The 67,770-nt window shown below is 55.0% G+C and overlaps 4 protein-coding genes across 4 annotated transcripts; all 4 read left to right on the top strand.

Moving 5' to 3' along the window:
* Positions 1–7,165: 7,165 nt before the first annotated feature.
* Positions 7,166–10,491, top strand: LOC123346601 (putative olfactory receptor 2B8). The gene is made up of 2 exons (XM_044984075.1): positions 7,166–7,181; positions 9,563–10,491. Exons 1-2 carry the CDS (start codon positions 7,166–7,168, stop codon positions 10,489–10,491), a joined length of 945 nt encoding a protein of 314 aa, XP_044840010.1.
* A 5,476-nt stretch (positions 10,492–15,967) lies between these two features.
* On the top strand, positions 15,968–16,903 carry LOC123345755 (olfactory receptor 2B2-like). Its single transcript, XM_044982805.1, has one exon. It carries the CDS (start codon positions 16,031–16,033, stop codon positions 16,901–16,903), a length of 873 nt encoding a protein of 290 aa, XP_044838740.1. The 5' UTR covers positions 15,968–16,030.
* Positions 16,904–27,550: 10,647 nt separating this feature from the next.
* On the top strand, positions 27,551–28,486 carry LOC123345756 (putative olfactory receptor 2B3). The gene has a single exon (XM_044982806.1). It carries the CDS (start codon positions 27,614–27,616, stop codon positions 28,484–28,486), a length of 873 nt encoding a protein of 290 aa, XP_044838741.1. The 5' UTR covers positions 27,551–27,613.
* Positions 28,487–54,316: 25,830 nt separating this feature from the next.
* On the top strand, positions 54,317–57,133 carry LOC123345736 (alpha-1,3-mannosyl-glycoprotein 2-beta-N-acetylglucosaminyltransferase-like). Its single transcript, XM_044982776.1, has one exon. The coding sequence runs from the start codon at positions 54,363–54,365 to the stop codon at positions 55,722–55,724; it is 1,362 nt and encodes a 453-aa protein (XP_044838711.1). The 5' UTR covers positions 54,317–54,362; the 3' UTR covers positions 55,725–57,133.
* Positions 57,134–67,770: the final 10,637 nt, after the last annotated feature.

Genomic DNA, 67,770 nt, shown 5'->3' with positions numbered 1-67,770 from the left:
GCTGGTAATATTTTGGCGGGCTGTCACATGTAATAGTGAGCTTCGCCGACATATTGCTTATCCATCCAAGTTCTTTTTCAAAAACATTGGGGCATTTGGCCGGTATTTCTTGAAGGTTTCGAGGTGTTTTTTTGATCGCCTTGATCTTGGTCCAATTCACCTTGAGCTTCTCAAGCCAAGTTCTGCCAAGCAATGATGGATACTTTCCTTCAGTCACATGCAAAGGTAAAGCAACTGATGGCCCATCTAGTTGAACTTTTACCTGGAGTACCCCTTTTGGAACTAATTTTTCTGCAAAACCATGGAGGTTTCTTCCAGAGGAACTTGCGACAAGCGCTGCTGGTGGGTAGACACAGACATTAATGAGGTGGCAGCTCCAGAACCAAGCTCCATTCTTGTAGGAGCTCCCTCGATCAAGGGTGTGACCCAGATGCCATCTCTTATTCCAGCTTCTAACACATGCAGGGCCAGATCTTGCTCATTGTCACTAGAGCTCTTGCCTTGCTCCACATTTTGAATTCCCGACTTCCAACTTCTCTTAGGTTCAGTCTTCACAGGGGTCTTCTTGGATGGACGGTTGCTCCGTGTTGCTGGTTGTTGAACTGAACGACAGGTCATGAGGATGAGTTCTTTCTTCTGGCACTTTCATCTCAGTGCAGGCTGCAAGCTGTATGTCTGTGCCTGCTTAGCAGGCCAGCCAAGGTGGCTTTTTTTCCCCTCTCACTGCTCCATCCATTTCCAGTAGCTCCGGCAGCAGCCTCCTCCTTATGTTTATTCTTCTTAGCCCACTCCCCCGCTCTCTTGCTGGCTGGCCCACGCTGCCCCTGCAGCAAAAGCAACAGTCTGCCATCTTGAGTTCCTCAGTGAAATTCTTTTCTATTTACTCTTTCCTATGCTTGGTCAGGCAATGGGACCAGTGGACACTTGTGCTAGAAGTTTTCTCCTTGTCGATGTTATATTTAGAGGGATAAATACCAGGGAGGGAGAGGAGTTATTTAAGTTAAGCGCCAAGTGGACACAAAAACAAATGGATCTAAACTGGCCATCGACAGGTTTAGGCTTGAAATTGGGTTTCTAACCACCAGAGGAGTGAGGTTCTGGAACAGCCTTCCAAGGGGAGCAGTGGGGGCAAAAAACCTAACTGGCTTCAAGACTGAACTTGATAGGTTTATGGAGGGGATGGTGTGACAGGGCTGCCTAACAAGGGCATGTGGCCGATCTGCGACTGCTAGCAGCAAATATCTCCAACAGTGATGGGACACTAGATGGGGAGGGCTCTGAGTTACTACAGAGAATTCTTTCCCAGGTGCCTGGATGGTGGGTCTCGCCCACATGCTCAGGGACAAACTGATCACCAGATTTGGGGTCGGGAAGAAACTTTCCCCCACGTCAGAGAAGCAGAGATCCCCGGGGGGGGGCGGAGTTTCACCTGCTTCTGCAGCATGGGGCAGGGGTCACTTGCAGGTTTAAACTAGTGTCAACGGTGGATTCTTCGTAACTTGAAGTCTTTAAACCATGATTTGAGGCCTTCAGTAACAAAGCCAGAGGTTAGGGGTCGATCACAGGAGTGGGTGGGTGAGGTTCTGTGGCCTGCGATCAGGGCCGGCTCCAGCTTTTTTGCTGCTCCAAGCAGCCAAGCGGGGAAAAAAAAAAAGGAAAGAAAGGATAAAGCCGCAATCGGTGGCACTTTGACGGCAGCTCTACCGCGCCGCTTCATTCTTCAGCGGCGGGTCCTTCACTCCGAGAGGGACTGAGGGACCTGCCGACGAATTGCCGACAAAGACCCAGACGTGCCGCCCCTTTCCATTGGCCACCCCAAGCACCTGCTTCCTTTGCTGGTGCCTGGAGCCGGCCCTGCCTGCGATGTGCGGAAGGTCAGACTAGGTGATCATGATGGTCCTTTAAAGTCTCTGAGTCTATGAGACCCAGCAGAAAAGGAGAAAGAGACGGGAGAGCTGATTTAAACACAGCTAAACAGAAACTTAACAAAAGTGAGACTCTGGTCTGAGTGCAGCCTGCCTGACCCTTTAGAGGGGCTGGACGCCAGAAGGAGAACCCGAGGAGCATGCGACTGGGATAAGATGGGGCGAGGGGTCATTTTTGCCAGAGGATCAGGGAATGTTCCCTAATTGCGAGGAGGTCTGTGAGCCATGGGGAATTGTCTCCTGCCAGGAAAGGCTCGGTAAGCCATCTGTGGCAGGGTGTGCTTGCCCCGGCCTGGGCAGGAAGTGGTTAACCCCACACCACCCTGAAGGAGAGGGTGACTCTGAAGGACTCTGGCCCTTAGGCCACCCCATTCTGAAGGAAAGAGCAGCCATATTGACTCTGCTCATTAGTCCATACCACCCTGAGGGAGACAGCAGACACATAGACTTTGGCTTCTAGGTCCTACTCTCCTGAGGCTGAGGGGAGTCAGGGGAGACTGGGGTGTGCTTGCCCCGCGACACCATCTTACTGGACACTTAAACCAAGGGCTCGGCTGAGAGCAGGAGAAAAGCTCTGGGAGGAACAATCCTTCAGCGACCCTGGAGTAACTCCCTTCTGTGTGTGTGTGCGGAAAAGCTCCGTGTCTCGTCCCCTACCCCCCTGAGCCAACCAGTCGGAGACCTGAGCCAAGCCGACGCCCCCAAGAGGGGATAGGCCCCATGTCCGGACCCCTGCTATCATCAGCCAGCCAGCTCTGCAACTTGGAGCCAGATCAGAGCCAACGCCCCCTCAAGCGGAAGGGTCTGAATCTCATTCCCCACCCCCTTGAGCCAGCCACCTTGGCACTTCGGCTGCAGGCAGAGCCGTCCCTATTGACTCTGTAACCATTCCAAGTGGTTAAAGACAAAAAACTTTTTAATGGCCCTGGTGGGGCCGCCACGGGGCTCATCAGAGGATGTGTCACAAATAGCAAGTGTCTCTGATGAGACGCAGAGTCCCCTGTCGCCACCCTACCCCCGACCCAGCTGGGAGCAGGAGCCAAGACGCTAATGACGCATCCCGGCACCTAACGAGGAGCCCTGGGATGCTGACGGTCCCCAGCTTGGCCTTGTCTCCGCAGGGCAAACTCAGCACCGAGCCACTCCTGATCTCTCCTCTGTCACTGGCAGGGGCTGGCTCTCTCTAAGCAGAACCACCCTGGGGTCCCTGGAGAGTACGGAGCAGCGAGTCCAGGTGTCACCCCAGTGGGGTTGGCTTGAGGGAGAGAGATGCCTGCCTCGGATCGAAACAAGGGGCGTTCGGGGCCCGTGTGCTGCCGTCCTGCCTGTGGCAAACAGATCACTGGCCAGCCAGTCCAGTACGTCACACCCCTCTGCTCCAGATCAGTGGCCAGCTGGTCCACCGGCCCATACCCTGAAACATCTAGTCCATATCCCAGATCCCTCCATACTGAGGCAGACCCTGGGCCTACTCCAGCATCCCACCTCCCCTCACTGTCCCCGTAAATCCATAGCCTCACAGACCCTGTCCCCATAATAATGAACAGTCATTTTGCTTCCCCGCTGCAGATGTTAGAGCACTTTACAAAGAAGGGGGAATGGCGTCTCTGAGGGGAGCGGCAGGGCTAGGAACAGAGCTCTGATCTCCAGCCAGACACCAGGGCCGGCTCCAGGCACCAGCATTCCAAGCTGGTGCTTGGGGCGGCATTCTGCAAGGGGCGGCAGTCCCCCTTGTTTTGCCCCCAAGTAGAGCGCCGAATTGCCACCGCGGGGAGGGGGGGCAGTCTGTGTGCCCTTAGGGCGGCAGGAGAGTTTCCGCGGCAGCGGCAATTCGGCGGCAACTTCTATGTTTAGCTGTCCGGGGCTGCTTCAGCTAAACACCTTCTAAAAATGTTAAAATGTATTACTGGCACCCGAAACCTTAAATCAGAGTGAAGAAATGAAGACTCGGCACACCACTGTCGACCCCTGACCTATACCATGCTGCCCGGCCAGAGGGACAGGCCTCCTGAACTCCACCCAGTGGCTCTGTGTTCACCCCCATGTCCCCCCATGTCTCTCACGGCCCCTTTGGGGCGTAGAGTCCCTGGGGCTCTACAGACATCAGCAGCCGAGTCCCAGCCCTTTCAGGAGGCTGCAGGGAGGCCTCCCTCCTCCTGATTCCAACGCCCATAAAAGATTTAAGTCTCTCCCCCGCTCATGGCCCTAGAGTTGGGGACGGGCTCCTTAGCTGTGCAGGGAGGAGCATTGACAAGGCTGCGCTGAGGAGCTACGCCAGCCCAGGCACATGGCGATACCAACCCCATGAGCCCAGAGCCGCCACCAGGGCGGGGTTAGAACAGCGATCAGGGACAGAGGCTGTGGATCCATCCCTCCTGCCAGCCTCTAGCCATCTCATTCCCTCCAGCGGTCTGCCACTTTCTCCTGCTCTGTCTCCTTCCTTTCATCCATCTCTCCCTCTCCGCATCCTTGTACTCCACCATCTCTCTGCATCTCTCTCCGCTTTTCCTGCCGGCTATTCCTCTGCTTATCTCTGTATCCTTCTGTCCATTCACTTCTCCCTCTCTTTCTCTATATTCATCCATCTCTCTCTGTCTCTTCCTCTCTTTCCCTGCCTGACCACATCTAGCATCCATCAATCCATCCACAATAAGTGCGTGTGTGTGTGCATCTCCTTTTCCCCAATCTCTCTCCCCCAGCCATCTCTGGGGTTTCTCTTGCTCCATCACTGTGATGTCTGGGTTCCTAGGAGCCCCTTCCAGCTGAGACAGGCTCAGGGCAGCCTTGCCTGGCTGGGGCACCTGTGCTGGGGGCATCTTTCCTTCCTCCAGGTCCCTTGTTCACACACCAAGTGTCCCTGGCTTCTGGGATGGGGTGGGGGGACCCCGTGTCCCTGGCTCTGAGCATCCAGTTTGCCCCATTCCCCTCCTCTTGAGACCCCGTAGGGCCTCAGCAGCATGTGGGGCCGCCCCCTGCAGCCTCTGCACTTCCAGAGCTAGACGCGGATGGTGCTGCCCCATAGCAGGGGGACGGGGTTAGATGGTCTCCAGGACCCCGGAGCCACTTAGACATTCAGCGCCAAAGCTTGGATCTGCCTCACGTCCCAGGGCCTCACTGGGGGGCTCAGCGCAGAGGAGCAGGGGCTCCAGACTCTGCCCTGGCATCGGAGCACCGGAGCTGCCCGGGCAGGAGGGATCTGGGGAGAACCGAGCCGGAGGTGAATGGAGGTGAGTCCAGGGGGAAGGGGGTTTGAAATAGATGGAGTACGGGAAGGGGACGGAAACCGCAGAATGAATGGAGAGAGAGAGAGAGACATTGATCAGAGTTAATCTATAATGAGGGGGACGGGCTGATGGATGGATTGGGGATAACATGGTGATATACAGATAGATTGATCAGATTTAGTGGAGATCCCCCTACAAATCTGGCTTGGTACAGGCAAGGGCCTATTGATGGTACAGAGACTGTGGCCCCAGTCCTGTATGTAGATCCACTGGCATCGGTGGCTGTGGGTGGCTACACAGTGTCTTGCTGGAGGCCAGTGGGGGTGTGGATCTCATTGGAAGGCCAGGATTGGTTTTAATTTGTAACCCATCCCCGCTGCTTTTCTCCGAAAGTTTCCTTGCTTTCCCGCCAACTTTCTCTGGGGCAGATCCCCCGTGGGTGCAAACTGGAGCTATATTATGCTTGAACTGAGAAATCCCCATCTTGATCAGGGCACTTTTTGTGCCGGGCGCTGCACAGACACACAGGGAGAGACAGGCCCTGTCCCAGCTGAGATCAGGGCCCCGTTATGCTGGGTGCTGCACAGACACACAGGGAGAGACAGGTCCTGCCCCAGCTGAGATCAGGGCACCGTTATGCTGGGTGCTGCACAGACACACAGGGAGAGACAGTCCCTGCCCCAGCTGAGATCAGGGCACCGTTATGCTGGGTGCTGCACCGACACACAGGGAGAGACAGGTCCTGCCCCAGCTGAGATCAGGGCCCCGTTGTGCCAGGCGCTGCACAGACACACAGCGAGAGACAGTCCCTGCCCCAGCTGAGATCAGGGCTCCAATGTGCTGGGCACTGCACAGACTCACAGTCTGTGTCCCTGTGTAGAGAGGCAAGAAAATAAATAGGGGGGAAATGAAGAATTATTATTCCCACTTTAGAGAATGGGCACAGAGATAAAATGACTTGTCCAGGGTCACCCAGGGAGCATGTGACAGATGGAGTGACCAGATGTCCTGATTTTCCAAGGACAATCCTGATATTTGGGGCTTTGTCTTATATAGGCACCTCACACCTCTTACCTCCCACCCCCGGCCTGATTTTTCACACTTGCTGGCTGGTCACCCTAGTAACAGATCTCCTGGGCCTTCGTCCACAAGGTGAAGTACATGGCCTACCTCTCCCCATCCCCTTTCAACTGCTTGCCTTTTGCTCTTTAGACTCGTCCCTTGTCATCATGCCACCAGTTCTCCCGTCCTCCCAAAGCCATCCCCATTGAGCTAGGCCCTGCAGGTAGATTGAGCAGAGAGCATCGGCTGGGTTCTGTCTTGTTCCCTTTCCTGGAAGAGCAGTCTCGCTTGAGACTGTTTTCCCATCACTCCTCCAGCCCCTTCCCAGCTCATCCTGACTTTTCAGAAACCAGGGAGCCAGTGCATTTATTAACTGACTGCTATCAAACATCCTCCTGGTTGTTGGAGCCGTGTTGGTCCCAGGATATGAGCGAGGCAAGGTGGGGGAGGTGATATCTTTCATTGAACCAACTTCTGTTGGAGGAAGGGACAAGCTTTCAAGCTTTTCTCCAGACCGGAGGAAGAGTTCTGTGTCGCTCAAAAGCCGGTCCCATCCACCAACAAGAATTGGTCCAATACAAGATATTACCTCATCTACCTTGTCTCTCTGCTGTCAAATGTGCTGATGAGGTCTTTGTCCATTTCAACTTTCCCCTACTTTATTTTTCTTGCTAAAAACAGTTTTAAAAGAACAGAGCAGATGCTGGAGCCATCTGACCACCATCACGGACTTTGTCCCTCTGGCCCTCTGGTCTGTCTCTCATTAGATTTCTCTTCTCCTCCTTTTCTCCCTTCCAAGGTTTATATGGAGGGATGTCATTATTTATTTGGAGGTATAAAAGACTCAGGAGGTACCTATGCTACTGTCTGGGAGTCCAATATGTTTGTAAAATTCTTAGCCCTTCTGGATAACACGGATAGAGTTGGAGGAGGGAAGGAGAGATGTGGGAGAAGATGGATGAAGATGAAAGTGAGCATCGGGGAGAAGTTTGAAATGTGGAATTACAAACAGAAGGGATTGAATGAGGATGTGATGAATGGCAGATACGTACAGTGCTTGGTATCACGCCAACGGGTGCCTTAGAAATAGGAGTAGATAGATAGATCTCCTTGATGCTTGCCCCAACGCCATTCCTGAGCCACAAAATGTATTCCAGCTCATTTGATTCTGCTTGCTTTGCTGGTTTTCCTCATCGTCATGGTGAATCCCAAACTGATGCAGAGGACTGGACTAAATGACCTCTTGAGGTCCCTTCCAGCTCTACAGTTCTATGATTCTACGATTTGATGTAGCCATTGACCACCTGGGTCAATCTCTAGCTTGGTTCTTAAAGTGATCTGGCTGGATATTCAGTTTTTGGCCATCATGGGCGCTCTTACTGTGCCGTCGTAGCTTTTGGTAAGCACATCGACGCCCACTGTGTAGTAGTGGCGCTTCTTGGCAAGCACACTTTGTAATTCATTGGTCTTCCATCCTGATAACACGACCATACCAAGAAAGTTGCCAAAACTGAACCAGTGCTCATGGAAATTGTTACAGGGTTTGGCTTCAAATATCATCACTCTCTGACCCAACTGAGACAGGATGTGACCACAACCAAACCCTGGCAGATCCCACCACTCGCACCAATGATCCAAAACACACTGTCCTTCTCTTATAACTATAACTGGGTTCAAAAAAGAACTAGATAAGTTCATGGAGGATAGGTCCAGCAATGGCTATTAGCCAGAATGGGCAGCGATGGTGACCTTAGCCTCTGTTTGCCAGAAGCTGGGAACAGGTGACAGATGATGGATCACTTGATGATTACCTGTTCTGTTCATTCCCTCTGAAGCACCTGGCATTGGCCGCTGTTGGAAGACAGGATACTGGGCTAGATGGACCTTTGGTCTAACCGAGTATGGCCGGTCTTATGTTTTTATGTTCCAAGTCCACTCTCTGTGCAGGTACCTACCTCCTATATCCTCAGCTGGCCTGACCATGCAGGACTCCTGGTGGCCATGTTGATGTACAGATTTGGAATATACTGAATTATTCCCTGGTTTTAGTCGCTATTTACTTCTTGTAAACACCTCCTGTGGATCCCAATTATAAGAACATAAGAACAGCCATACTGGGTCAGACCAAAGGTCCATCTAGTCCAGTATCCTGTCTACCGACAGTGGCCATTGCCAGGTGCCCCAGAGGGAATGACCAGAACAGGGAATCATCAAGTGATCCATCCCTGGTCGTCCATTCCCAGCTTCTGGAAAACAGAGGCTAAGGTCACTATCCTGCCCATCCTGGCTAATAGCCAGTGATGGACCTATACGCCAGGAACTTATCTAGTTCTTTTTTGTGATGCTCACAAATCCACCATTCTAGCCCCTACAAATCATTTCTCAATGTGTATCTAGGCACTTCTGAATCTTCACTTCGCCTGGCTGCCCAGGATTCATGAGGACCAAACCAAAATACCTGCTGAAGAACCCATCTGTGACACTAATTGTTTGAAAAACCACCATCCCAGTCCCTTTTGAATGCACTTTCCTTTTGTGTAGCTGGTCCCCTGAACAATCATCTGCCTCCACCAGCCAGAACTCCTGGCTATCAAACTGTAGATATACAGCATAGCTAACCACTCTCTGTTTTGAACGGATGAACCATTGCTTCTCTAAAACACTGGCTCTGGATCCCACCACTGCCTCCAGTGCTACCCGGGAGCCCACTGCTGTTACCACTACTCACAAACCCATCATTCCAGCCTCTCGCCAATCTACTCTCACCACTAGCCCCAGGATTCATGGTTCCCAAACCAAATTCCCTACTGTTAAAACAGATTGTTCCTAATCCACCATCCTCATCTCGCCCCAGTCCACTCTCTTAGTATTTGTCGAATCCCCAAATCCTTATTTCCCCCTGACCAGCCTGGAGTCATAGAGACAAGACTCTCTTACAGCTTTGGAACATGCCTAAGTTATGAGGCCAGGTCTACACTGCAAACCTTTGCTGGTATAGTAATGTTAGTTATGGGGTGTGATTTTTAGCGACATTTCTATACTGGCAAAAGCCCTAGTGTAAACACAGTCAGAGCAGCATAAAAGCGTATCACGCTCCTGGCACCAATGCTAACATAGATCCCACTACTGCTACCAATACTCACAAAACTACCACCCCAGCCCTTCCCATATCTACTCCATCAGTGTAAATAGCTATCTACCCCTTCCAGGATTCGCGGTCACCATCCCAAAACACCCACTTCTGTTCCCATTCCTATCATCAATTATTACAAATCTCCTTAATGCAGGTTGTTTTTCAGATGGGTTATTTATGGCTCCTACAGGTGCAGTACAGCGAAGTGGCATGGGAAGAGGGAAACCAAAGCTCCTGGGGGGAATTCATCCTGCTAGGGGTGTCTGACCGGCCGCAGTTGGAGCTGCTGCTCTTTGTGCTCATCTTAATCTCCTATGTCATGACACTGCTGGGAAACGCCACCATCATCGTGGTGTCACGGCTGGACCCCCGTCTCCACACGCCGATGTATTTCTTCCTCAGCAACCTCTCCTTCCTGGACCTGTGCTACACCACCAGCCTTGGCCCCCAGATGCTGGTGAACTTCCGCAGCGCCCACAAGTCCATCCCTTGGGCCGGCTGCGTGGCCCAGCTCTACGTCTCCCTCTCGCTGGGCTCCACCGAGTGCCTCCTGCTGGCCGTCATGGCCTACGACCGCTACGCCGCCGTCTGCCAGCCGCTGCGCTACATGGCCATCATGAGCCACCGCCTCTGCCTGCAGATGGCGGTCACCGCCTGGCTGGGCGGCTCCGGCAACGCACTGGTGAAGACGTTGCTGACTCTGCGGCTGCCCCGGTGTGGGAGGAATCAGATCGACCACTTCTTCTGCGAGGTGCCGGCCCTGCTCAAGCTGGCCTGTGCCGACACCTCCGCCAACATGGTGGAGCTCCTCGCCAGCAGTGTGCTTTTACTGCTGCTGCCCTTGGGCCTCATCCTGGTCTCCTACGGCTACATCAGCGCCGCCGTGCTGAGGATGCGTTCGGCCGAGGGCAGGCGCAAGGCCTTCAACACCTGTGCCTCCCACCTGGCCGTGGTGTCGCTTTTCTACGGCACGGCCATCTACATGTACCTGCTGCCCCCGTCCCAGGACCGGGGCAAGCTGGTCTCCCTCTTCTACACCATGGTGACCCCCATGCTCAACCCCTTGATCTACACACTGAGGAACAAGGAGGTGCACGGGGCCCTGCGGAGAGCGCTGGGGAGGAACCCGACCTCTCAGGGGACCTGAGCTGGGGCCGCAGTTGGGCATGGAACCATCGGTGTCTCCCTTGGGTTCTGTAGCATCTTCCCTGCCCACATGCTTTCTGCTCCCTGCCCACTTCCACCCTTCCCAACTCTCCTGCCTTCTCCCACCCCAGAGAAACAACCTGCCCTCCCCAATCCATACAAGTCCCCTGCCCTCCTCCAACCCTGCAACCCACCGACTCTTGGGGCACGTCTACACTTACAACACTGCATCAGCGCAGCTGCACTGCTTTGATGAAGACTCTCTACGCCGACAGGAGAGAGCACTCGCATCGTTGTAGTTAACCCACCTCCCCGAGAGGCGGTAGCTATGTTGGTAGAAGCTCTTCTGCCGACATAGCACTGTCTACACGGGGGGTTAGGTTGGCATAACTGTGTCACTCAAGGGTGTGGATTTTTTCACCCCCCCTGAGTGATGTAGTTATACCGCTTTAGGCCTGTAGTGTAGACCAGACTTTGGAGTTCTGAGATTACACCGGAATATCATGAAAAATAAAAAGTTTCTTACCCCATGATTGGGCACTACACCTGGAAAAGGTGACCCCAGCGTGACCTAGAGCCTTAGAAAGCAGAAGGAAAAGGGAAAAAAATATCCAAATTTATTATTTTAAAAGCCCCACTCATGATGTTTAAGCCAATCTCCTGATTTTTAGGGCCTGACTCAGCCTTTTGGAATGCTCTGGGCTGGCCAGACTGCACATTCCTAGCCAGAGAGGCGGACAAGATAGGCCTTCCTCCGCTCAGGTCTCTGCTCCTCCGGAGGCCTAGAAACTGCGCCAAAGTGGCTACCCAAAATCACCAGTTGCTTTCGTAAATCTTGGTCCGTGCGTCTCTCTAGTGCCCTGACCAGTAACCACAACAGCCTGTTGCCGAAGCACGGCTGAGGGAGCTGCTCTTTTGGCTCAATCTTCCTTTTATGCTCTGATGTCTCTGGGTTGAATTGGCCGTCCCTGACCTTGCTCACCTCGCCCACCTGAAGGCTGAATGCCTGAGTTAATAACCATACCCCAGCTGCCTTTCATTCTCTGGGCTCTCTGCACTGACTGAAGTTTAGGTAGCTTGACCCGCAGGCTAAGGGGCTAGATATACAGATAGACGTTAGAGAGGCGAGGTCGGTGAGGCAGTAACTTTTATTGGACCAACTTCTGTTGGTGAGAGAGACAAGCTGTCAAATACATGAAGAAGTTGGTCCAGTAAAAGATATTACCTCACCCACCTTGTGTCTCTAATATCCTGTGACCAACATGGCTACAACAACCCAGCAATAGCTAGCTAGCTAGAGGGGGTGTGTGGGGATAGATAGATAGATAGATAGATAGATAGATAGATAGAGGGGGTGTATGGGGATAGATAGATAGATAGATAGATAGATAGATAGATAGATAGATAGATAAACTTGAGCCCTCGGTACAGATGGAGCTGGGACTAGAGCGGGGGTGGTGACCCCAATCCTGGTGCAGTGCTCAGGCGCTGGGGTCACTCCTCCCCAGGCCACTCTCCCCTAGACGGCTTTGCGGGAGCAGTCTCCCGGCCAATTGGGCGCAGGGTAGGGTGACCAGACAGTGTGAAAAATCAGGACGGGGGTGGGGAGTAATAGGCTTCTATCTCAAATATGGGGACTGTCCCTATAAAATCAGGACATCTGGTCACCCTAGCGCACGGGGTCCCTGGGGCATCGCAAACCTCACCAGCCAAGTCCTAGCCCCTTGGGAGGCTTCAGGGAGTCACATCTCCCGCCCCCTTCCCGGCTCCAACCTCCATAAGGGCCCTGCCTGCTCCCTCCCCTTCAGCCATGGCCCCATGCACGCAGGGACAGCAATCATGAGCTGCACAAGGAGGAGCCTCCCACAGTCACAGAGACACAGGGCCCTTCTCAGCTGTGCTTCGGAGCTGGGGCAGCCCAGGCGTAGTGTGACACCAAGGCTGGGGTAGGTCAGGGAGCAGGGACACAGCCTGGGGATCCTACCTCCTGCCAGCCATCCACTGTACTTCTCCAGATCTATCCAGCTCTCTGGGTCTCTCTCCACCACTCACCATCCTTCTGCTCATTTGTCTCTTTCTCTCCGTCTCTATCCTTCTATCCATCTACCTCTCCACCCTCCAGCCTTCTATCCATCCATCCCTCTGCAGATCTCTCTGCTCCTCTATCCATCTCTTTATTGCTCCTCTTATCCATCCTTCTCTCTGCCTCTTTCTGTCCTAATAATTCACCTCTCTCTCCCTCTCTCTTTCATCCATCCTCTCCTCTCTCGGACTCTCCCTCTCTTTTGCCGTCCGGGCATGTCTGGTATCCATCAGCCCATCCACGCTCTCTCTCCATCCCTCTCCCTCTGTCCATCTCTCTCTCTCCACTCCATCTCTGGGATTTGTTTCGGTCTATCACTGTGGTCTCTGGGCTTCTAGGAGACCCTGCCAGCTGAGAGAGGCTCAGGGTATCCCTCCCAGCCTGGGGCAACCTGCCTTGAGAAACTTCACCCACACACTGACCGGGCTTGGTTCCTGGGCATGCGGGAGGGGTTACCCTGTGACCATGCGACACTGGCTGTGAGCATTCAGTTTGCCACATTCACCTTCTTTTGAGACCCACCCCAGGGACCCAGCACTGTAGGGGGGAAACACCTGCAGCCTCTGGGCTTCCAGAGCCAGATGCGGACGGTGCTGCCCCATGGCAAGGGGAAAACTTAACTGGTCTCCCTGACTCGGGAGCATCCTAAGACATTTAGCTCCACAGCTCGGGGCTGCCTCGTCCCAGGGACTGGGGGAGCTCAGCGCAGGGGAGCAGAGACTCCAGACTCTGCCCTGGCATTGGAGCAACTGAGCTGCCCAGAGCTGCCTGGGTAGGAGGAACCTGGGGAGGGCAGAGCCGGAGGTGAATGGAGGTGAGTCCGGGTTTTTTTCCCACCACTCGTTCATGCTTATTACTGGGGAGGGTCCAGGAGCTGGGCAGCATGTGGGATGGTTAGATTTCTTAGCTCTGTCTGATGGGTCTGATAAAACTTCCTTGCCTCCAAGGGGTGATGTGAGGATAAACCCACTAGAGATTGTTAGGTGCTGAGATCTTGTGGTGCTGAGGAGCAGACAACTGCCATCGATTGGTAGATTTGATTAGGGTTGGAATCCAGGGGCCCGTAACCCACAAACCTGCAGGGATAACTTTGCACAGGTGAGTAGTTAATCACCTGGCTGAGAATCTGCAGGACGGTGTTTGTAAAGTGCCGTGTAAACCCTGTTGTCCCGTGAGGGGTCCCGATCCTGCAAAGATCTACACACGTGCTTAACGTAAGCCCACGGGCAACCCCACTCTAGGTGGTTTGGGTAAAGGAGATTAGGGCACGTAGGAAGCATGGGCCACATGTACAAAGGGATTTAGGTGCTCGCAAGTGCAGATGGGTGGTAGGTGCCTAACTCCTATTGGGACCAAAGGGAGTTAGAAAATACTTTGGAAAATCCCACTCATTGCCTATCTGCATATTTAGCCCTATATGAGCCCATGATGCCCCTGAAAATCAGTGGGATTTGGGTGCATCATTCCTTAATGCTGCTTTGGAAACCCCAGCTCTAACTGCTCGCAGGATCAGGGTCTATATTATTATTAGTGGTACAGGGATTATTTTATTCTCACCCTGAGTGTTTACATTGTAGTCCCTGTCAGTCATGGAGAGAAGCACATAAACATAATAGATTCCTGTTAAAGTGGCAGTAGAATCCGAGACATGTAGGGCTTGAGGGTACCTCCAGAGGTCATCTGCACCATACCCCCACACTGAGGCAGGGATAAGATTACCTAGATCATACTTGACCAGTATTTGTCCAATCTCTTCTTACAAACCTCCCAGGACGGTATGGCATTCCAGGGTGCAATCCAGAATTATGAGGGGCTGTGTAACCCCTGCCCTGCTACCTTGGCTGCCTCACGATGTTTTGTTGTGGTAGCTTCCAACCTGGGTCACTCACAAGCAGCCTGGCAGCATGCAGGTCACACCTGGAGTGTCTGTGTGTGGCCACAGCCCTGGGCCAGCAACTCTGACCCCAGCAGCATGTCCACAAACACCAGCCACACTCTGGCTTCCTGCAGCCTTGGTTACTGCTCGCAGAGCGACCACAACAAACTCCCTATCCCAAATTCCGCCCCAAGACTTAGGTTCTGCACTGCCTGGCCCCTTCCTGGACAGTTCAGATATTGTAGGTCCATTGCCTCTCTAAGGAGATCAATATCCAACAGTTTGCTACGTTAAATGGAGTTCCCCACACAATTGAGTTTAAATGCAGTTTGGATTATGGAATAAAACATGTTTATTTAACTACAAAGAGTTAGGTTTCAAGTGAGTACAAGTATAAGACATTCAAATCAGAAACGGTTACAGGAGAAGTAAAGGTAAAACTCTTCCTCATACTAAAATTAACAAACTAGACTTGGCTCCAGGTGAAATCCGTTCCACATGTTCCCAGTAACATTGCTGAGCCAATTCTCAGACCAGGATCTGCTCCCAAAGTCCTAACGCTCTTTCTTTGGTCGTCTTAGGGGAAAGAGAGAGAGATGGATAGGGGAGATACCTTGGGGTGTTTCTCCCCCTCACTTTTATAGTCCAGTCACCCTTTGAGATGCATTTTACTGAGGGTCCTGCCTAGCTAAAGTTCATTCCTGCTGCAAGGGCGGAGATGAGGAGTCTAATGGTGAAGGAGATGCCATGCTGTTGTTTGCTTCAATGGAGATTGGGTTGTTCCTGCCCTATTTCCTTGCCAAAGACTGGGCACTTGATAAGTAAGTGCCCATCGCCTTTGGTGACACCTGGCTAGACTCCTTTGTGTTTAAGAAACTGATTTACCCGGGCTTGTCTTGAAACGTATTTCCGACCTAATGGACACGGAGAACAATTGATCACAATCCTTTTTACAACCTCTCTACACCAATTGATCACCATCCTCTTCATGACAAATTTTCACATATTTGAAGCCGGTTACCAGGTCCCCCTTCAACCTTCTCTCCTCTAGACTAAACATGCCAGAACTTTCACCCATAAGAGGGGCAGAGGCCAGTTAGCGGTGCAAATTTGGGATCATGGTTAGGAGCCCCAGTCGCCACCAGGATCTGCACAAATACAGAATAAATGGAACAAAACAAAACGGCTTGTCTCCCAAAGACCTTATAATCAAAGCATCCATTTATCTATCACATTGTATTGCTTCCACCAACTGCCACAGATCCACTTTAATTTCCTAATATATGGATCCTCCTTTGTCACGAAGTACCACAGAACCACTTTTCTGTGACAAAGCCATTCCCTGGCAGAAGGATCCTACTTCCCACCCAACTGGCCCAGATGTTCTATGACAAAGTCAGAGGTGGGCGTGGTTCATTCAGATGAAATGGGGCTGCCCTTGAATGTGTCCCCCTTGTGTATGGCTGTTGGGGCTCCTTTCGTCCTTATCTTTGTCTCTTCTCCCTGCAGGAGGAAAGAGGGAACGGGAGCTCCCAGTGGGAGTTCATCCTATTGGGGGTCTCTGACCAACCACGTCTGGAGATGCTGCTTTTTGTGGTCTTTTTGGTCTTGTACATCATGAACCTGGTAGGGAACCTGACCATCATTGTGGTCTTGTGGCTGGAACCCAGTCTCCACACTCCTATGTATTTCTTCCTCAGCAACCTCTCTTTCCTGGACCTTTGCTACACCACCAGCACCGTTCCTCAGATGCTGGTGAACTTCCGCAGCACCCACAAGTCCATCACCTGGGCTGGCTGCGTGGCCCAGCTCTACGTCTTCCTGTCGTTGGGCTGCACCGAGTGCCTCCTGCTGGTTGTCATGGCCTACGACCGCTATGTCGCCATCTGCCAGCCATTGCGCTACACAATTGTCATGAGCCGCCGTCTCTGCCTGCAGATGGCGGCCACCGTCTGGTTGAGCGGCTTCGGCAACTCCATGCTGCAGACCATCCTGACCGTGCGGGTGCCCCGGTGTGGACGGAACCGGGTCGACCATTTCTTCTGCGAGGTGCCGGCCCTGTTGAAGCTGGCCTGTGTTGACACCGCCGCCAACGAGGCCGAGGCTTTTGCTGTCAGTGTGATCTTCCTGCTGGTGCCGCTGGGCTTCATCCTGGTCTCCTACGGCTACATCGTCACCGCCGTGCTGAGGATTCGCTCGGCCCAGGGCAGGCTCAAGGCCTTCAACACTTGCGCCTCCCACCTGGCCGTGGTGTCGCTCTTCTACGGCACGGCCATTTTCATGTATCTACAGCCTCCGTCCAGCTACTCCCAGGAGCGGGGCAAGATGGTCTCCCTCTTCTATGGCATCATCGCCCCCATGCTGAACTCACTGATCTACACCCTGAGGAACAAGGATGTTCACGGGGCCTTAAGGAGGGTGCTGGGGAGGCTATTCGGGAGTAAGAGGACATGAGCCAGAGAAATGAGTTGGGACTGGTTGGTTTGGTTCTCTATGGGGCAGCAGCTCCGATCCAGCCTCAGGCTGGGAGACTGGGTGGCTCAGGGGGCCAGGCAATGGGCTATGAAGCCTTTCCTATCTAGGAGGCCTGCATTTTAACCTGTCTGTTCATGTCCACACATGGCGCCGGGACTGGGGAACCAGAGATCACTCACCATGAGCCCCAGAAGGCAGAAGACCATGTCAAGGCCTGGCAGACAGTGTTGGGCACCTCACAATGTCCTTCCTTGGCTCCATCTGTGAACAAAGCTGTCACTGCATGGAGAAGATGGAGCGATGTTGACATTTGGGAGTCATCTCTCTGCATGAGATCCAGCCAGCACAGATCCAGACCCTGCCCCCGCGACATAAAATGCCTCAGATTCTTTCTTATTGAATATTGATCTAAAAAAACCCCTACCAATCTAGCCCCTTTTCTATTTAATTCTCTGATATGGATAGGCTGGGGGTTCTTCCCCCTTCTCACTTAAACTGCAGCTACTTTGGCATTTGGAGGGAAACAACTGACGCCGATCATTGCTCCAGATTGTGGATGGGGTTAATGAAGATGTTAAACTCATTAGAATCAACTTTCCCCTCAGATTTTGCCTCTTTTCTCTCTAATTACCAAATATTGATCTAAAATCCCCTGAAATTTTCTCTTTATTATCGATAGAAATGTCCCTCCATTTTGGGACTCCTCAAGTTGGGCACCTTTCCTGCTAAATTATGGAATATTGATCTAAAATCCCCCCAGATTTGAGCATTTTCTTCTTTAATTGCTGAATATGGGGAAAAAACTCTCTCGCTTTGGGGTCTTTCCCCCTCACCTCCCGCTTTAAATTGCAGCCACATCTGCTTTTGGAGGGAACCAGCTGGCTGGAATTCTCGTCCCACATGGTGGATGAAGAAAAGGAGGATGTTAACTCCCCTTCCATCAACTTTCTCCTCAGATTTGACCCCTTTACTCATTCATTCTCAAACAGAGATCTCGCACCCTCTCAAATGTTGTCCCTTTTCTCTCAGCTGTCCAATATTCATATGAAATGGCTACTGATTTGGGGGTTCCCCCCTCCATTTTATGCTGCAATACATTCTCCTGGTCTTGGGAAGAAGTGATTAGGCCAAATCATTACCCCATGTGGTGAATGACTGCGGGAAGGAGGTTAAACATCCCAATGAACAACTTTCCCCTCCTGTAGGGGAATCAAATTCTTTTCTCTTGTGGAAATCAAAACCAGTGTATTTGCTGATTTGAGTGACTTGCGCAATTCTTAACATGCACCAAGGCTAGAAACCTTCACTCCTCCAGCTGGTAATTGACCTGACAGAGGCTGTCCATCACAGTTGCCCATATGAACGCCATCTCTGAGCTGTCCATCTTCCAGTCCCAATTGCCATGAAATCTTCATATTCAGAGTCCAGCCTCCCCTCCCATCTCTCCTGCTAAAGCGGAAAACCCAAAGGGACTGTGGAGTTGTAGTGTGGGCAGCAATGCGTCTTGGGAAAGGGGGCATAGATATGAAAGATCTGTGTCCTTTCCTGCAAGACAGAAACCAGGGAAGCAATGAGATTAAGACCTGGTCTATCATGGAGGATAGGTCCATCAATCACTATTAGCTAAGATGGCCAGGGATGCAGCCCCAACCATGCTTTGAGCATCCCTAGCCTTTGATTGCCAGAAGACAGAAGTGGACAACAGGGAATGGATCAGTTGATAATTGTCCTGTTCTGTTCACTCCTGCTGAAGCACCTGGCATAGGTCACTGATAGAAGACAAAATACTGGGCTAGATGGACCATTGGCCTGACCTAGTAGGGACATTGTTATGTTCTTATGTACTAAAAATTAGATTGACCTAGCTACATTGCTCAGGGATGTGAAAATGTTTTTGCCCTGAGCAATGCAGTTATCTCAGTCTAACCCCCGGTGTAGACACAGCTAGGTTGAAGGAAGAATTCTTCTGTCAAGCTAGCTACCACCTCTCAGAGAGGTGAATTCATGACATCAATGGAAAAACCCGTTCCATCGATGTAGGAAGAGTCTACAGAGACCAGCTCTGTGCCAGGGATGGCCACTAATCTCTGAGGCTTGCAGAGCAGGATCTTAGAGCATGGGAATTTGTGACTCTTTCTTGTTGTGGTGACTTTTAATATTTGCCTGAATAATCTTCTTTAAACAGCAGTTGCTGAGAAAATAAAGTCTCTGCCCAAGAAAGAGCTTAGCAAAGGATGTTCGGCTGATGTGTAACCTTGTACTATTTGTTAAAGGACTTGAGGAACATTTGGGTTGAAAGGGGCTGTACATCATTCCCAGGGGCTCCATTCAAGATGTGGCAGGGAGGCAGCAATGTCCAGTGGTTAGAGAGGGGCAGCTGAAGAAGGGAATTTGAAGCCATTGGAAGTCTGGACTCCTGGCTTCTGTTCTCAGCTCTGGGAAGGGAATGGCGTCTAGTGGGTCGGCGCAGAGGGGAGACTGGGGGTTAGGGTCTATCCCTGGCTCTAGGCAAAAAAAATTATTTTGTTTGTATGTAATTAATTATAAAGCAATGAATGATTATAAAATATTGACTGTAAAAAACAATGATGACCATAAAATAACATAAAACATCCATGGGCAGGCAGAGTGAGTGAGACAGCGACATGAGGCCCTAGCGAAGCCACTAGGGGGCAGCTGGGGAGATTGTCAATATCGCTTCAGTTTAACAGGTGTATCACCAGGCTTGGCAGAATTCCAGTTTTATGTTTTTATAATTTCAATGTTTATTTTTAAGCATTTTTTAATTTTAATCATTTACATCGTTGCAGTTGCAGGAATTAAGCAGGATCAGCAACAAATCAGATCTGTTGGATTCTTTTGCTTTGCCTTCCAGTTTCGGAGGTTCAGATCCCACTCCTATAATAATTATGCGCCAGCTGCATTTCATTCTCTGGGCTCTCTGGAGTGTAGGTAGCTGAACCCGCAGGCTAAAGGCCAAACCAGAGGTGGGCAAACTACGGCCTGCGGGCCACATCCAGCCCGCGGGACCGTCCTGCCTGGCCCTTGAGCTCCTGGCTGGGGAGGCTAGCCCCGGCCCCTCCCCTGCTGTCCCCACTCAGCCTCAGCACGCCATGCCGCCAGCGCTCTGGCCTGCTGCTCCTTTTCCTCTGACCATGCCAGCTGGAGGCTTCTGCCTCAGGCTGCTCTCACCAGTCAGCAGCACCGTGTGGTTGCGCCTACCCCAGCCTACTCCTTGCTACCAGGGCTCACAATCAGATACTTAGACCTCTACATTTTGCTGCAACTAAAAAAATTAAGCTGCTGTTTAGAACTGTCCCCCAACATACATATCCTGGGACATTTTGTATTTTACCGGTGTCAACCAAAGGCCCACACACAAATGGAGATTCAGTCCTGCCTGTGCTTCTATCCTAGTGCTTGTCACAGATTCCCATTTTCAGCTATAGGCTGAGGAAGTGCAGAATGGTGGTTCACTCTACTTTGCTGTAATCCAACCGCCCTCCCCTCCCTCCTTTGATCTCTGCTTGCAGAGGCAATAAAGTCAGTGTTGTTTCTTATTCCTGCATTCTTTATTACTTCATCACACAAATGGGGGGATAACTGCCATGGTAGCCCAGGAGGGGTTGGGGAGGAGAGAACGGGTGGGGTTGTTGTGGGGGCACCCCCTAGAATGGCATGCAGCTCATCATTTCTGCGGGATGTCTGGGGCTCTGACCCGGAGCGGCCGTTTACCCTCTGGTTCTTTAGGCTTGCCTGATATTCTAGGCAGGACTGAATCTCCATTAGACAAAACTTAAAGAAGAGAACGACCTGGGGAGTCATTCCCATTTTTGTCCAGGCGCCTCCGACCGACCTCACCGAGGCCAGCCAGGAGCACCCATGACAGCAGCAGATGGTACAGTATGACTGGTAACCATCTTTGTCAACTTGCAAAGCAGCAGACGGTACAGTAGAGGAGGTAACCGCCTTTGCTAACTTGCAAAAGGCAAGGGGATGCTGCCCTGTAGCACTGCAGGACCGCATCTGTCAGCAGCATCCAGTAGACATACAGTGACAGTGAAAAAAGGCTGAACAGGCTCCATGGTTGCCGTGCTATGGCGTCTGCCCGGGCAATCCAGGGAAAAGGGAGCGAAATGATTGTCTGCCGTTGCTTTCATGGAGGGAGAATTGACTGACGACATTTACCCATAACCACCCGTGACAAATTTTTGGCCCCATCAGGCATTCGGATCTCAACCCAGAATTCCAATGGGCAGGGGAGACTGCAGGAACTATGGGATAGCTATGGGATAGCTACCCACAGTGCAACGCTCCGGAAGTCGATGCTAGCCTTGGTACATGGACGCACACTGCCGAATTAATGTGCTTAGTGTGGCCACGTGCACTCAACTTTATACAATCTGTTTCCAAAAATCAATTTCTGTAAAATCGGAATAATCCCGTAGTGTAGACATACCCAGAGATAGCAAGCATTAGGATTTAGACAGATAGGTAGTGTCTTCATTTATTTTTAAGTCTGGAAAGTGGCCAGTTATCTACCCAGCACAGACACCTACATGGAACAGAAGGCTAAGATATAGACCAGCATTTTTCAAACTGGAGATCCTGATGCAAAAGGGGTTTGCAAGGGTATTGTAGGGGGATCATGAGATCCCCTTTTTCCCTGCCTTAAGACGCGGGCAGCTGGAGAGATGCAGCTCTGGCTGGCTGCCCAGCTCTGAAGGCAGCGCCACCTTCAGCAGCAGCGCAGAAGTAAGAGTGGCGTACGGTTACTTAGCTGTAGAGGGCTCTGCACTGATGTTGGGAAAGCGATGTTTGGTACCAAGAGTGGCGGGAGGGTGAGGGGGGGTGTCATCACAGCCTGAAATATTTTCAAAGGGGGAGGCAAAAAAAGTTTGAGAACCCTGATATAGAATCATAGACTATCAGGGTTGGAAGGGACCTCAGGAGGTCATCTAGCCCAACCCCCTGCTCAAAGCAGGACCAATCCCCAACGAAATCACTAAATATAGACACATGTCTCAGCCAGTCCCCTCGACTTGGGGCTGGGCCGGAGCCCCCGAGAGGAAAAAAGGCCCCATGTCCCATCCCTAGATCATGGCTGAGCTCATGGTTTTGAAAACGTCTGGGCATGAGGAGATTCAGCACCATTGCCTGATGGTTTTATCCCTGATTTACACTGGAGGTGAGGGAGGAAAAGTTCAGTGGCACAGAACAGGGTGACCATGTTTTTGTAGAGGTGTCATTCCCCTAAGGTGTAAGTGAATCACGGACTGGCAGGGGTTAGTAAGACATTTCTCAGCTGTCCATGAGGCATGTGTTGACACGTCCGCTGAAGCTAGGCCACCGTTGGAGGCGGGGCTGGAAGGACCTGGGTGGGATCCAGCCTGGGGACCGGTATGTTCCTGTTAGATGTCTGTGTGCTGCGCTCCTCCCCAGCACGTGGAACGCACCCTGAGGTTGGATCCCTCTTGATGCCCTTTGATTCACTTCTCAACCTGGCACAGAAAAAAATGTTAATGATCTGTTTGGCCCCTCTGTGGGCTCGTCAGTGTCATTGTGTCACAAACAGCAAGTGTCTTTAATGAGACCCAGAGTCCCCTCTCGACGCATCAGCTGCGAGTGGGAGCCGACGTGCTAACAATGCCCGGTGCGCTGCACCCCGATGCCTAATGAGGTGCCCTGGGGCAACATCGCCCAGCCCCTGGGCCCTAACTTTTCAGGGGGCACGTGGCACCAGGCAGGTCCCAGACCTTCCTCTGCTTCAGGCAGGGGCTGGGTCTCTCTGCATGGAGCTGCCACGGAACTGATTGAGGTGACACAGCGGAGAGTCCAGGGCTCACCGGCTAAGGGTGGGGACAGAAAGGAGAGAGGCTTGACTGAGATCAGAGAAATGACCCATTGGGGCAAGTGTCCGGCCCTCTGCCTATGCCAGACAGATCACTGGCCAGCGAGTCCAGTTACCCCATGTCTCCCTGCCTAGATCACTGGCCAGCTAGTCCAGTACCCCATAGCCCCTGCCCCAAATCACTGGCCAGCGAGTCCAGTGCCCTATACCCCCCGTCCCAGATCACTGGCCAGCTAATCCTTTTCCTCTGCAATGAATGAGGCCACTGGCCCTTCTAGCCCCATAATCCACTCCCTCCACCCTCTGGACTCCAAACCAAACAGCCCTTAGCTCAGTTTCAGCCTATTCTCACTTTCCCCAGGTTCCCCACATACATTCCTCTCCCATTTGGTGGCAGGGGGCTGGTAGCTTTCACACACCTCTAAATGGTCCTCCTGGTTCCCATTCGTGTTAGCGAAGGGAATTCTGGGGGCCTGAGGGTGCCTTGACCCCATCCACCCACTGCTGTGCCTGATATTAAGTCATCGAGTATTGCTCGGAATCGATAGCCGAAGAGAACCCAGGAGTCCTGCCTCCCAGCTCCCTGCTCTAACCCACTCCCCTCCCAGAGGTGGGAAGAGAACCCAGGCATCCTGGGGGTCGGAGCTGTAACTTCCAGATGTCGCTGCCATGCTCTAGCCCCAGCATCCTGCCCTCAGCGCTGCCTCCCTCTGAGAACTGTCTCAGCTCGATTCCCCCAGTAGCGGGGTGGTTACCCGCTCCTGCCCTGAGGGGCTTGAAACGGCCCAGGAGAGGGCTGGGGCTGGGGCGAGAAGCCTGGGCTGATTGGGGGAAAGCAGGCTCAGCTGGGGCCATGCCCCAATCAGGCCCAGCTGGCCCCTATAAAAGGCTGGGAGCCAGAGGCCCAGGCAGGCTCCCTCTGTCTGTAGAGGGAGAAGGGCCTGGCTGCAAGGTGCCAAGCAGGGAACCTAGATTGAGGCAGGGCTGGGGAAAGGCCTTGGGGGCTGGGAAGCCCTAGGCCAGCAACTCCCCAGGCTGCAGGGCCTGCTCCTAGGCAGCACCCCAAATAAAAGGGGCACCGGGTCCTGGGAGGGACACGGGCCAGCGGTAAGGCGGATCACTGGCTGTAGAGGGCCCTCCGGATGGTGGAAGAGCTAATTCCCTGAGACAGCCAGCAGGAGGTGCCGCAGGGGTGAGTCCGCATCGCTACACACCCCATGGGAAGGGACAATCCCTGCTCCATGGCTCCGTGGGCCGCAGTGCTTGGGCTGGGGTCACAACGCGAGCGATGGGTTTGAAGGCGAGACCTGGGGTCTAGGGGAGCCCTCGGTACAGATGGAGCTGGGACTAGAGCAGGGGTTGTGGCCCCAATCCTGGTGCAGTGCTCAGGCGCTGGGGTCACTCCTCCCCAGGCCACTCTCCCCTAGACGGCTTTGCGGGAGCAGTCTCCCGGCCAATTGGGCGCAGGGTAGGGTGACCAGACAGTGTGAAAAATCAGGACGGGGGTGGGGAGTAATAGGCTTCTATCTCAAATATGGGGACTGTCCCTATAAAATCAGGACATCTGGTCACCCTAGCGCACGGGGTCCCTGGGGCATCGCAAACCTCACCAGCCAAGTCCTAGCCCCTTGGGAGGCTTCAGGGAGTCACATCTCCCGCCCCCTTCCTGGCTCCAACCTCCATAAGGGCCCTGCCTGCTCCCTCCCCTTCAGCCATGGCCCCATGCATGCAGGGACAGCAATCATGAGCTGCACAAGGAGGAGCCACCCACAGTCACAGAGACACAGGGCCCTTCTCAGCTGTGCTTCGGAGCTGGGGCAGCCCAGGCGTAGTGTGACACCAAGGCTGGGGTAGGTCAGGGAGCAGGGACACAGCCTGGGGATCCTACCTCCTGCCAGCCATCCACTGTACTTCTCCAGATCTATCCAGCTCTCTGGGTCTCTCTCCAGAGCCAGATGCAGACGGTGCTGCCCCATGGCAGGGGGCAAACTTAACTGGTCTCCCTGACTCGGGAGCATCCTTAGACATTCAGCTCCACAGCTCGGGGCTGCCTCGTCCCAGGGACTGGGGGGGGCTCAGTGCAGGGGAGCAGAGACTCCAGACTCTGCCCTGGCATCGGAGCATCTGAGCCACCCAGAGCTGCCCGGGCAAGAAGGATCTGGGCAGAGAAAAGACGGAGGTGAATGGAGGTGAGTCCAGGTTTTTTTCCGCCACTCATTCATGCTTATTACTGGGGAGGGTCCAGGAGCTGGGCAGCATGTGGAATGGTTAGATTTCTTAGCCCTGTGCAATGGGTCTGATAAAACTTCCCTGCCTCCCAGGGATGATGTGAGGATAAACCCACTAGAGATTGTTGGGTGCTGAGATCCTGTGGTGCTGGGGGGCAGACAAGTGCCATCGATTGGTAGATTTGATTAGGGTTGGAATCCAGGGGCCCGTAACCCACAAACCTGCAGGGATAACTTTGCACAGGTGAGTAGTTAATCACCTGGGTGAGCGTCTGCAGGACGGTGTTTGTAAAGTGCCGTGTAAACCCTGTTGTCCCGTGAGGGGTCCCGATCCTGCAAAGATCTACGCACGTGCTTAACGTAAGCCCACGGGCAACCCCACTGTAGGTGGTTTGGGTAAAGGAGATTAGGGCAGGTAGGAAGCATGGGCCACATGTACAAAGGGATTTAGGTGCTCGCAAGTGCAGATGGGTGGTAAGTGCCTAACTCCTACTGGGACCAAAGGGAGTTAGAAAATCTTTTGGAAAATCCCACATGTTGCCTATCTGCATATTTAGCCCTATATGAGCCCATAATGCCCCTGAAAATCAGTGGGATTTGGGTGCATCATTCCTTAAAGCTGCTTTGGAAACCCCAGCTCTAACTGCTCGCAGGATCAGGGTCTACATTATTATTAGTGGTATTGGGATTATTTTATTCTCACCCTGACTGTTTACATTGTAGTCCCTGTCAGTCACACAGAGAAGCACATAAACATAACAGATTCCTGTTAAAGTGGCAGTAGAATCCGAGACATGTAGGGCTTGAGGGTACCTCAAGAGGTCATCTGCGCCATACGCCCTCACTGAGGCAGGAATAAGGTTACCTAGACTATATTTAACCAGTATTTGTCCAACCTCTTCTTACAAACCTCCCAGGATGGTATGGCATTCCGGGGTGCAATCCAGACTAATGAGGGGCTGTGTCACCCCTGCCCTGCTACCTTGGCTGCCTCACGATGTTTTGTTGTGGTAGCTTCCAACCTGGGTTGCTCACAAGCAGCCTGGCAGCATGCAGGTCACACCCGGAGTGTCTGTGTATGGCCACAGCCCTGGTCCAGCAACTCTGACCCCAGCACCCTGTCCACAAACACCAGCCACACTCTGACTTCCTGCAGCCTTGGTTACCACTTGCAGGGTGACCACAACAAACTCCCCATCCCAAATTCTGCCCCAAGACTTGGGTTCTGCACTGCCCGGCTCCTTCCTGGACAGTTCAGATATTGAAATCCGTTGCCTCTCTAAGGAGATCAATATCCAACAGTTTGCTACGTTAAATGGAGTTCCCCACACAATTGAGTTTAAATGCAGTTTGGATTATGGAATAAAACATGTTTATTTAACTACAAAGAGACAGGTTTCAAGTGAATACAAGTATAAGACATTCAAGTCAGAAACGGTTACAGGAGAAGTAAAGGTAAAACGCTTCCTCATACTAAAATTAACAAACTAGACTTGTCTCCAGGTGAAATCCCTTCCACGTGTTCCCAGTAACATTGCTGAGCCAATTCTCAGACCAGGATCTGCTCCCAAAGTTCAAACGCTCTTTCTTTGGTCCTCTTAGGGGAAAGAGAGAGAGATGGATAGGGGAGATACCTTGGGGTGTTTCTCCCCCTCACTTTCATAGTCCAGTCACCCTTTGAGATGCATTTTATTGAGGGTCCTGCCTAGCTAAAGTTCATTCCTGCTGCAAGGGCGGAGATAAGTGAAGGAGAGTCTAATGGTGAAGGAGATGCCATGCTGTTGTTTGCTTCAATGGAGATCGGGTTGTTCCTGCCCTGTTTCCTTACCAAAGACTGGGCACTTGATAAGTGAGTGCCCATCGCCTTTGATGACACCTGGCTAGACTCCTTTGTGTTTAAGAAACTGATTTACCCGGACTTGTTTTGGAAACGTATTTCCGCCCTAATGGACACGGAGAACAATTGATCACCATCCTCTTTAAAACCTCTTTACACCAATTGATCACCATCCTCTTCATGACAAATTTTCACATATTTGAAGCCGGTTACCAGGTCTCCCTTCAACCTTCTCTCCTCTAGACTAAACATGCCAGTTCGTTCACCCATAAGAGGGGCAGAGGGCAGTTAGCGATGCAAATTTGGGATCATAGTTAGAAGCCCCAGTCGCCACCAGGATCTGCACAAATACAGAATAAAAGGTACAAAACAAAACGGCCTGTCTCCCAAAGACCTTATAATCAAAGCATCCATTTATCTATCACATCGTATTGCTTCCACCAACTGCCACAGATCCACTTTAATTTCCTGATATATGGATCCTCCTTTGTCACGAAGTGCCACAGAACCACTTTTCTGTGACAAAGCCATTCCCTGGCAGAAGGATCCTACCTGCCACCCAACTGGCCCAGATGTTCTATGACAAAGTCAGAGGTGGGTGTGGTCCATTCAGATGAAATGGGGCTGCCCTTGAATGTGTCCCCCTTGTGTATGGCTGTTGGGGCTCCTTTCGTCCTTATCTTTGTCCCTTCTCCCTGCAGGAGGAAAGAGGGAACAGGAGCTCCCAGTGGGAATTCATCCTATTGGGGGTCTCTGACCAACCACAACTGGAGATGCTGCTTTTCATGGTCTTTTTAGTCTTGTACGTCATGAACCTGGTGGGGAATCTGGCCATCATTGTGGTTTTGTGGCTGGAACCCAGTCTCCACACCCCTATGTATTTCTTCCTCAGCAACCTCTCTTTCCTGGACCTTTGCTACACCACCAGCACCGTTCCTCAGATGCTGGTGAACTTCCGCAGCACCCACAAGTCCATCACCTGGGCTGGCTGCGTGGCCCAGCTCTACGTCTTCCTCTCGTTGGGCTGCACCGAGTGCCTCCTGCTGGCCGTCATGGCCTACGACCGCTACGTTGCCATCTGCCAGCCACTGCGTTACACAATTGTCATGAGCCGCCACCTCTGCCTGCAGATGGCGGCCACCGTCTGGTTGAGCGGCTTTGGCAACTCCATGCTGCAGACCATCCTGACCGTGCGGCTGCCCCGGTGTGGGCGGAACCGGGTCGACCACTTCTTCTGCGAGTTGCCGGCCATGATGAAGCTGGCCTGTGTTGACACCTCCGCCAATGAGGCCGAGGCTTTTGCTGTCAGTGTGATCTTCCTGCTGGTGCCGCTGGGCCTCATCCTGGTCTCCTACGGCTACATCGTTGCTGCCGTGCTGAGGATTCGCTCGGCCCAGGGCAGGCTCAAGGCCTTCAACACTTGCGCCTCCCACCTGGCCGTGGTGTCGCTCTTTTACGGCACGGCCATTTTCATGTATCTACAGCCTTCGTCCAGCTACTCCCAGGAGCAGGGCAAGATGGTCTCCCTCTTCTATGGCATCATCGCTCCCATGCTGAACTCGCTGATCTACACCCTGAGGAACAAGGATGTGCACAGGGCCCTAAGGAGGGTGTTGGGGAGGCTATTCGGGAGTAAGAGGACATGAGCCAGAGAAATGAGTTGGAACTGGTTGGCTTGGTTCTCTATGGGGCAGGAGCTCCGATCCAGCCTCAGGCCAGGGAGACTGGCTGCCTGAGGGGGCCAGGCAATGGGCTATGGAGCCTTTCCTATCTAGGAGGCCTGCATTTTAACCCGTCTGTTCATGTCCACACATGGCACTGGGACTGGGAAACCAGAGATCACTCACCATGAACCCAGAAGGCAGAAGAGCATGTCAAGGCCCTGCGGACGGTGTTGGCTCTGTCCATGAACAAAGCTGGCTCTGCATGGAGGAGTGGGAGCGATGTGGGCATTTGAGAGTCATCTCTCTGCCCCAGATCCAGCCAGCACAGTCCACAACCCTGCCCGCCCCCAATATAAAATACCTCACATTCTCTCATTGAATATTGATCTAAAAAACCCCCACCAATGTTGCCCCTTTTCTATTTAATACCCTGATATGGATAGTTTGGGGACTTCTTCCCCAGTATCATGTTAAATTGCTGCTACTTTGAAATATGGAGGGAAACAGCTGACGCCGATCATTGCTCAAAATTGTGGATGGGGTTAATGAAGGTGTTAAACTCATTAGAATCAACTTTCCCCTCAGTATGTTCATATGAAATGGCTGCCGATTTGGGGGTTCCCCCCTCCATTTTATGCTGCAAGACATTCTCCTGGTCTTAGGAAGAAGTGATTTAGGCCAAATCATTACCCCATGGGGTGAATGACTGCGGGAAGGAGGTTAAACATCCCAATGAACAACTTTCCCCTCCTGTAGGAGAATCAAATTCTTTTCTCTTGTGGAAATCAAAACTAGTCTGTTTGCTGATTTGAGTGACTTGCACAATTCTTAACATACATCAAGGCTAGAAACCTTCACCCCTCCAGCTGGTAATTGACCTGATAGAGGCTGTCCATCACAGTTGCCCATATGAACACCATCTCTGAGCTGTCCATCCTCAGTTTCCGCCCAGGGGCGGCTCCAGGCACCAGCACGCCAAGCGTGTGCCTGGGGCGGCAAACCATGGGGGGCGCTCTGCCAGTCGCTGCGAGGGCAGCAGGCAGGCTGCCTTCGGCGGCATGCCTGCGGAGGGTCTGCTGGTCCCGCGGTTTCGGCAGACCTCCCGCAGGCTGCCGCCGAATCCACGGGCCGGGGACCTCCCGCAGGCAAGCCGTCGAAGGCAGCCTGCCTGCCGTGCTTGGGGCGGCAAAATACCTAGAGCCACCCCTGCTTCTGCCCACTCCCAATTGCCACGAAATCTTCATATTCTGGTTCCAACCTTCCCTCCCATCTCTCCTGCTAAAGCAGAAAGCCCAAAGGGACCGTGGAGTTGTAGTGTGGGCAGCAATGCGTCTTGGGAAAGTGGGCATAGATATTAAAGATCTGTGTCCTTTCCAGCAAGACAGAGACCAGGGAAGCAATGAGATTAAGGCCTGGTCTATCATGGAGGATAGGTCCATCAATTGCTATTAGCCAAAATGGCTAGGGATGCAACCCCAACCATTCTTTGAGCATCCCTGGCCTTTGATTGCCAGAAGATGGAAGTGGACAACAGGGAATGGATCAATTGATCATTCCCACTGAAGCACATGGCACTGGTCACTGATAGAAGACAAGATACCGGGCTAGATGGACCATTGGTCTAACCCAGGGCTGGCTCCAGGCACCAGCCAAGCAAGCTCGTGCTTGGGGCAGCAAATTCTACGGGGCGGCATTCCACCCAATCCTAGGGCAACACGGCCAGGTTTTTGTTTGTTTGTTTGTTTGTTTGCTGATCCGGCTGCCCTGTAGGGGCAGCGGCGCAGAGGAGGGGAGCGCCCTGCAGCAAACTTGGCAGGGCAGCCCGCGTCCTTCCGTCCCAGCCTACCAGAGCAGTGCAGAGCCCTCCCGGCAGGCGGCGCGGCGGTCGGGGCCACATGGCAAGCGCCCCGCTGAAGCCCTGGTCACCCCACTTCTCTCTTTTCCCCCCACCCCCTCCCCTCCGCTAGCTGGGGCATGTGTGCAGCACAGGGAGCCCCCTGTACCCTGGCTCTGGCCGCGCCACAGGTTTTTTTTGTTTTGTTTTTTCCCCACTGCTTTGCCACTCTGGAGGCCCCCCCCCCCGTTTTGTTTTGTTTTTTTGCTTGGGGCGGTGGGCGGTAAAAAAGCCAGAGCCGGCCCTGGTCTGACCCAGTAGGGGCGTTGTTATGTTCTTATGTACTAAAAATTAGATTGACCTAGCTACATTGCTCAGGGATGTGAAAATGTTTTTGCCCTGAGCCAGTGGTGAGCTGGAGCAGGTTCCCACAGGTTCCCAAGAACCGGTTGCTAAAATTAGACCTCCGTGGAGAACCGGTTGTTAAAGGGCCAGCGGGTGGGCAAAGAACTCCGGTCCGCGGGCCGGACCATCCTGTTGCTCCCAAGATTCCCAGCTGGGGAGGCTGAGGCTCCCCCGGCCCTTCCCCCACTTCCCTCCAGCTGCAGCGTGGCCAGCCGCCGGCACCAGCTGGGCAGCTCAGCTGAGCTCCGGAGTTGCTTTGAGCTGCCAGCAAGGTAAAGGGGGAGGGGGCTGCAAGCTCTAGGGCCGCTGGGGCGGCAAGTGGGGCAATTTGCCGCAGGCCCTGCAGGGGTCCCCGGCCCCACAAGTATGTCTCCGCCTGCCCCCAGCCCCTCCCCCGCTCCTTAAATCAGAACTTTTTCTAGGGAACCGGTTGTTAAAATTTTGGCAGCTCATCACTGCCCTGAGCACTGCAGTTAGCTCAGTCTAACCCCCGGTGTAGACACGGCTAGGTCGAAGGAAGAATTCTTCTGTCAACCTAGCTACCGCCTCTCAGAGAAGTGAATTCATGACATCAATGGAAAAACCCCTGCCATCGATGTGGGAAGAGTCTACAGAGACCAGCTCTGTGCCAGGGATGGCCACTAATCTCTGAGTCTTGCGGAGCAGGATCTTAGATCATGGGAATTTGTGACTTTTTCTTGTTGTGGTGACTTTTAATATTTGCCTGAATAATCTTCTTTAAACAGCGGGTGCTGAGAAAATAAAGTCCCTGCCCAAGAAAGAGCTTAGCAAAGGATGTTCGACTGGTGTGTAACTTTGTACTATTTGTTAAAGGACTTGAGGGTCATATGGGTTGAAAGGGGCTGTACATCATTCAAGATGTGGCAGGGAGGCAGCAATGTCCAGTGGTTAGAGAGGGGTTGCTGAAGAAGGGAATTTGAAGCCAGTGGGAGTCTGGACACTTGGCTTCTGTTCTCAGCTCTGGGAAGGGAATGGTGTCTAGTGGCTCAGCGCAAAGAGGACACTGGGAGTGAGGGTTAATCCCTGTCTCTAGGCCAAAAAAAAAATTGTTTGTATGTAATTAATTATAAAGCAATGAATGATAATAAAATTATGACTGTAATAAAACAATGATGACAATAAAATAAAATAAAATAAAACATCCATGGACAGGCAGACCGAGTGAGACAGCGACAGGAGGCCCTAGCGGAGCCACTAGGGGGCAGCTGGTGAGATTGTCAATATCGCTTCAGTTTAACAGGTGTATCACCAGGCTTGGCAGAATTCCAGTTTTATTTTTTTATAATTTCAATGTTTATTTTTAAGCATTTTTTAATGTTATCGATTTAAATCGTTGCAGTTGTGGGAATTAATCAGGATCAGCAACAAGGGAGTTAGACAATAATTATTTCATGCGTTAATAGGCGTTGAGATGCAAAAACGTTAAAGCTTTATCAGCGTTAAAACACATTGTGCCTATCACATGTCTAAATATACAACAGAAATATCCGTATATCAAACTGGAATAAATTCTCAAGCAGCCTTTTTCTTGCGTTGCCTATCTGTTAATGTTGATTATTACTGCTGTGGAAATGTTTTTTCTGGGACTGTGTGTGGGCACGGTGAAATCTTCGTTTACTGACGAAAACCTAATCCTTCCAAGCCCAGTGAATAGGGGAGGTTGATTTGTCTCCCAATTGATGCCACATACAGACACCCCCTGACTTACACAATCGTTTCGTTCCAGAAAGCCTTGCGTAACTCAAATTTTGCGTAAGTCAGAAACGGATGCCCATATGTTACGCAAAAATTTCAGCAACTCAAAAATTCTATTTCTGGCTTATGAAGCTTTTTCTGTAAGTGCGAATTTGCGTAAATCGGGTCTTGCGGAACCCGGGGAGTGTCCAGAGCCAGCTTTAGGCCAATTCCACCAATTCCCACGAATTGGGCCCCGCACCTAAGAGGGCCCCGCGCCCAGTGAGAATCTCTTCCCTGGCTGGAGGCGCCTTTTTAATTTTTACTCACCTGGCGGCGCTCCAGGTCTTCGGCGGCACTTCGTCGGTGGGTCCTTCACTTGCTCTGGGTCTTCAGCGGCACTTCGGCGGCAGGTCCTTCAGTGCCACCAAACACACCCAGAGCGAGTGAAGGACCCACCGCTGAAGTGCTGCCGAAGACTCGGGGCGCTACCCGGTGAGAACAAGCCCCATGTGGTTTTTTACATTTTTTTTTTAATAGTCATCCCTGCCGGGGCCCCGTCAAAACTGTTTGAATTGGGCCCCACACTTCCTAAAGCCGGCCCTGGGAGTGCCTGTACCTCCGCACACGTGTGGACATGTGTGCACATGGGTGCAGGCATGGCTATAAGCCAGGTGTTTAATCAGGGCTGGCTCCAGCTTTTTTGCCATCCCAAGCGGCGGCAGGGCAGGGGGGGAAAACAGCCGATCGGCGGCACTTCGGCGGCGGGTCCTTCACGCTCTCTCTTCGTCTGCGGCAGCACTTCAGTGGCAGCTCAAAGAGGAAGAGGGGGACTGAGGGACTTGCCGCCAAATTGCTGCCGAAGACCCAGACATGCCGCCCCCTTCCATTGGCCGCCCCAAGCACCTGCTTCCTTCGCTGGTGCCTGTAGCCAGCCCTGTGTTTAATTACTCTCCAGTACAGGCAGGACCATCTGTGGGAGATCCAGGGGTCTGGGAACAATGTGGGGTGGGCTAAGGGGACTGGAAGCAGGGGGAAGACCCAAAGGGTTGGGGCAAGAAGCATGGGATGGGGCTAGGAAGCAGGGGCAGGGGCAAAGGGGTGGGGCAGGAAGCAAGGGGCGGGGGCAGGAAGCAGAGAGACGTCAAGAGGGCGGGGCCAAGACGGGGCAGACAGAAGGAGGGCCATGAAGGAGGGGGCGGGGCCATGGGAGCTGGGAAGGAGAAATGGGGAGGAACCATTATTCAATCCCTTAGGTTTAGCACATTCCAACACTCACCCCCCACCCCCGCTAGGGCCTAGTTTGGTTTCTCCCTCCCGATCCCACTGCCCAACAGAAAAGGGTTTCTTCACCCCCCCCTCCCTCGGGCCGTACCACAGTAGAGGGGAATCTGGAGGAAAGAAAGCAACTCTCAGCGCTTCGCCCTCCCGCCCACACCAACGTGATAGGCACGGCGGGGGAAGGGGTGTAACAGCGCTGCGAGAGAGGAGATGGAATCCGCCTCCTCTGCAGGAGTATTCAGCCCCCCGAATGTGGGATTGGACTCTTCCAGACCCCTCTCCAGGTGGGGAATTGGGCGCGTCCATTTCGTCTATTGGGGGGAACATTGATCGTTACATCAAAGCCCTCAGAGAAAAGTGTTTGTGGGATGAATCCCATAGAGAGAAAGGGGGCGTTACGGGATGGAGCCTCAGCCTGGGGGTAATTTTAACCACAATGGAAGCAGGGTTCTCGTTCTCCCCCGCTTGCGATCCGAATGGTTTGCTCCGCAGGAAATCCAGATCCGGCAGTGCCGCCAGGGTCGAGCCGTTGGAGGGGGCGGGGTTTCGCGTGTGGGCGTGTCCAGCGTTCCAGCGGGCCGCAATGAGCCCTTAGAGAGGAGGAAAGGCCGGGAGGGGTTACTGGGGGCCGAGGACACTTCGGAAGGGGGCGTGGTCAGCCTAAAACGTGGGGGCGGGGCTAGGCTGGGGCGACGCGGGGCGGGCCGAGCGGTTGCTATGGGTTCGCTTCCGGCGCTGGCAGGCGGAAGTGGCTGGAACCTGGTGGTGATGCTGCTGTTGCTGAGGCGGCTCTGGGTCAGTGGGGAAGGGGCTGGGGGTGGGAGGCAGGAGCAGCCTCGCGTTCCCCCCTATCTCCAGGCGTTGGTGGGGGGGAGCTGCCCCCCATGTCTCCAGAGGGGTGGAGTAACGAGCTGCCCCCCATAGCCTCAGGAGGGGGGGAGGAGGAGCTGCCCCCCATGTCTCCAGGCGGAGCGGGGAGGAGCTGCCCCCCCATGTCTCCAGGCGGGGGTGGGGGGGAGCTGCCCCCCATATCTCCAGAGGGATGGAGTAAGGAGCTGCCCCCCATAGCCTCAGGACGGGGGGGAGGAGGAGGAGGAGCTGCCCCCCATGTCTCCAGGCGGAGCGGGGAGGAGCTGCCCCCCCATGTCTCCAGGCGGGGGTGGGGGGGAGCTGCCCCCCATATCTCCAGAGGGATGGAGTAAGGAGCTGCCCCCCATATGTCCAGGCGGGAGGAGGAAGGAGCTGCCCCCTATATCTCCAGGCAGAGGGGACGGGGAAGGAGCTGCCCCCTATATCTCCCATAACTCTGGGGGGGCACTCCTCACCCCCCCCCATATCGCCAGAGGGGTGGGCAGAGATGGACTGGGGAACTCAAGGATGAATAAATATGCTGCTATGTGGCAGGAAGAGAGAGGTTTCCAATGGGGCGAAGATGCCGTCGGGCTGGAGCTCTGTATTAGGGTGAAGGCCCCCATGGGATTGGAAGGGTTGTTGGGGTGAATGTCCTTTGGGAGCAGAGTGAGGGGAAAAGATTCCGCAGGGTGGACGGGGCAGAGAGCGGGGCGCGTACAGGAGGTGAGACCATGTGGAAATCCCACAGGAGCAGTGGGGAAGCGGCATATTGGGTGGATGTGAGTAGAGGGAGGACATTGGTCAGATATAGTACAGGAGGGTAGGTGGAGACAGTATATCATGGGAGTAGTATGGGGAGGGGACCTTTGGGGAGGGGCATGTTGGGCAAACATCACAAGAGAGGAAGTAAAGAAATTGGGAGGCTATGTGATTGGAGGATAGCTGGGGAGGTATTATTGGGTGGATATACCACAAGAGAGGAAATGGAGCTATCTATAGGAGCAGAGCGTGGGTGGGAGAATAGGTGGATATATTCCAGGAGAGGAGGAGGTTGATGTGACTGTAATAGGGTTGAAGGGCCCTGGCTGTGTGGTAGATTCTGTTAACATTTGGGACTACAGAGCAGGAAACTAACCTTGTCCTGAGAAGCAGGTTTTTGTGGGAGGGGGCAGAGCCAGGGAAGCAGATCTCAGTGATACTCATCCTCTGTTACCTGTCCTGAGGGGTGGGGGAATAACGGCAGTATGGAGACTGATCCTGTTGGCATTAATACTAAAGAGTGGGGGTGGAAGCCAGTGTCTAATACAGGTGTGTGTCTGTTACACAGAGCCAAGGAGGAATTGAAAGGCGACGAGGATGGCACTCCGTACCCACCTCCCGGATACGAGACTAGCTGTCTGGGATCTGGCGGGGCTTTAGGAGATGGGACGCCAGGGCTTTGGTTTGTCCCTGAAACTGGTGATGCACCAACCTGTGCCTGGGGAGTGAGAGCTCACCAGGAGACGCGGATGAGCAGAGAGCCACTGGACGGTAACAGCGATGAGGCGACGCAACCTGTGGGCTACCTCCAGCGGCGCTGATCGGGAGCGGTGAAAACCAGACTCTTGTGTACGCTGCCGCCCTCCTCCCCAGAGACCCGAGGGGCTGTAATGGCTTAATTCCCTGGGAGTCTTGAAAGACACTCGAGGAGAGACGGGGAGTTATCTCAAGGCTTGGAGAGACCAGTACAGCACTTGCCCGCTCCTTTCAGTGGCGGAAGCTTGGGGTGTGGTTATTAGCTTTGAACCGGGATAGGGGGAGCTGTGTGGCCCATTCAGGAGGTGGAGAGGCCCTTCCCTGCTGTTCCTCCTGCATCGAGTCCTCGAGTGAGGTCCTGAAAGGGGAGGGGGGAGCCCAGATACCCCCCTCCCCCAGGGAGAACCAGAGGCCAGGAGTCCACCAGGAACACTGAGCTGACACCAATCAGGTGAGATTTATTTATGATGTGCCTTTCAAAATTGGGAGCGAAGCTAGGCTTTCCTGCTGTGCTTTCCATTGGCCTCTTGTTTCTGTTGCCCACTGGAAGACGGTTTCCTTCTGCCTTGAGTCCATCCTGCAGAGGAAGTGACGGGGAAAAGAGACTGCATGTTGGAGGGTAAAGAAATCGCATTGGATGGTTAATCGGTAGAACTCATTGGCACAGGATTTTGAGCTCGTTCAGTATGAGGCCAATAGCTTGGTAACCTAAAAGGCTGGGACTCTTCTTTGAATACGTATAGTGCCTCTGGGATAGGGCTACAATGGTGATGGTCCCTGCCAGGGTTTGATGCTTCTGTTCCCTTAGAGATGGTCCCATTGAGGCGATAGATGGGGGTTGGATGCTGGATTAGATTGGGACCGCTGGTCTGATTTGGCATGGTAGGGTGTGGATACTGGATTAGATAATAACAACACCTACCTCTTACCTAGTGCTTTTCATCAGTAGATCTCAAAACGCTTTATAAAGGACGTCAGGATCATTATGTCCATTTTACTGATGGGGAAACTGAGGCACAGAGCAGTTAGGTGATTTGCACTCAGGAGATCAGTTGCAGAACTGGGAATGGAGTAGATGGATTATGGGAGTCCACAGGCCCAGTGGTCTGATCTGGTGGGGGTCAGGAAAAGATACTGGATTAAATGGGCTCAGTGATTTGATCTGGCAGGGGTAGGATGGGGTGGGGCATACCAGGCTAGACGGGTCTTATCCAGCATGGCAGGGAGGTCCAGTTCCTACATTCTTGATCGCCGATGAGCCCGCCTGCCGACTGTCCCATCAGCGGCGCCCTGATACTGGTCCCTTGCCTTCTAATAGTGACCACCTCCCACCTCCCTTCTTCATAGGTTGCTTGATGCATAACTGGGTGACCTGGAGCAGCGCTGTCTCTGGGCTTTGCCTCCCCAGAAGGTCCAGCAGCACTTTGGGACCAATGCTTTGATGACCACATTGGGGTGGAATCCTCAGGGTCCAGCAAGGCGGGAGTTAAACCCCAGTATTGCTCCCAAGAGGCCATGGTTTTTTCATCAGATGTGCTGGGCTGAGGGGCATCTGTACTTCTGAGCAGGCAGAGCTCTGCTAGCAGCAGAGCAAGCTGCTCCCGCCCTCTCCCACCTTCTCCCTGTCACCGACGTGTCTGAGCCTTCTAGTGCTGAGAGGGAAGTTAAATGCGACTCTTTCAGTTCTTAGCTTCCTTGTTACCCTCAAAATCATTCGCATCTGACCTGCTAGCAATGCAGCTGAGAACCCACATACTTGTTTTATGCACAGACCAGCTGAGAGTCATTTTCAGTGCAACTGGTGCCCTAGAAGGGAAAAGGCCAGTAGGGTGACCAGACAGCAAGTGTGAAAAATTGGGATGGGGGGTAATAGGAGCCTATCTAAGAAAAAGACCCAAAAATCGGCACCGTCCCTATGAAATTGGGACATCTGGTCACCCTAAAGGCCAGTATCCCATTCCCTGCCCTCTCTGAGCCAGCCAGTGCCCCTGAACTGACGGGAACCAGCTCCTCCTAGAGGGGAAAGGCCCCATATCCCATTCCCCAATGCCCCTGAGCCAGCCAAACCCCCTCTCCCTGAGGTTGGATCGGAATTGGCGCCCCCTGTAATAAGAGTGCCTAACTGATATGAGACAGACAAGGTGGGTGAGGTAATAACTTTTCTTGGGATCAGCTTCTGTTAGTGAGCGTGCCAAGGTTTTGAGCGCCACGGAGCTCTTCTTTCATATTTTGGGAGCAACATGGCTCCAGCAAGACTGCAAATAACTGTTATCTTAGCGCTTATCAGTAGATCTCAGCATTTTACAAAGGGAGGCTATATCATTATTCCCTATTTTACAGTTGGGAAACTGAGGCATAGAGCAGGGAAGTGACTTACCCAAGTTCAGAAGGCCTCATGTCCCATTCCCTGAGCCTGCCAGTCCTCTTCGACCTGGGGGTCTCTTCGAAGTAAAAATCCCTATAATGCCATTCTCTGAGCCAGCCCCGCAGCGACATAGGGCTGGGTTGAATTTAACCGTGCTGGAGCGTTTGTAACGAGGGGTGGCTGTGGGCTCCAGAGCTCTGGTACCAATCCTGCTTATAAACATCCTTTTGGTGTTCTCCGTTTGGAGACAACGCTCATTGGCAGGCAGGCTGGGGGCTGATGGAACGTGTGTACCCCAGTGTCCTGTCTCTTCCCAATACCAGAAAAAAAGCCAAGATGTGTGTTTTTTTGTTTGTTCTGGACTGCAAACTTGAACGCAACCCATCTTCAGCGAGAGAGTGACGGCACTTTTCTGTACGGTGCTAGTTAGCCGGCAGCTAGATATTGCCTTTGCTCTTGGGTTCCGCTCTATCTCATGCTCAATCCCTGCCCCTCATCCCCCCACTATCTGGCTCTGGGGCCCGAAACTTTAACAGGGCCCGAACATGCTCAGAGCAACTGAAAATGGTGTGTTTTGGACTGGGGGACCTATTTTCATTTACATCAACACATTTCTTCAGAGTTAACACTACTGCTTATGTCAGCATCCCCGGCACATTAGTAAGGGTTTGTCTACACTGCAGTCAGAGGATGTGGAGTGGACAGACCTGAGTGAGCCTTGATCTAACTAGTTCAGGTCCCGGAGTGATATAGCTGCACAAGAAATTACCCAGGGTTCCAGATGGGCTTGTATAGTCCTTGCTGGCACTGCTTCACGGCTCTGGTATCTGAGCGTAGCTAAACTAAAGTGAGCTACATGAGCTGCAATTGCACCCTGCGATTGAAGTGTAGACGTACAGAGGCAGCTGCCTAAGGTGTCTTACAAAAGGAGGTGGACAGATCAGACAGCATAAAGTTAACCTGTGAAGGAAAAACAAGTTGGCTGAATTTCATTTTAAAGAAGTGGCAAGTCTAGACTGTTGGTAGTTCAGGTGATTCTTTTGTGCCTCCCTGAAAATCCAACCTCTCCACAGTTTCAACCAATTATAGGATTCTTTTCCACTTCATGTATTTTTGTTCTGTTTGTACAGCCTGTAGCACACTGGGGTCCTGATCCATGACTGAAGTACTATGATGATAGAAATTACTTCTACTAGCAATTATTGTTTGTGTTGTCGTGAGCTGTTAAACAGCTGCCATGCCACACCCCATATATAAACGTCAGTTTGTTTATTTCTATTAGGGTAGCGCCTGGAGGGCCCATTGTGCTGGGTTCTGCACATACACAGAGCATGAGCGCTCGGGAGGCTTGTTGGGGAAACTGAGGCTTGCCCAAGCTCCGAGAGTCAGTGGCAGAACTGAGAATTGAATCCAGGTCTCTGGAGTCTGAGCCCGCAGCCTTAACCACCCAGGCTCTTTTACGGTGTTCAGTCGCTCTCGACTGGGATGTTTCTTGTGCTCTCTGAACACTTTGGCAGCTAGACGCTAAACACACTTAGCATATCACGACCGCAGCAAGGACAATTTGATTAAATTATTATCTCAAAAGGCTTCAATGAGTTCATGTGCCTCCATCTGCAATTTGAAAGGGAGACGCTTTCAGCCAAGACTGGCTAATAAATGGAGGCAGTGAGAGGGGGGTGTGGGGGGAGGAGGCTCTCCCAGATGATGGGAACTGTAGAGGGGAAGGTTCTTGTGTCCAAAGGGGGGCGATTGTGGGAAAGGGCAGGGAGGAGATGGATGCTAGCTGAGGGGAGTAAAGAGACTAGATCTGCTGCCCCCCATACTCCCCCCCCCCAGTGCTCTAGCTCCCTTCACACACACACACAGCTCTACTGGGGCCCCTCAATCCTGACTCTCAGCCCCCCTGCTATTCCAGCACTAGGCTCCCCTCTCCGGTACTACAAATCCATGGTGGTCCTGTACTCGGGGATGGGGGTGGGGGGTGAATCTGAATTGGATCTTGACATGGATGGGAAGCCGGAGCAGGGTTGATGTGAGGCACGCGGCCAGTCTGCAGTTCCTGGTCCTATGTGCACGTCTCGTTTTTTGTGGCAGAGCTGGGGGGAGAGCAGCCAAGGGCTGGGATAGCAGGGAGCTGCAATCAGGACTGAGGGGCATGAGGAGAGTTGTGTGTGGGAGAGCCCAAGGCTTGGATGCTCCAGAATTGGAGACGTTCTCAGCCCCCCAACCCAGGGATGGTGCTGCTCGCTAAACTAGAAATGGCTGCGTTTCAGAGGGGGCGTGGGTGAGAGACGCTAGTGTGTTAGAGCGGTGGCGACTGGGAGTCGGGGCTCCTGGGTTCTGGGAGGGGAGTGGGGGCTAGTGTGCGGGGCAGAAGTCAGGGTTTGGAGTTGAGACCTATGTTCCTAATCCTGTCAGTCTCCCTGGGGGACCTTGGCCAGGTCACGGAATCTCCGTGCCTCAGTTTCCCCCTCCATACAATGCATGGTAGTGCAACACGCCTGCCTTAGTAAAGTGCTCTGAGATCAAGGGATGAAAAGTGTGCTAGGTGCTTATTATGTCTGATTACACAGTGCTGTCATCACTAGGGGCCAGAGACCAGCTGCCCTTCCCCAGCTTCTGAGATTGGGAGGCTGAGCTGATGACAAACTCACCCGCGTCTCTTCTCTTGTGTGTAACCGGTTAGTGACGTAGTCAACCCTGGAAGTGGCTTTTATCTGCATGCCATGTGGCTGATCCTTGGTTAGCAGCCCTGGCAGGAATCCTGGCAAGGGTTGGCCCCTGGTTATCTTGGTGTGATCAGCTGGCCACTCTTACTTTGGTGTGTAGACCAGTTCACGCCCCGATGCTGCTGGTATAACCAGATAGGCTGGTTCTCCTTCCTCCGAGCTCTGTAGGACATCCCAGAGTGCATCACTCCATGCGCGTCCAACGGGCTGAAGCACTGAGGGGTGGCTGACTAGATTTCAGAAGGCGCCAGGACACTGGCAGGGAATCCCCTGCCAAACCCAGACGCGTGCCTGGTTAGGCTGCAATATAGTCTTCTGTGGCTAGGTCCCAAGGGTGCATGAAGGGGAGTCCAGCCTCTCACATACACTGGTCAGAAGATAGGATCTACCAACCTCATGGGAGATGCTTTTGCGGCTGGATCCCTTGTCTCTCTGGGCTGGGGGTGTATCTGTGTCACTGGGCTCCTCAGGAAGACAGACAGCGGGTGGTGCGGAAGGCGCTCGGTTAGCGGGTTCCCCTGGGCAGCCACAGAAGAGATTTCTCTCCCTGGATTGCGCTGGCTTATCTGAGCCTTGCCCCTGCCAATGTGCCACAGCCCAGTGCCCTTTTAGGGGCAGATAAGGGGTCAGCCTCCGTAAGCTGTTTGCCCCCGACTACCTCTCCCCATTTCGTATGCCACGGACCCGTCTGCTCTGGAGTAGATTGAGACCCACCAACTCGCTTCACGCAGGGTAGACTGGATGGAAATGACGGGTAGTCACTGCTGATCTGTGGCTAGATTGGAACACACACGCCCTAGTGGGAGGACCTCTGAGCCAGCCGGTCCTACCGCATCTTGGTCTGGAGTTGTATCACAGCTAGTGCCCCCTAGTGGAGAAGGGTCCCATGTCCCAGGCCCCACCTGCTTGAGCCAGCCATTCCTCCCTTCTAGTTTAGCGAGCAGCACCATCCCTGGGTTGGGGGGCCAGATCAGAGCCAACATCCTCTAGAGAGGAAAGGCCCCGTATCCCATCCCTGTCTCCCTGAGCAAGCCCTGGGGCCGGATTGGAGCTGGGACCTCAGAGGGGCCGGGCCCCGTATCCCGTTCCCTGGGCTAGCCAATCCCCGCGATTCTTCCCCTTCGCTCTGTGAGTATTGGCTGTCCGTTTGGCCACAGGCGGAACCCAGCTGGAACTGATCAGGGCCATCTGCATGCTTGAAGCGTGTGTGAGCGGAGTTGTTTTCACTGCCCTCCACCCAGATTAGCCCTACCCTGGTGTAAGATCAGAGGTTGGGCTCCTGATTGTGTTTGTCTTGCCCAGAAGATTATTCTCGTTAGGGACTGACCTAGATTCGGACGAGTGTAACGGAGAGGAGAGGCCGGGAGAAGTTCAGGCCTCCAGCCTGCCATGTGCAGGGCTGGGGCGCGGTGACATCCCGTCCCTCCTGTGGGGACCCTGTGTCTGTGACTGTCAACCACTGGGGCGTGACGACCTTATGCCAGCTGTTGAGGCGTCCCCTTAACTTAATTGGGAGATGCTCCTGCCCAGCTCCGAGTCATGTGTGTTCTTGAGTGTCACCACTCCCCTTCCTCCAGGAGTACTTAATGGTTTTATTAGATGGGGAAACTGAGGCACGGGTTTGCGAAGTGACCAGTCCAGGATTCCAGTGCATGAATGGCAGAACCACAAATAGAGCCTGGGCAGCCTGACTCCCAGCCCCCTGCCCTAACCACTAGACCCAACTCCCTTTCGAGAACTGGGACTAGAACCCAGGAGTCCTGCGTCCTGCTCCGACCGCTAGACTCCCCTCCCAGAGCTGGCAGCAGAACCCAGGGGTGCTAATCCCCTCAACCGGCCTCTCCTGTGCTGGGCATGGGGGTGGGCGATCAGCACAGAAGTGAGCTGGATGGGTTGCGAAGTTATTGTGGGGGCTGGGGGATCTGCAGGAGCAACTGGCCTTGGTTTTAACCCTTAGTGACCCGACCCCAGGCACTTAGCACCCTGAATGTTGTTGCTGGCCCTTCCCGGTCTGAATCCCGCCCCGGCCCTTTGGGTTGCTGACCTGATTGGCGCACGGGAGACGCCTTCCTCGTCTCCTGGGACCTGCTGTGCTGGCTGGTTTCCTGTTTGCCTCCCGTGCACCCCCTGCCCCCCTCCCCCCTCGTCAGAGACGCCCCTCCCATCCTCCCCTGTGCTGCGATGGCTGCCGGCTGTTTCCCATTAGAGAGCAGGCGGCAGAGGAGGGGAGGACAGACTGTTCCTCGCCTCTCTGTGTGTGTTTACGTCTGGCTCTGATCTGCCTTTGGAAGTGAACTAGATCTGCAGACGGCAGGGCGCTGAGCTCTCCCCGCAGTGGGCAGAGACCAGGGCTAGCTCCCCATGCACAAACCCCCCTCCCAATGGGGTTTGCCCTATAGGTGCCCCCCACTGGAGCTGGATAAGGGCAGGCAGGGAGGCCAAGGGCTAGAGGCTGCCAACGAGCTACTGGGTGGGGATCGAACCAGTCCTGTGTATCTGAGGGTCCGTGTTCAATGCAGAGGTAACTTGGGGGGGGGGGTCAGTAACCGGGCGTGAGCAGCCCCACAGCAAAGCCCTACCCAGGTTACCGCTCGGATTCCTTCCCCGTGAATTGTGGGAGAACTTGTCCGCCCTTCTGGGCGCCCGGGGGAATTGTGGGAAAGCGTTGGAGGACTAGCAGCACTCGAAAGGTTTAGCTTGTGTCCTCACTGCAAAGTCAGCAGGCTGAGTGGAAATGGCTCCTGAGCTCTAACCCACACCCCCAGCCGGGCCCCGTTAGCACCACCAGGTTCAGCTGAGAGGGTTTGGGGAGGGGGCAGCTCCTGGGTAGGAGCCTGGGCTAATTGCAGTGAAGAGAGACCCTGGAAGCGTGAAGCTCTGCTAAAGAACCTTATTAGCATGGACGCAACAGCGGCGTCCTAAACCTCTGAGATCCGGCCACAAGAGGGGGCTAGAGAGCCCGTCTGCCTGCCTGGGTTACCCCACGCCGGGGGCTAGTGGTTGTGAACGGGACCCGGTTCCACTGAGGAATTGGGCTGAGAATCTCCAGCTCGTTTCACGCATCCCTCTCTCCGCGGGTGCATAAACCCCGAGAGCTCCAGTGGAGGAGAGAGACGGCCACCCACCTAGCAGGGGTGCGGCCGTACTGACTCCTCAGACTCTTGAGCCAGTCCTGGCGCCGCGGCGTACGGCAGAGTGGAATCCGGCTGGCTTTTTCATCCGCTGCGCTGGCGGGATCAGGCCTGCTGATCCGAACGATAAAGGCTTGTGTGTGTGTCTCTCTCCCCAATTTCCCGTTTCTCCCCCGCTCCTGTAGCATTCAAATGCCCCACACCAGAGGTGGCTGCAAAGCAACCACCCAGCAAGATGGCACAGGGATTCCTCCCCCTGCACTGAAATGCAGCCACCTCTGGGCTAGGCATAGCTGCTGCGCAGCCACACGTGAGCAAGACAAGAGGACGGGAAGGGAAATCCCCAGTTGAACCAGTGAGGGGGAGCTTTAGAGAGGCAGCCGGAGTTGAGATTCAGTTGGGGCGCTGGAGGAAACAGCTTAATTGTTGGGCGCCGTTGGCAAACGATCACAAGTGATCAGGGCCTGTTTGCACCATCTCATGTGGAAAGAGAGAGCCCCCTGGCTGCACCACACCGGGTCAGTGCGGGTGGCACTGCCCAAGAGGGGAGGGCCCGGGGCGCTCCCTAGTGAACCCCCCCACACACACCTCTCTAGGTGCCTTCTGCAGCCCCTGGAGATCTCCCATCCAAATGCTGACCTGGCCTGGCTCTGTTTGCTTGAAATCTACACTCTGAGGTGGAACAGCCTGTTAATAAATGGGGCAGATACACCTCCAGTTTCCGTGTGTGTGTGTGTGATCTAGAAGGGTGTCGATGCAGGGCTCTTCCCTCCATCCATCTCCCCCTTTTTTTGACTGTGACTGTCTCCCCCTGGCTTTTTCCCTTGGGCTGTGACGGGAGGGAATCCGTCTTGGCCTGGGAAGGCCCGGGGTTGTGGGCACAGCACATATGGCTGCTGAGATCCCTGGCTAGAGACTGAACCCTGCACTGTAATTCCTCCAGACTCCTGGGGTGGGTGAGGTGAGGACACAGCAGCTTGAATTCCAGGCTGCTTTCAAAGGCTGGGGGAGAGAGGAGGGGAGGAAAATGATCTATTGAATTTCTTGCAAGGCCCATTTCCTGACCCCCCCCCCCCCCCCGAGCCAGCCATTCGCCCTCCAAGCTGGGGCTGGCTCCCCCTGAAGGGGAAACATCCCCTTCCGCAACCCCCGTTGAGTTGGTCCTTCGCCCTGGAGCGGAGCTGGTGCCCCCTAGAGGAGAGAGACCCCGTTTCCCCCCATCCCCCAACCTGGGGTCAGATTTGATCGGCTCCATTTACCTCCTGAACCTCTATCTCTGTTTCCAAAGGGAGCAACTGCCAAAGGAACAGTTAATGGTTAACTCTCCTCGGTATGTAAACGTGATGAACTCAGTGGAGCTGTCTGGTGTTCAGGCTAATTAGCTGCAGGAAAGGGCTCTTTCCCCAGCGCTGGCTCCCAAAGCTTCATCAGCAAAGTTTGATCCTTGGCCTGTGACCCACTCTCCAATTTCTCACCCTGTCCCCCGCTAGGCTCTGGGCCAGAGTCTGCTTTGTTACCCCGCTGTGTAAAGGTGGAGTTCCCCGGCTGCTCTGGGGTCACTGAAAGCAGGATCCGGCCCTGACTCCATTGGCGGCAGTGAGCTAGCTTCTGATCTACCCCGGGGCAACAACGGAGATTAGGATCTGGCCCCCTTCACCTCTCTCTTCCTGTCTCCTCTCTGCAAAGATCCTGTCAGCCTTTGATTCTCCTGTTCACCTTTCTGCCAAATATGAGTGTGTGAGGCTTAAACTCTCCCTCCCTTTCAGACTGGGTGGGGGGGGGGGGGCTGACTTCCTGATTGAGAGGGCCGCCCCATAGCAACCTCTGACCCTGCCTTCCTTCCTCCTCTCCTAGCCTACATGGGAGGGCCACGTTTCCTGGTACCGCTGAGGGGAGTGAAACCAGCCGAGCCAGCAAGAACTGCGCCGAAACTGCTGTGCGTTAAAACTTCAACAGGACACGGCTCGGTATGGTGCTGTCCCCTCTGCTCTGTACCATTGCCCAGAGCGGATCTGGCTGCTGTTTCTCCCCCACATCCCGCTCCCCCCTGCGGCTGGAAATCAGATACCGGCAGAGAGAGAGACGCGATTAGAGAGGAGAGTTTGTAATGCTGGACTTGGGTCGCTTGCCTTGTTGAACGGCGACTGGTACGGCGAGAGGCAAGAGGTGGACAGAGCCAGAGTCTATAACCCCACGGTCCTCGAGCCGGACGCGTGCACAGACAGAGGGGAGACTGTCTCCTGAGCTGGAGCCTTGAAGCCAGGGTTGACATTCAGCTGAGGACCGAGAGGGGGTGAGTGTGAAATCGACGCAGCATCTGGCACCCAGAAACCCGCCTGCCTTGTTATCCGGAGAGACAAGGGGCGTGGGAGGAAGCAGAACCCCTCTCCGAGAGCTTGTGGTGATGGCAAGATAACGCTCCGGTAGGAGGGGAACTTTTTATGGCTCAAACTTTTTTGCCCTTTCCAGGGAAGGGGAACAAAGAAACTTTTTAGAGACGGCTCTAAAGCACTCATGACCTTCTATAAGCTGTAATCCGTGATCAGGTGGGTGAGACCACGTCTGCTTCTGTGTGATTGTGATCATGTCAGCTGCGAGCAGGGCCCGGTTGTGCCCGGCGCTGCCCAGACACACACGGAGAGACAGTCCCTGCCCTGGGGAGTTTTCAGACAAGGCGGGAGGGTGGGGGACAGACTTATATCTCCAATATACTTTCCAGGAAGAAGGAATATTTAGTGTTTTCCCTCCTGTCTCCTTGGCTGGTGTTCCCTTCCCATCCCAGGAGGGTTGGACAGTGCGAGGAAAATCTTTTTAGGCTCTGGAAAGCAGCCTGGCAAGGCAGCTGGGTTTGGAGGCCCCGGTGACAATATGGTCGATCCGTGGGTTTGTGTTGCGCTGTGGCGTGCTGCTCAAACAGCATTCCTGAGTCTGCCTGGTTCTGTATGGTGCCCGCCAGGGTAGCTGTGCTGACTCCCAAGGCCGCAGCGCATACGGGCAGTGTTATATTCCGGGTCGGTTGCTGCCAGATTATATGTGGCTGAGGAAGCTAAAGCAGTGGGGAGGTGTTATCTGAATCCACTAGTGTTTGAGGGATGTCAATCCCTGGGTGAAATTTGTGTTATGTAGGAAGTCAGATGAGATGATCAGAGTGGACCCTTCTGGCCGGAAGAAGAGGGCTTCTTATCAGGGTTAGTGCTGGCATGGCCAGCATTAACCACCGGTTGCAGGAAACAGCACCAGCGGCAATGCAAAATCCCCCCCCAAAGGCCAGAGTTTCTGTAGTTCCTCTGGCTTTTCCCCAGCTCAGCAAGTTTCCGATCTAGCCTGGGGGCTGGTTTCCAGGGGAGTTGGTTTCTGGGTGGGGCTGGTTTCCGATCTAGTTTGAAGCGCCGTTCTTGCTGCCTAAAATTTGTTACAAGCTGGTCGGGCAAACTCTGTCCTTATCCCAGCTTGGATGTGGGGGTTGCTCTGTCTTGTGGGAAGTTCCTTGTCGGTAGCCTGGCCTAGTATGGGGTGAGAGGTTGAACCCTGTAGATCCGGAGGATTTGAGGAATGTGGGGTGTCGGACAAGGGGGAATGCTCCAGAAGGGAGACAGACAACCACAGGATCAGCCCAGGAGTTGTCAAGAAACCGGCCTGGGTGCAGTTCCCAACTCTGCCACAAGCTCCCCGTGTGACCGTGGACAAGTCACCGTGCCTCAGTTTCCCCATCTTCAAAACAAGGCGATAATCCTTCCTTTGTTGCTTGGGGCAGGGACCGCCTCGCTCTGTACGCACAGCCCCTAGCACAGGCGGGCCACAATACACCCGTTGTGAATTTGTATTGTCTACGAGCCCAGGCCCCTGTTGCGCTAGGCCCGGTACAGAGCGAAAGGGCAGCCCTTGCCTCAACCAGCTCACAGTCTAAGGGCAAGACGAGACACCAGCTGGATCCAGATAGCGGGGGACCAGGACCGCCAGTGGTCTCAGAGGCCTCGTGGCCCCTGCAACGTTGGACCTGTTTTGCCTTAACCACCCCACTCCCTTTCCCGGCTCTGTGCTTGATTTGCGTAAAGGGGGAATATGTGTTGTTCTGACCCAGGGTCAGTTAGTCAATGTGGCTTTGATTTCAACAAGCCCTTCCCATCAGGGCGCGAGGAGGAGGTCTGGGCTGCCAGCGCTGGCAGCCCGCCCTCGAGGACTCGTGACCCCCTTAACCCGTTGAGGGCTGGGTGGGGAGGGGATGATCCCTGAGACCCCCTCGTTTTCCTCCGTCCACCCCGGCTCCGGGTTACCTCTGCTGCATTGCCCGCTGTGAGCAGGGTCCAGATCCCAGAAGGGGGAGGGGTTGGAAGCTGGTAGCAGGAGGGGAAGGTTTCCGGGATTATGAGTCGTGTGGAGAGGGAATTTCAGGAGGGCTTTTGGCATTCGTGAAGACTGGGAATAGCTGCTCTCTGGCTTTACTCCCTCCAGCCTGGGGGACTCCCAGATGCGACTGTTGTTGAACAATGGAGGCAGCTAGAGGGGAAGTGAGAGCACCCACAGGAAAGCCAGTGAGATTTTCCTGTCCTGGGGCTGCCCCTTTCAAACACCCTGGCTGAGACTCCGACCTTCCAGGGTTGCCACGTATCCCCTGGGGCTTTCCTTGGGAGTCGGGGCCTAAATCCCAGAGGCCTGGCCAAATCCCAGCTGGGGGGGCGGGGGGGAGGTGTTCCTTGATTCTGAAACTGTGCCCCCTTGCAGCCCACCACCCTGCTGTTTTCCCTTCCCCTCATGTCCTAAGCTAGAGAGTGGTGTCCCGTTGCGGCTGTGTTCCTCCCCAGAGGCAGCTGCATTTCAGTGAGCAACTGATCTGATTCCTCTCTGTGGCTTGTAAAAGCTGGCGTGCTCTGAGACGCCTGGCAGGGTTCTTCACACAAGGGACCCGCACTGAAAGAGGGGGAGGGAGCCAGACTTTGGGGCGGAGGAGGACAAAGAGCCAGCCAGGCCAGCCCATCCGCACATCAGCCGCCTCTACGACCTGTTGCCTCTGGCCTGTGGTCAGACTGGTTCGGTCACAGCTCTTAAGCCGTTCGAGAAGTGCTTTGAAACTGGCTTCCCTGGCCGGGTAAGCGTTTGATTGTGGTGAGCTGGGTGAGAGGTCACGAGAAGTGGAGATTGGACCTGCTGGGCGGGGGATCTGCTGCTGCTGGGTGGCTGGAGTAGACTTCTCTGAGCTCCTGTTACCTCTCCCTTTGCCCTGGCAGAGAGTGGCCCCTGGGTTGACCACGAGCTACCTAAGTCCCAGCTCTCAAATCTAAACAGAGTGGTAGGTGATTGGGGCTGGCTGCGGACAGGGAGCATGTCTGGCTGCACCGGTGTTGGCGAGGGGGGTGGCAGAATGGGATGGGCTCAGCCTCATGAGGAGCTGCCAGTGGGATGTCTCCTGTGACCAGAGAAGTGGTTAAAAGGTTAAGCCAAGCAGAGCCTTGGCCAAGAGGCCCATCGCTGCCTCTCGAGGTTGTGAAATCGCAGTGGGAGTGACCCAGAAGTCAGACCGGGTACCCACAATGCACAGCTCTCCCCTCCCCTGGCTCTGCTCCTAACCCCGTGCGAGTGACCCAGAAGTCAGACCGGGTACCCCCTTCCCCTGGCTCTGTTCCTAACCCCGTGCGAGTGACCCAGAAGTCAGACCGGGTACCCACAATGCACAGCTCTCCCTTCCCCTGGCTCTGCTCCTAACCCCGTGCGAGTGACCCAGAAGTCAGGCCGGGTACCCACAATGCACAGCTCTCCCTTCTCCTGGCTCTGCTCCTAACCCCGTGCGAGTGACCCAGAAGTCAGGCCGGGTACCCACAATGCACAGCTCTCCCTTCTCCTGGCTCTGCTCCTAACCCAATCCCCGAGCCAGTCTGCTGAGGTTTTTCCACTGGTTGCCGAATTCCCAACATGACGTTTTAGCTCTTTAACAAATGAGCCTCAGCTCTGCAAAGCAATTAACCAGGACTGGGGTTGGGTGACAAGGCCTGGGGCCGGCCCTGCATAGCGTGCTCCTGTGCCCCACGGCACAACTGCTGCAGTGGGGGAGCTGCCCTGGTTCTTTCCTCAGCAACCTGGGCGGAGGGAGGGGGGGCTCTGAGATGCCCACCGTAGCCTGGCTCAGTGTCCCCTCTCGCTCTGACATTAGAGGGGCCATTCCTCCTCCACCTGACCATAGAGTGCGCTGTGTTGCCCCTGGGATGGGGGGGTATTCTGCCTAACCTGAAATATGTTCCATCCCCTTAACCAGGCCATAGGGGGCGCTGTGCTGTCCACCCTCATTGAGTCAATGTACCTCCCTCATTCTGGCACTAGGGGGCACTGTGCCTAGGATGCACTGCGTCACCTCTGGGCGTGCACTAGGGGGCACTGTGCCTAGTCTGGGATGCACTGCATCACCCTCTGGGTCTGCACTAGGGGGCTCTGTGCCTATCCTGGGATGCACTCGGTCACTCTCTGGGCCTGCACTAGGGGGTGCTGTGCCTATCCTGGGATGCACTGTGTCACCCTCTGGGCCTGCACTAGGGGGCGCTGTGCCTATCCTGGGATGCACTCGGTCGCCCTCTGGGCCTGCACTAGGGGGCGCTGTGCCTATCCTGGGATGCACTCGGTCGCCCTCTGGGCCTGCACTAGGGGACGCTGTGCCTATCCTGGGATGCACTCGGTCACCCTCTGGGCCTGCACTAGGGGACGCTGTGCCTATCCTGGGATGCACTGTGTCACCCTCTGGGCCTGCACTAGGGGGCGCTGTGCCTAACCTGGGATGCACTCGGTCACCCTCTGGGCCTGCACTAGGGGGCGCTGTGCTGGTGTCCCTAGCCTGGCACATGCTCCTTGTCTCCACAGCTTGGCACTATGGGCTGCTTGGCCTGGATACTCCAGGCCCCTCCACACCCTGTGGAGAGGCTGTGTGCGTAGTTGGGCTGCGTGGCTGGCACAATAGCAACTGAATGGCCCAGTGTACGAGGACCTGGTCCCCTTCTGCTTCCGCCTCCTGCATTCCCTGGGGGTGGAATTTAGCCCTGCGCTCCCCATGCCAGCTAGGAGCCAGACTAGTGTCCCGCCTGCTCGCCCTCCTGCACCCCTGCTGGGCTAATGGGAGGAGAAGTGTCGGGCTGTCCCGAAACTCATCGGCTCTGGCTGGGAGACGCACTGGGAGCAGAAGCATGCAGAGGAAGGGGAGCTGGTTTTCTCGCCCTTCCATGGACCTGCTTTCCCCACCTCCCTTTCTGCCCTGCAGCTCCCTGGGCTTAACCGTCCAGGGAAGGAGCCCAAGCTGCAGGGCTGTGTGAAGATCTCGGACGATTTAGAAAGAGCCTTTTCTCTGCGCTGTCAGCAGCTCCCAAACCCGCCGGCTCAATCCTCCCGTGCCCTGGCGAGCCAGGTGGAAAAAATGCAACTTGCTGCTCCCGCTCGCGTGTCTGAGCCCAGCCGCTGCTTTAGAACAACTGGTAGCTTGTCTGAGAGCGACACAGGGACATCCGCTGTGCTGGAGCGGGTCTCTCTAGCGTGGGATCGCCGCCCATCAGAGGAGTGGGGCCTCTTGCCCCACTGAAATCATCAGTGGGGCCCATCTATCCTAGTGTCTTCTCCACACACACCCTCTCTGTGCTAGATCAGACACCACGGCTGGAGATGCTTCAAACCAGGACCAGGTGGAGCCTGGGATTTTCTGTTCTTCAGCCTCTGCGTCATGGTTTCTCTCCCCCCTCCCCCCCCCCCCCCCCGAAATATTCCCAGCTGACCTCACCCTGTGCCTCTGCCCCCAATCCCTTACGCCTCTGGGATTCCGTGGGGCGCAGCCTAGGCTGCTCCTCCCCACGGATCCAAGGTGTGTGCTCCAGTGACTCCAGCTGATGGACAGGCTTAAGCAGCAGTGGTGTGACTCTCCGCCAGAGTCCTGCCGAGCAGAGACAGATGGACACCCCGGTTCTTCCTCCCCAACCCTCAAGAGCCCTTCTTCCAGCTGGCCCTGGATCCCAGCCGCTTGACTTTCCTGGCTCGCCACTGTCGTCCCAAGTCAGAACTGATCAGTGAGCTCGGCTAGTGAAACAAGCCTTGTGTGACTTGCCCTGGTGCCCCGGGCTAGGAGCCAAGCTGTGCAGGGTCAGGCTGGCTTGCTTGTCTGGATGGGGGGAGACCTCTGAGGACATCCCCCTCCCCCCCCCCTTCCTGGGGATGTGGCTCAACAGATGGTGCCTGGTCCCTCTAAATCAGTGCTGACCCTAATGCCCCAGTGTGGCACTAGGGGTCACTGGGCTGCAAGCAGCCGGGTAGAGGTGCAAGTCAGTGCTGAGCCCAGTGCAGTGCTGGGGGTGCTGTGCTGCAGGGAGTGGGTGGGGGGCGCTGGCCCCTCGCAGTCAGTGCTGGCCCCGGAGTTAATTCCAGATGCAAAATGTAATGTGGGTAATGATTTTTTTTCCTCCCTAAATCCCTCCCTGCTCTCGTTCTGAGCTATGGGATTCTCCTTCACTTCCTGTCCCAGTCTGTTGCTGGGCAGCTGTTAACTGGCTGCCCCACCCCACCCCAGAGGTAGCTGCATTTCAGTGCTGGGCGAGTGACCCCCGTACTGCATCGCTGTGAGGTTGTTCCCCAGCTGCCCCACTCCAGAGGTGGCTGCATTTCAGTGCTGGGGTGAACAGTCCCTGTGTGGCATTGCTGTATGGCCGCTAAACAACTGCCCCGCCCCGCCCCACCCCAGAGGTGGCTGCACTACGGAGAGGAATGGCTGTCTACCCAAACAGTAGTTTAGCCACGTGCTGCCCAAATGGCCCTGAAGCAGGGAGTCGACCGTACGGTCGCCCTCCCTGGTGTCCTCCCCACTTGGGCTTGCAGCAGCCTGGTGGCGTGTGAACATGGCTGAGCCCTGCCTGCGATTGCACACTCCTGCTGCCGTGTTAAATATAGGGCCGGGGCTCTCACCGGGGGGATTAATGAGGCTCCTGATGCAGCTACTAAGCAAGGGTGGGATTACGGGCTTAAGCTGGTGCTGTGCACAGCTATCGCCTGTGGGACCAGCGGGGTCCGAGCTGAGGTTCGTGCAGCAGGTCTTGGGGGAGGGAGGGGCCTGCCAGGGCATCTCTGCACACCAGCCACTGGGCGGGAGGAGAGGGGAGCTCCGATCCGGTGTCTCTCCAGTCTTGGGCTTCCTCAGCCAGCCTACTCAGCGTCCCCTCCCAATGGCCCCTCCTCCCCTCTCTGCTCACACCCGGGGTTCCCAGTCCCTCCCCTCCATGCATCTCCCCCACTCCAGCCTATCTGGGAGGGGGCGTTTCTGCTGCTTGGCCTAAGGCCCCCATACCTGCCCTGTAGGACAACCAGTGCCCGGAGTCCGGACGCGCAGGGGGAGCGTTGGCCTCTGCCCCTCCAGACAGCCGAGCCGATCACGAGTTAGCTCAGCTAAAGGATGACCAAGGGGCAGGGAAGATCTTTGGGGGCAGGTGGTTGAAGGGGCTGATGCCGAAGGAGGGGGAGAGGGGTCCGGGGGTATCACTGGGAGGAGTGGGGTGACATGAAGAATGGGGCAATATAGAGTAAACGTCAGTGAAAGAGCCCGGAGGGGAAGATGTATCCGGATGGGGAATCAGCTCCCTGAGGGTTGGGCTGGGGGGGCCCTTTGCTGGGGACTCGTAAAACCAGGAACGGACAGAATAGGTTGTAGGGGCTGGGCCCTGGTGGGGCGTCTCCATCTCGCTAGGGGCTGGGCTGGGCTGGATGAGCCCTGATGGGGCATCTCCATGTCACTGGGAAGAGGCTGTAGGGGACGGTCCCACCCTGGCTCCCCAAGTGGCGCTGAACCTGATGGGCACCCGATGGAGCTGCTCCTCTCTCCTTACTGGCTGGAGGCCTGGAGGAGAGTCTGGAGGCAGCAATCCAGCCCTGGGTCCCAGATGTGGCTTGACCAGCGGCAATCGTGACCCATTGCCGATATTCACTTGTACTTCACTGACTCCCCATCCCCCTTTCTGCCCCCCCAGGTCCATGGCTGTGGAGTGACACCTGAGGGATTGAGAGCGCAAGCGAGCCAAGGGGGGGCCTCTGCCTGTGAAGGATGCTGAAGAAGAGCACCCTGGTCCTCTGGGGCGTGGTGCTGTTTGTGGCCTGGAACGCCCTGCTCCTTTTCTTCCTGTGGACCCGGCCCCCAGCCTTCGACAACCACAGCCACTTGACCGAGGAGGTCATCCGGCTGGCCCAGGACGCGGAGCTGGAGCTGGAGCACCAGAAGGACCTGCTGCGGCAGATCCACCGGTACAGCGCCCTCTGGAGCAAGAAGAGGAAGAAGGTGGAGGAGACGGGTCGGTTCCCGCCGCCCGCTGCCGCCTCCAACCCTGGGGCTTTGCCCGCCACGGAGGTCGTCCTGCACCGGTCCCGGGCCTCCCCGGATGCAGTCCTGCCCGTGGTGGTGATCGCCTGCGACCGCAGCACGGTGCGTCGGTGCCTCGACAAGCTGCTGCACTACCGGCCGTCCCGGGAGCGCTTCCCCATCATCGTGAGCCAGGACTGCGGGCACGAGGAGACGGCCCGGGTCATCGCCTCCTACGGCGACGCCGTCATGCACATCAAGCAGCCGGACCTGAGCGACATCCCGGTGCCCACGGACCACCGCAAGTTCCAGGGCTACTACAAAATCGCCCGACACTACCGCTGGGCCTTGAGCCAGGTTTTCCGCACCTTCCAGTATCAGGCGGCCATTATGGTAGAGGACGACCTGGAAGTGGCTCCAGATTTCTTCGAGTACTTCCAGGCGGCCTTCCCGCTCCTGCTGGCTGACCCCAGCCTCTGGTGCGTCTCGGCCTGGAACGACAATGGCAAGGAGCAGATGGTGGAGGCCGGCCGGCCGGAGCTGCTCTACCGTACAGACTTCTTCCCCGGCCTGGGTTGGCTGCTGCTGTCGGAGCTGTGGGACGAGCTGGAGCCCAAGTGGCCCAGGGCCTTCTGGGATGACTGGATGAGGCAGCCGGAGCAGCGGCGTGGCCGCTCCTGCATTAGGCCCGAGGTCTCCCGCACCATGACCTTTGGCCGCAAGGGCGTGAGCCATGGGCAGTTCTTTGACCAGTACCTGAAGTTCATCAAGCTCAACGACCGCTTCGTGCCTTTCACCCAGCTGGACCTCTCCTACCTCAAGAAGGAGGAGTATGAGCGTTCGTTCCTGCCCAAGGTCTACGACGCCCCGGAGCTGCGGGTGGAGGACCTGCAGGGCAACCAGCATCGGGAACTGGGCACCGTCCGCGTGCAGTACAGCAGCCGCGACTCCTTCAAGGCCTTCGCCAAGGCCCTGGGCGTTATGGATGATCTCAAGTCGGGGGTGCCCCGGGCCGGCTACCGTGGCATCGTCAGCTTTCTCTACCGCGGCCGGCGGGTCTACCTGGCGCCCCCTTCTGACTGGACGGGTTATGACCCCAGTTGGAGTTAGCACCGTCTCTCCCCGGACATTGACCCTTGAGCATGTTGGACCCGTAAAGATCATGGAGCGGGTGGGCGGGCTGTGTGTGTGTGGGGCGGGGACTCAGACCTTGTATTTTTGTTTTCTGAGTGGCATTCGAGTGCATTCCGGGACGAGGCGGGGTGTGTGTGTGTGTTTGTGCACTTAATACTGGGGGAGGCAGGATTATTGTGTTGCCCGGATGTGGGAGGCAGGGGACTGGGATGGGGCATGCTGAGGCTTTCCCCATTGCCCTCCCCCTCCGCCCCCCCAGAGCCTATCCCCTTTCTGACATTGTGATCTCCCTCTACCATGTCCCTGGTGGTTTCTCCATGGTGCATGGGTGGGGTCAGAGCCAATGCTGAACCGAACTGACTGACCAGTGGCTACTTTCCCAGCCTCTGTGAGCTGCGGGGGAAGAACGGAGAGAGGGGAGTGACCACCTCAACCCAGGAGGGCCTAATGGTGATGCCAGGACCTGCTTAGGACCTTTTGGCAGTTCCCACCTCGCCATCCTTAGTTGGGGGCAGTGTGGGAGTGGGCAGGGGTCGCTTCTGGCTATAGCTGGGAGGGAGCATTGGAGATGACGGGGCGCCCTTGATGGTCCTCGAGCCCATCGTTAGCTGTAGGGGAGTTGTGCAGGGGCAGGGATCTTTATGTCCTTGATGGCCTCTTTGGTGTCTCCATCAGACCTTCTCTAGCATGGCTGGAGCATCAGAACCTTCTCACCTTTTGACCTGTGCAGTGGTCCCCAAGCAGCCCTCTGGGTCAGGGGTGTGTGAGGAGTTGTCCTGGCTTCCTCTATCCAGCAACATTGCGTCCCCCTAGTGTTCCTCTGCTTGCAGAGGGCGTTCCCCCACGGTGGTCCCTTCACTTTGTTCTTCATTGCCGCTTTTCTACGCTGTGCGCAGAGGAAGCTTGTTACGGAGCCGGGGCTCTGCAATCTGGCTTGTGTCACTCTCCCTGGCAAGGAAGGGAGAGATCCGAGCTTGTGGCCTGCCTTAATCCTCACCGGGGGCCTCCATCCTTTCCCGGGTTGAAGTTCGGTTCAAAGTTGGCTCAGTCCCTGCCCGCTGGTGGCTGATTCCCTTACTGCCATGGTTGAGAGGACCATTGATGTAGCAATGGGGAGATATCACCATGGAGGAGAACCCCAGGAGTGCTGGGACACAAGAAGAGGGGCTCTCTGACAACGAGCCCTGCCTTATCTATGGGAGTAGAGCCCCCTCTCCAGTCTCTTAGAGGTGCTGCTAAGCTGTTCAAGAGCCAGTTTGGGGAGGGAGAGTTACAGTTCAGACCTCATTTGGCCAAAACATAGACCACACCAAAGGGTAACTTTTCCCCCCGCTGTATTATTTTGCTGTATTGTCCTGTTTCTGTTTTAAATCCCCTTGTATCTTCCCCACTATGTGAGCCAGGGAGGAGGGAGACCAAACTGCCTATTGGCATTCTACATCACCCATGAAATTGCTTGGTGCCCTAGTGCAAGTTTGGCAAAGGATGGGTGGGCGCAGAAGCTTCCCTGCGATCCAGTCCCTGTTGGTGAAGTCAGGTAGAGAGGAGCTCCCATGTCAACAGCCAAGGAGGAGATGGTCGTTCCAAGAGAGTATTAAAGGGTCTGAAAATGTACTGTCTCCAAAGTGCCCCTTCCCTCCCAGCTCCGCTCAGCAATATCCAGAGCGCCTGAGGCTTCCTCAGAGTCGGGGTGCTTCAGTGTGTATGTAACTTTCCTCCCCTCCTTGGGCCAGGATCGGGGGAATCTATCTGAAGGAAGAATCTCTGGGAGAGGGAGGTCCATTTGTAGGTAGGATCTTCAATGGGATCCGGCCAGCTCTTCAGGGAGCCATCCAGGTTGGGTCAGACCCCTGCCGTTCTCCTGGGCGGGCTCTTCCCTCACGCCTGGCCTGCGGCAATTCAAGTGAGCCCAACCCCATTCCATTTGCTCTGGGCTGTGCCACCCTCACCACACTTGGCTCTGAGGTAGGGCTTGCTGCCCCGTGCTGCCGAGAGGCCTTAGACTCTGGTTGACTTCAAGGTGAGGAAGACGGTCCAGCGAAAGGAAGCCCTTGACTACGTTGTGGCCGAAGGAGCTCCCCTCGCAAACCCTCCCTGCTCCTGGCCGAAGCAGTGTGAGGTTCTGGTGGAGGGAGTTTTCCCTCTGGGGGTTTGCAAGAGAGGAGTAGATACAACCAGCTGTGGTGCTCTTACCCTCTTGGAGAAGATCTCATCCCCTACCCCCCCTCCCCACACTGAGGGTGCCTGGGAAGCCAGCTGCTCTGTTCAGCCTCGGTCGGAGCTGGGTCTGCACCAGGGCCGCCCAGAGTCTTCGGTGGTAATTCAGTGGCGGGGGTCTTTGGGGCACTTCGAGGGCGGGTCCCAGAGCGGAAGGATCCCGCTGCCGAATTACCGCTGAAGACCCTGCTGCACTTTGGCGGCAGGTCCCACTTCGGTGGTAATTCGGCGGTGGGGGGTCCTTCCGTTCCAGGACCTGCCGCCGAAGTGCCCCGAAGACCGGGAGCGGAAGAAGCTCTGGGGCCCCTGGAGTGAGTGAAGGACCCTGCTTCCAGGGCCCCAAAAAACTCATGGGGGCCCCTGTGGGGCCTGGGGCAAATTGCCCCACTTGCCCCCTCCCCCGGGCGGCCCTGGCCTGCACTGAGGGGGGTTGGGATGGGAGCCCACCCTTTGTTCAAGGAGCTTGATTTAAACCATTTTCCTTTTCCATAGCGGTTGCTCCCCCTACCACGGGGGTTGGGATTAGTCCACGATTACCCTCTCTGCCTGCTGCCCCCTTCCCCGTGGAAGGGGGTGGTGAGAGGTGGAACCACATGCCTGGACCAGTCTTGAAGCCATTCCCAGTGGAAGGGGAGGAGGAGAGGAAGAAATTTTGAGCGGGGGGCTAGGGTGGAGGGAGGAGAGAGTCTGTTTTTATGTCCAAACGTCCTTCTGCGAAAGAAAACTTTAAGGTGCAGAAACTATTTTCCAGAATAAAATAAAAGCCAGACCTTTTTCGGCTCGGCACGTCATTGCTCTCCACCCCCGTCACCTTGAATTGCTCCTAGGGTGGCATTTGCTTGGCCCTAGGTTTGAATGTACCTTCTCTGGAAAGGACCGTCCCGTAGTACACGCTTCTCCCTACTGTGGCATGTTCTGAACACCCTCTACTCCAACCATCTCTACTTCAGAGCCCTGGGGTAAGACGGGCTCCATCTCCACCCCGCACCATTTGGTGGAAGAGCAGCAAGGCCGTTAGCCTGATGGTGTTTAAATGCAAAGATCAGGCATGGGGATACCCATTGAGAGAGGCTGAAATGAATCTTGTCTCGAGGGACCAAGTGCTCATTGGCACTAAGTATCAGAGGGGTAGCCATGTTAGTCTGTATCTGTAAAAAGCGACAGAGTCCTGTGGCACCTTATAGGTTAACAGACATATTAGAACACGAGCTTTCGTGGGTGAATACTTGCATCCGACGAAGTGGGTATTCACCCACGAAAGCTCATGCTCCAATACGTCTGTTAGTCTATAAGGTGCCACAGGACTCTTTGTTGCAGTCGTATCTTAGTTCGACTTCCCTGGACGTCCTCATGGTGGCAAGTCGACAGCCACGGCTACCCTGTCGATGCTGCTTACTCCTCCTGCAGAAGTGGAGTACGGGTGTCGATCTGCGGATCGATTTATTGAGTCTAGATGAGACATGATAAATCAATCCCCGATAGCTCGATTACTATCCGGCGGGCCATATAGATGTGCCTTAAGTAGTTGGTTTGTTACCTTGGGTTGATCAGTTGCCCCCTGTGCAGCCATGGTGGAATAGTGGGGTGGGTTCTCTGGCTCACGTAATTACTGTAATATGCCAGAAGAAGGGAAGGGTATGTGACAATGTCCATGTGTGATAATGGAGTCCAGACCCTTCATGCTTTACAAAGGGGTCCAGTTGTGTAAGTTGTGAGATAGAGACCAAGACCTGTCATGTTTGAGCTCCTGTCCTAAAGGGCTTCCATTCTAAACAGCCAATGTGTAGGAGGGTAAACTGAGGCACGGTGGGGATGGGGGAGGAGAGTGACATGCCTACGGTCACACACAGCAGGTCAATGGCAGACCAGAACCCAGCACTGTGCTCTACCCACAGAACCATGCTGCCTCTGATTGCTCCTGCACCCTCTGGGGTCCACCATAAAGGCCTCCACTAGAGCCTCACACCCACGTTGGCACGGTTATAACAGGGTTGATTCTGCCTGAGATGTATCTGCAGCAACCTCTCCATAATCAGGAGGCTGGGACAGGTTTCCATCCTGGTTGTTCTGCTGCATGGCCGAGACCAGGTTGGCTGGTCTTGTCTCCCCAGACCGGAGAAGAGGGCCCCACTGTTCTCTGGCCCTGCAGCTGGCTCTGAAGGGGAGGTGCAGAAAGTCCAAGGTCATGGCCACCCCACCAAGAGCGGGGATGGGAGGGAAATAGCTGCGTAGAAGTACTGAACCACGTCAACGGTAACCGTTTGGAATGGTCCCATCTCCAGTCCATGGTGGGCTTGTCTTCACTGCAGAGTTAACTCACGCCTTGCTCCTAACTTGAGTCCTGTCCACATGAGCACAGGGGTGCTTTCATCTCTAGCTGGCTGGCCTGGAAGAGGGTGCTGGCGATAGCCACTGAGCCCAGCTCCTCAGCTGCTAACATGATATCTCCGTGCCGCTCAGTGGATCTCTTTGTGCTTCTCCTTTGCAGTGCAGCTGCTCCTGAGCTAGGCTAACTCGAGAGGCATTAATGCCGCTGGCAAGATATAGCGAATAAGACCATCAGCCCTCCAGACTTCTAACCTATCCACAGCGATTCTTACTCATCACAGGTAGGTAGGTGTCCAAGCCTCTTTCTCAGGGCAACTCCAGGCCAAACGTCACAAGCAATGTTTCAGTAGAGCCTTCCCTCTGTATGAACATCTATGGAGGAACATCTGGAGATCTCTGAAGGAGCAGGTCCCACCCAGGATAGTCCTATCCTTACCACCATTTCCTCCAGGGGAAGGTAGGGCTGAATTCCTCCTTGCCTTGGATTTTCAGAGCAGCAGGTGGTACCCGCCATTCCTCAGTGGTGAAGACAAGGTGGGCTGGTCTCGCAGTGGGGAGGTAGAGAAGGGAAGGATGTAAATGACCTTCAAAGAGTGGGTGAAGCAAGTCCTGGCTCAGTGAGTGGCATCTCTTCAGTTCCTACCTGGGGGCTGAGAAAACAGTCCTAAACTTGGGGGAGAAAAACAGTGTGAAAGTGAAGTGGCCACCGTGGCAGAATGAGGAGTGAAATAGCCCCCAGCAGGCCTGCTTCCCAGCCCCCTGCTGTAACCCACTAGGCCCCACTCCCCTCCCAGAGCTGGGGGTAGAACCCGGGAGTCCTGACCCCCAGCCCCCCCCGCTCTAACCACTAGGATCCCCTCCCCGAGCTGGAATCCAGGAGTCCTGACTTCCAGCCCCTCTGGCTCTAACCCACTAGACTCCCCTCCCCTCCCATCCTAGAGCTGTGGATAGAACCCAGGAGTCCTGGTTCCCAGTCTCCCCTAGAACCCTCTCCTTATGAGGACATGGGTTTCATCCCAGTCTCCAGGGGGGAAATGTTTGCATCAGCCCCTTGTTTTAATACCAGCAGCACAACAAGCTTTTAGCAAATCCTAGTCATTCTTCATTGACTGTTCCCTGAAATGGGGCAACTCAGAGGAGCACAGGCAATGCAAGGCCAACGGGAATACTCTGTTGAGACAGACGAGTGTTAGTTATTGTCTGTGTTGAGTAGTGCCTGGGAGCCTCTCTTCTGGCTCAGGGCTCTGCGGTGCGAGGTGCTGCACAAACACAAAGCAACGGAATGCTCCCTGATCCAGGAGCTGATTCCCCTTCCCGCCCTCAGCCCCTCCCGCATGGAATCCTTGAAGGGCTTAGAACAAATTGTAGTGTTGGCGTTTCTCTCGTAAATGAGGCCAGCGTTCCCAGATGTGATCCCTGCCCCCTCCCTGTACACCTGATATTAGGACTATTTGTTTTACAGTAGCGCATGGAGGCTCCAGCTGAGATCAGGGCCCCGCTGTGCCGGGCGCTGCACAGACACACAGGGAGAGACAGTCCCTGCCCCAGCTGAGATCAGGGCCCCGTTGTGCCGGGCGCTGCACAGACAAGAGCCAAAGGAAGGGTGGTGGTTGTCCCAAGTTTGCTGATGAGGGACCTGATGTACAGAAAGATGGAGGGATCTGCACAACGAGCCAGAAGTTGAACCCAGCTGTCCTTAGCCCCCGTCTAGAGTCTGAATCACAGGCCCCCTCATTTCTTCCCCCTTCTCCTGCCGGTTCCAGGGCCAATGCCCCCGGGGCCGGGAAGTGCCATGGGACTTGGCACGTCTGGCCTTGTGCTCCCCTCTCCTATGGCTCCGAAGGGCAGGTGCCTTGGGCAGCAGGCACAAGGAGAGGTGAGAGCAGGGCCCTAGGAGATCTTTAACCCTCATGTTTCAGGGGCGCAGCCTGAGCAGGGAGCCTGGGTTCCACACTAAGAACAGGGGAGAATCTCACACTCTTGAAGCATTCAAGGCAGAGGCCAGCCCTGGGGGAAGGGCCGATCCTGCCTGTGACACAAGAGGTGGTCGCTGTGCGTGGAAGGAAACAGAGGTGTCATTGCTGGAGAGGAGCAGGGAGTAGCACCTAACCCCAATCAGGTGCATCCCCAGCCAGCCTCTGGCACCATCAGCGCCCTGGTGACAAATGTCTCAGATCTGCTTCCTGCCCCAGTGGCTATGCTCTCCCACGTCCTTTGAAGACCCAGAGAATCAGTCTATATACAGTATAGCAGCCCCCCAAGTCATGCAAAGCCAGTCCATATAAAGTTGGGCAGTCAATTAATAGCCGTTAACTCGAGCGATTCATTTGTTTTGCGTTATCTCAATTAAAAAAATAATTACAATGAATCAGTTTTAATCGCACTGTTAAACAATCATAGCAATAATGCCAACTGAAATGTATTCTAAATATTTTTGGATGACTTTCTACATTTTCAAAGATATTGATTTCAATTACAACACAGAATACAAAGTGTACAGCGCTCACTTTATCTGATTACAAATATTTGCACTGTAGAAAAGATAAACAACAGAAATAGTATGTTTTGATTCACCTCCTGCAAGCACTGCTGTGTGATCTCTTTATCATGAAAGTGCAACTTACAAATGTAGAATTATTTTGTACATAACTGCACTCAAAAACAAAACAATGTAAAACTTTAGCATCTGCAAGTCCACTCAGTCCTACTTCTTGTTCAGCCAATCGCTAAGAGAAACAAGTTTGTTTATATTTACAGGAGATAATGCTGCCCGCTTCTTGTTTACAATGTCACCTGAAAGTGAGAACAGGTGTTCACATGAAACTTCTGTAGCCAGGGTTTTAAGGTATTTATGTGCCAGATGCACTAAACATTTGTATGCCCCCTCATGCTTCGACTTATAGATTGCTGATCTTATTTTACAGTGCAAATATTTGTAATAAAATATAATCATATAAAGTGAGCATTGTGCACACTGGATTCTGCATTGTAATTGAAATCAGCATATTTGAAAATGTAGAAAAATGTCCAAAAATCTTTATAACACATTTCCATTGGTATTCTATGATTGTTTAATGGTGCGATTAAAACTGCAATGAATTTTTTTAATCTCGCAATTAATCCGTTATTTTTTTTAATCGTTTGACAGCCCTAATATAAAGCACAGCAGCCCTCTGCCACTGAGTCAGTCCATATGAAACCTCCAATTTCCTAGTCCTTAGGTTCTGCTGCCACCTTGCGGCCACTCTCAGTCATTCTAGGACCTCAAGTTCCCATTTGTTTTTTCTCTTCCATTCTTCCCCCCCCCCCCATCACAACAGTTTCAAACATGGGCAACGGGTGACCACCTTTGGGGAGGCTAGCCTGCCGGCCCTGGCCCTTCCACCTACCCTGGGCGAGGAGCTGGGCTGCTCGAGATTAGCCCCTGGACCATTTCCCTGCCCCCCCCCCCGGCCCGCTGCCCAGGGCAAGCGGAGGGTCTGGGGCTCCCCACAGCAGCCCAGGCTTCCTGGGCGGCTTTTACTACAGCCCAGCTCTCTGGCTTGGCCAGGGAGTGGGGCTAGGGTGACCAGACAGCAAGGTGAAAAATCAGGACAGGGGTTGGGTGGCAATAGGAGCCTATACAAGAAAAAGACCCAAAAATCGGGATTGTCCCTATAAAATTGGGACATCTGGTCACCCTAAGTGTGGCTGGGGGGCGGACAGAGGAGGAGCAGGGCCTTGTGGTGAGCTAAGGCCCACAGGGAACCGGCCGGCACCATCCCTGAGCCTTGAGCGCGTGGGGAGCAGAGCTGCAGGGACGCCGGGACAAATGCTGTCCCAGAGTCATTCAACCCAGGACCGGGACTTGAACTCTGCATTTCAGGACTGTCCTTCACCCAATTCGGGACGGACATTCATGCTAACGGCAGGTCCCCCATCTTAGGGGTAAGTGGCGTCTCCATCTGAGCAGCCCGGGGGAGGCGTATTCATGTGCGCTGTAGCTCGGGCTACAAAAACCTGGGACACGCAGGCCTCCTGACCCGGCCCAGCCCTTCACCTCCTCACAGCCACCCGCACTCAAGCTCCAGCCCCTCCTACTATTGCTCCGAGCCCCAGGCCCCCTTGGGCTGCCTGCCCCCTCATAAAGGTGTGGGGCCCAGGGGCAGTCCGGCCCTGTACTGCCCCAGCCTTCTGGCTACCGCCCTCGCCCACATGGGCAGCCTTGGAAGGATTCGATTTTTATGGGTAAACATTGAATCGCCGCATGCAGAACCCGAGGAAAAAAATATTTCCTTCGCTAAGCATCGAAATTTACGGACGGGCTAAATAAGAAAAATTCTGCTTGAGACCCTCTGAGTTTGCTTTAAGGCTCCTGACTATGAAGGCTTTGCCGTGGGCGGTTGACCATTTGTGTTTTAACATTTATACAGCTTGACTGGCTGGAATCTCTGCGTCTACTGACGTTAAACAATCATTGTTTGACATCCCCCACCCCCCAGCCCGTCCCATAATTTCCCACCACTGTGACAGTTTAAATGGCTGAAAATTTTTAAAAGGCTTCAAATCCAGAATTTTGCACAAATAGATAAACTGCAGACCTAGATCGGGATAACTACATCGCTCAGGGGTGTGAAAAACCCACAGTCAGTGGTGGATTATCCAGTGGGCCCACGAGGCCTGTGCCAGGGGCCCCGGCCAACTGGGGGGGCCCAGAAAAATGGGCACCCCAGCAGAAATCCACTGCAGGGCAGGGGAAGCCCGGAGCTCTTGCAGAAGCAGTGGGGTGGGCAGGGGATCCAGGGGCCCAGCAGAAGCACTGGGAGGCCAGGGTGGGCAAAGACCCAGTGCCGCGACCCCGGGCTTTGGCAGAAGCGCGGGGTGGTGGGGGAAGCCCCAGTACTCGGACCCCAGCTCTGGCCCCCTGCCGCGGCCTCAGGCCGGGGGAGTTCTCACTCCCCGCTGTGGCACCCAGGCCCTGGTGGGGGGGGGTGGGACCAGGGCCGCCCAGAAGATTCCGGGGGCCCGGGGTCTTCGGCGGCAGGGGGCCCTTCCATTCCGGGACCCGCCGCCAAAGTGCCCCAAAGACCCACGGCGGGGACCCCCCTCCGGCGAATTACCGCCGAAGCGGGACCCGCCGCCGAAGTGCAGCCCCCACCGCGGGTCTTCGGGGCACTTCGGTGGCGGGTCCCGGAACGGAAGGACCCCCCCCACCACCGAATTACCGCCGAAGCGGGACCCGCTGCCGAAGTGCAGCCCCCACCGCAGGTCTTCGGGGCACTTCGGCAGCGGGTCACGGAACGGAAGGACCCCCCCCTGCCACCGAATTACCGCCGAAGACCCGGCTGCACTCCGGCGGTGGGTCCCGCTTCGGCGGTAATTCGGCGGCGGGGGGTCTCTGTCCCGGAGAGGAAGGACCCCCCCGCCAGCGAAGACTGGGAGCGAAGACGCTCCGGGGGCCCGGGCCCCGCGAGAGTTTTCCGGGGCCCCCAGAGCGAGTGAAGGACCCCGCTCCAGGGGCCCCGAGAAACTCTCGTGGGGGCCCCTGCTGGGCCTGGGGTAAATTGCCCCACTTGCCCCCCACTCTGGGCGGCCCTGGGTGGGACAGAGCTTCTCTGGTCTTGGGGCCGCAGCTGAGTAGGGGGCAGAAAGGAGCCAACAGGTTGCAGGGCTCCAGTGGGTGGGGAGGCTGCAACGGGGGCAGGGGCACAGGCGGAAGGGGTGAGGGGGGCCCCCCACTTGCAGTGGCCCAGGGCCCCGGGAAACCTTAATCCGCCTCTGCCCACAGCAGGAAATACCCCTGGAGCACGTAGGCGAGCGCTGCTTAGTATTGAGGGTGATCCTGGGCGGAGGTAGGGGGGACCAGGCGGAAAGGGTGAAAAATCGGGACGGGGGTGGGGGGTAATAGGAGCCTATATAAGAAAAAGCCCCAAATATTGGGCCTGTCCCTCTAAAATCGGGAGATCTGCTCCCCCTAGGCGGAGGGGTGGGGAGGGGGTGCTAAGAAAACAGGCCTTTGGTTTTCAAGTCCAATGTTTGCAACCCTCCCTAGGGCTCTGCCTCTGCTTTCTCCTCTCCCAGCCGCCACCAGAGGGCCCTGGCTGTGGGGATGGGAGGGCCCCGCTTTCGGTCCCTCTCCCTGTAACACTATTGAGCTTCCTGGGTCAGCCCCATGCGCCGGGTGGCTGCCTCCTCCATTGTGAGCTGGGAGCCTGCCCCCCCCCCCGCCCCCGGCAGCTGCGGCTGAGCCGGGAGAGACCTTCAGCCAGGCCCTCCTGTGCCCAGCCCGGGGGAGGGGACTTTCTCCAGTGCCTGCAGGTGATGGGGAGACCTGGGGGGAAGGGCTGGGGCTGGGCAGGGAAGTGACTCTGCCCTGGGGGCTGGGACTAGGGGGGTGCTGCTGCTGCCCCCCCCCCGGGGTTCCCATCATAACCAGGGTTTGCAGCCCCCCACTGTACAGATTATTCCTGGGACCCGCTGCCCGTGGGGACCGTGCCCCCCTTTTCTAGCATTGGGCTCAGAGGCTCTGTTACTGGGGGGAGCTTAGTCCTGGTGGAAGGGGCCGGGTTGGCGCTGGGATAAAGTGACCCCGAGTTTTCCCAGCCTGGCGGAGCCAATTCTACGTCGATATTTTTGGTCCAGGTCCAGATTTCTTGGTCGAGGCCTCATTAAAGGCCAGAGTCCCATTTTTTCACACCACAATCACCAGAGGCTGATTAAGGTCTCCTGGATATGCTGGGCCAGAGCATTGGAGGGGGAGGGGGGGCGAGGCGGTGCCAGAACCGTGGCCCTGCCCCACCCTTCCACCTGCAGCCCCGCCCACAGCCCCATCCTGTTCCGCCCGTTCCCCGTGATTCCGCCCCCCCCAACTAGCTCTTCACCCCCTCCCCCTGCTAGGGTGACCAGACATCAAATGTGAAAAACTGGGACAGAGGGTGGGGGGTAATAGGAGCCTATATAAGAAAAAGACCCAAAATCATGACTGTCCCTATAAAATCGGGACATCTGGTCACCCCACCCCCCCCCCCCCCCCCCCGCTGTGGCACTGAGACCGAAGAAGCTCTTCCAGCCTCGGGGCTGCAGCGGGGGGAAGCTTTTCCAGGGCCCCCAAATTGGCTGGGGAGGCGATCGGGATTCCTGTCCCTGGACCCTGCTGAGGGGCCCCATCTCCTGTATCAGGCTCTGGCTAGTGGGCGTGTGATGAACGGGAAGGCCCCTGCCCCCCTCCATCTGCTGGGAGGGACAAGGAGCTCCCACCTTCTCCCCTCCCTGAAGCTTCCCGGCAGCTCTGAGCAGGGTGAGGGTGGGATTCTGCTACTCGGTGCCCCCCGCCCCCCTGAGCTTCCATTTTATTGGACCTCCTCCCCCATGACTAGTGGGATTGCAGCTGGGGCAGCAGGTGCTGAGTAGGGGACTCGTGTTGTTTCAGATGCCGGTGACCTTCGAGGAGGTGGCTGTGTATTTCACCCAGGGGCAGGGGGCTCTGCTGGACCCCGCT

The sequence above is a fragment of the Mauremys mutica genome, chromosome 12, assembly GCF_020497125.1.
Source record: "Mauremys mutica isolate MM-2020 ecotype Southern chromosome 12, ASM2049712v1, whole genome shotgun sequence".
In the NCBI taxonomy this organism is placed as follows: Eukaryota; Metazoa; Chordata; order Testudines; family Geoemydidae; genus Mauremys; species Mauremys mutica.
The sequence above is the reverse complement of the archived record's forward strand: the minus strand, read 5'-3'. Positions and strand labels throughout refer to the sequence as shown.

What these genes read in the sequence shown, in the direction of transcription:
- LOC123345755 (XM_044982805.1), top strand. Translation starts at nt 16,031, where the DNA reads ATGCTGCTTTTTGTGGTCTTTTTGGTCTTGTACATCATGAACCTGGTA.
- LOC123345756 (XM_044982806.1), top strand. Translation starts at nt 27,614, where the DNA reads ATGCTGCTTTTCATGGTCTTTTTAGTCTTGTACGTCATGAACCTGGTG.
- LOC123345736 (XM_044982776.1), top strand. Translation starts at nt 54,363, where the DNA reads ATGCTGAAGAAGAGCACCCTGGTCCTCTGGGGCGTGGTGCTGTTTGTG.